Genomic DNA, 72089 nt, shown 5'->3' with positions numbered 1-72089 from the left:
ATCAACATAACAGGGCAGAATCACTGAAGATCCCAGAGGAGCAACCAGAGGACCAGAGGGACCACGCACAGTCAACCCTGAAAACAAAGGGGGAAGAGAAAAGTGAAATAAAGCTGGTTTTGTAGTCAAAAAAACGATGATGACATTTTTAGCTGTCGAAATTTGCATCCCTATTTTTATGTCATGTATTGTAAAATGATGTACCTTATTTTCAAGAGAAAGCACTGAGTTCCTTCATATTTTTCTCCTTTTACTCAATGCCAAGCACATACTGCACGATTTTAGCCCAGACTTTCACTTGCCGAACATTTTGTGGAAATTGCCAACAAATGCCTAAAATCTGAGGTAAATTGGTGCTCGTTTACATGAGTGACATTCGCGTAGTGTGTGCTATCAAAGACCTATCTAAGAGAAGCTTCTAGAAGTAGAGTATCTTGCTCTGTTTACCACTAGTGTATGCGGATGAGGTTTTATTCTTCTATACTAACTTGTGTCGTAGACTACGATTCAGTGAATATCATCATCGTACAGTCTACGTACACATCGTGACTAAGTTTATTTCATGAATACAGTGATTTGTAATGATCTAATAGGATTGCCGTAATAGTAGAGTCTGTTGCAGGCATAAGGCTGTGTCTGAGGTCAGTTGTAGTTCTTGTGTTTCTCTTTCCTTCAGTGATTCTGCTTGTTAACAGCAGGTGTTCATCACTAATGCTCAATCCTCACTCAATTAATCACTTAATTACTGCATTAAGTCCACTCTTGAATGGTCTTAGCCCTTGTCCACACAGTGACGCTTTCCGCCGTATATGTAAAAAAAAAATTAATCGTATTGCCATGTCATCCAGTCGGCGTCATCCAGCGTTTTGGGAGCCTGAAATCGCTATTATTTGAAAGCGGATCCCAAAGGGGACAAATCTGAAAACGACACCCTTGTATTATCGTGTGAACAGCCTGTCTTTGTGAAACGATGATGTCATCACCCCACGGGTCGACCCTAGTCAGACACGCTACGTCACGCATCAACAACAACAACTGCGACTACATGCTTGTGTTTGTGCTGCAGAAGATATGAGCCTCTTTTATTTCTTTATTCATTATTGACTTTAATGTATTTTTATTTGATTTCTTCATTTTACTTCTTTATTTATTTATATTTTCTGTCTTATGCTTGTCTGTTGTCTGATTAAGACATTTCATATTTTGTACCAGGCCATTTATGGTTGTTTATATTGTTCAATAAAGTTCTTGGTAAAAGTGAAAAGAAGAAGAAGAAGCTACTAAGCCTATTATTATTGTGTTACAGCACATAAGGTTTAAGTCTTCTCCGTTTTTAGTGTATCTCTGTGGCAGAATTACAGCGCCACATACTGGTCTGGCATGTTTACTACATTGTTTTGAGTTGGTTTCAGTGGTTTTGTGTGTATGCAGATTCTTTTTAAAATGATGCAGTGTTTACAGAATTTTCTTTTAGAACGAGGGAATAAAAAGATCGGATAGAAAACGCTCTGGCTTCGTGTGGATGTGGTCTTAGTCTTGGTTTTGACCTTGGTCTTCTTGACTACACCTCTGTCAGGTGCTGGTCATATAATTAGAATATCTTGAAAAAGTTGATTTATTTGAGTAATTCCATTCAAAATGTGAAACTTGTATATTATATTCATTCATTACACACAGACTGACACATTTCAAATGTTTATTTCTTTTAATTTTGATGATTAAAACTGACAACTAATGAAAATCCAAGTATCTCAGAAAATTAGAATATTACTTAAGACCAATACAAAAAAAGGATTTTTAGAAATGCTGGCCGACTGAAAAGTATGAACATGAAAAGTATGAGCATGTACAGCACTCAATACTTAGTTGGGGCTCTTTTTGCCTGAATTACTGCAGCAATGCGGCGTGGCATGGAGTCGATCAGTCTGTGGCACTGCTCAGGTGTTATGAAAGCCCGGGTTGCTCTGATAGGTGGTGATGGCGCAGTGGATAAGACACATGCCTTTGGTGTGAGAGACCCGGGTTCAAATCCACTATGAGCCACCTATGTGTCCCTGAGCAAGACACTTAACCCCTAGTTGCTCCAGAGGCGTGCGACCTCTGACATGTATAGCAATTGTAAGTCGCTTTGGATAAAAGCGTCAGCTAAATGAAATGACTGTGTGCAGGTGCCAAGTCCTGTTGGAAAATGAAATCTGCATCTCCATAAAGTTGGTCAGCAGCAGGAAGCATGAAGTGCTCTCAAACTTCCTGGTAGACGGCTGTGTTGACCTTGGTCCTCAGAAAACACAGTGGACCAACACCAGCCGATGACATGGCACCCCAAACCATCACTGACTGTGGAAACTTCACACTGGACTTCAAGCATCTTGGATTGTGTGCCTCTCCATTCCTCCTCCAGACTCTGGGACCTTGGTTTCCAAATGAGGTGCAAAATTTGCTCTCATCAGAAAAGAGGACTTTGGTCCACTGTGCTTTATTAAATCCAGAGTCAACGCAGCCGTCTACCAGGACATTTGCAGAGCACTTCATGCTTCCTTCATTTTCCAGCAGGATTTGTACTGGCCCACACTGCCAAAAGAACAGTTTGTCTACACAGTTTGGATTCAGAGCAGGGTATTCTACAGAAATGGCTAATTGCTACCTTACAGAGAACATTAAGAGTAAGTTGGACAAGGGTAATGTTGTGGGAGCTGTGTTAATAGACCTAAAAAAGGCCTTTGACACCGTGAACCACAACATACTCTTGAATAAACTTACCACCTCAACTTCTCTGAACATGCTATCGGCTGGTTTGCATCATATCTGGAGCATAGAGAGCAACGTGTTAAAATAAACACTGAACTCTCAACATCATTACAATCCACAATGGGTATTCCACAGGGCTCCATTTTGGGGCCTCTGCTCTTTAGTTTATATATAAACGACTTACCTACATGCTGTCAGTCAGCCAACTGCCAAATGTACTGTATGCTGACGATACAGTAATTTATGCATCAGCTAGGACACCAACTATAGTAGCAGAGACCCTGACCAAGGAAATGGAGGGTATATCCCAGTGGGATAATTTTAATACCTAAAAATTTTTAGGTATTATTCTGGACTCCCAACTCAAATTCAATAAACACATTAACAAACTCTGTAAGACTGTCCGGACAAACCTAAACTGTTTAAGAATGATTAGGCATCATCAAAGCAGCTTTGCTGTTTTTTCATGCTATAAGTTTTTCAGTGATAGGGACCCATTTTTGGAATGATTTACCAACGGAAATAAAAACAGAAACCGACCTGAAAACATTCAATAGAAAGGTGAAACACTGGCTGAAAGAAAATCAAATATCTGGACATTGAGTCATTTTTGTTGTAATGTATTGTCTGTGCTGGATGTGATGTGTTGTTTTGTGTGATGTGGTCGGGATTGTGTAAAATGTTAATGTTAGTGTTTATAATATTTGTCGCATGATTGTGTAATTTGCAAATTGCAAATTAGCCTATCGGCTAGAAAACTTTTATGCAACACATTTACACAATTTGTTATGGCTTTGCCTATGATAATTATGTATGTAATAATGTGTGCTGCATAACTATAAACTAATACTTTTTTTTTTTTTTTTTTTTTTAAACCTGGTTCAATGACCATGGTATCACTGTGTAATTACTGTGTGATTTCATGTAATATTCTAATTTTCTGGGATTTTGATTTTGTGGGTTTCATAAGATGTAAGCCATAATCATCAAAATTATAACAAATAAAGGCTTGAAATATCTCACTTTGCATGTTATGAGTCTATATAATATATTAGTTTCACCTGTTAAGTTGAATTCTTGAAATAAATCAACTTTTTGATGATATTGTAATTATATGACCAGCACCTGTATTATCTCAAACAATGGGTCTCAATCTCTAATATATATGTATTCATACACACAAGGAAGGAGAGGAGGAGGACTGGGAATGATCTGCCTCAGCCCCAAATAGTTTTAAATTAAATGGACAAATTCCCATGGTTATCTGTGTCAAATTAAATTCTATATATATATATATATATATATATATATATATATATATATTTATTTTACATTTCACAAGCAAACGTTGTTTATGAATCATTGACAGAAATTCTTTCACTTTCATTGTTGTAGAAAAACAGGTTGTAAATACAGGGTCAAATCAGGTAACCAGGAAATATAACCTGAGAAAAAATAATGAAGTACAACAGACTGACACACCTCAATAGACACCAAACAAACCTTAACCTTAACCAACCTTAGCTAATGTTTATCAAATGTAACCATCCTGTATTTGAGCTTGTTTTTTATCTAGATTCCAGCTCTGCTCACTCTGGACCTTCAGCTTCAAGAGGTGCATCATGGGAAGCATTTAAACACAGCTTCTTTTTTTTTTTATTAAAATTTAAAAAAAAATTGTATTTGCAAAAAGAAATGCATATTTGTGCCTTTTAATTTTGTGCCTTTTCACCAGCATTAGGTTAAAGAGAAAAAAAGTATAACCATCATACATAAATGACAACCACAAATATAAACATAAGCAGATCCATGTTCAGTTATGATAAATTATCATAATCTCTTTGACTCGTCAAGTCAAAAATGTTTTATAAGACATAATTCTGGTGCATTCAGACATGCTGAAACCTGTTTTACTTTACCATGAAACTGCAATAATAGGCAAACCGGTTCTGATTAAGTTGGAAAAACATCACCATAAAAAAAATGCAAAGCATCTCTAAAGGAAGTAATGAAGAGTCGGCACCAGAACATATGAACTATATCTATTAAAATTGCATTAAAATCATGTTCACTTAAATAAAATATTAAAATATGTGTGTAGCAGGTGTGCATTAAAAACATTTATTTTGTGATTCCACTTGCCATGACCATTGTTGGGTTTTCCACACTCTTCCCAGTCTGTGTGAGTATTCACAGCGGTGGGTTTAGTTTACGTGCTGATTTAATAAGGCCGTATTTATTGTCACTGATTGTTTGTTATACTTGTATAACTGTGACTTTAAGTCCCCCTGTGATTGATACACGTTTCATTAAGTATTTTCTTTCTTTAAGTGGTTTTCTTTACTTTGATTTGATCCTTTAGTGTCATGCATTGCTGCTCTCAGTGCTACACGAGTCCTCATAATCTTTCACACTTACATCAAATTAAAGATTATGCGTATTTATTATACTGCACGAGTCCTCATAACCTGTTTGTTACCCCAGATGTAATGAAGGAGGATTGAAGGGACACATTTCAGCATTCAAGAGTGATTCTGAGTAGACACTACGCAGACAACACACCACTACATACATGGACGACTACACTGTGAAAAATCATTCAAAAAAACACTCTCTATATATATCAACTTAGAGAAATAAATCAGAATTAAAGCTGTAGGTACAAATCTCATAATCATCATCATCATCATCGTCATCTCAAGTAAATCAACCAACAAAACTACTGAAAGCTTAAGACATCAAGCAAAGTCATGTTGAAAATGACAAGTAAAGAAGAGGGATTCATCTAAATGTGCTCTTAATATTTACTAATTATCACACATGCATTGCTTTTACACACTATTGAAGGAGAACACATTATGATGCTTTTTCTTCACTATCAGGTACACGTAATACATTTTAAAAAGAAAATAAATGAAATAATTTGTAAAGAAATCCATATGTAGGCACAAACTCATTTCAAGCGTTTTAGCAGAAGCCTCTACTAGCAAAACTGATTTTTAACATCATGAGCAACATAGATTCAGTCAAATGTGTCCAAAACTGATACTGTAAGTATTTTAAATAGGACATAATAAACAATGTGCCTTGCCGCAGACTTAACTTGAAGAGAGAAAAACAGTGCACATACCAACTGATATAACTGGAATCACAGTCAGAGAAATGAACATAAGCAGGTCCATGTTCAGCTGAAGTTATGATCATCTCTCTGGATCGTCAAAGTGAAATCTGCAAGGGATCTGGCGCATGAAGGCGGTGTGTTTAAACTTGTATAGTTTTCTTCCGTGTGTTTGACAAAGAAATTTGAAACTGCAGCTCGTCCAGATAAACCGGTTCTGATTAGAAAGTGAAAATAAAAAGCATCTGTAAAGGCGGTGTAAGAACTGATTTTCCTGCTAAGACCAAACTCACCCTGCAATAAAGCCATAAAACACACCCTGGACTGAAGATAGCAAAGACAGATCACAGGACACTCCTGTCCCTCTCTCCCTCCTCCCTTCCCCTTCTCGTGACTAAAGTCACCAAAAGTTCACTAAGAATGTCTATATATCACATATAATGTATCTTGTGAATCTATTGTTTTTCCTTTTCATGTTTGGTATCATGTTAAGTGTCTCAGTGCGATTGGTAAAATGGTCTTAATTTCATTGCAGTCATTGGTTTAATGAGAAAGATTGAGCACTTAGGGGAATCCTGTATCTCCTCTCTGGGTGAGAGCTCTTCAAGATGTCTCCCGAAACCAGGTGCTCCCCCCTGGGGTACATGAACCGACCCAAAACAACCCTAAACAATATTGGTACAACCCTTTTGTTCTGGTTTGGGTATTTAAGGCTAGGTGACAGAGCAGTCTTTGGGACCCTTTACCAGGATCATCCCCCATACAGTGATGTTTCAGTGTTCTCCTGTTGGAAAATACTCACACACCACTGTGTGTCTCTGTCAGGAATGCATTGCTTACTTTTAGAGTCATCTTTGAGTAATTGATGTCATGTATTTATTATTTATGAATTGGCTTTTAATCACTTGTGTAATTGGCATGATACATTTTAGCTGACAAATAAATGTTACATCTTAATTCATTCTGCATTTTTCAGAAATCATTATTACTAGTAGATAAAGTGCAGTCTGGTGTTTCCGCAAATCTCTGTCCAGGATAGATCACACTTAAAGTGTAAGTTGCAGGTTAACCACCACAGCCTATTAATGTGTAAATTAAAGTCAAGTCAAGTCAAGTCAACTTTATTTATATAGCGCTTTTCACAATACAGATTGTATCAAAGCAGCTTCACAGTATTAAATAAAATAGTACATCAGTGTTTGTTTCTAGTGTAAAACATCCACGTTTGGTAATGCTGATCAATAGTATTGTTGATTGATTAATTAAATTAAATATCCCCAACTGAGCAAGCCAAAGGCAACAGTGGCAAGGAACCGAAAAACTCCATCAGGTGACCTAATGGAGAAAAAAAAAAACCTTGGGAGAACCCGGGCTCAGTCGGGGGCCAGTTCTCCTCTGGCGTTTATTAACTAGAGGTCGGATTTAACTGTAGGATTAAAAATATTATATAAATGCCTGGCTGAAGAGATGCGTCTTTAATCTAGTTTTAAACTGGGAGAGCGAATCTGAGAAACGAACAGTATCAGGAAGGCTATTCCAGAGTTTTGGAGCTAAATGTGAAAATGATCTCCCTCCTTTGGTGGATCTGGATATCCTAGGTATGACCAAAATCCTCGAATTTAGTGATCTTAAAGAGCGCGATGGATTATAGGGCGATAGAAGATCCGTTAAATAGACTGGAGCTAAGCCGTTTAGGGCTTTATAAGTCAGTAGCAATACCTTGTAATTAATTACGGAGCTTTATAGGTAACCAATGTAGAGATGATAAAATCGGTGTTATATGATCATATTTTCTTGATCTAGTTAGAACTCTAGCGGCGGCATTTTGGACTAACTGTAGCTTGTTTATTGAGGATGCAGGACAACCGGCTAATAAAGCATTACAGTAATCTAGTCTCGAGGTCATGAACGCATGAACTAACTTTTCTGCATCAGAAACAGATAGCATATTACGTAGCTTAGCAATGTTTCTAAGGTGGAAAAAGGCAGTTTTTGTAACATATGAAATATGATTTTCAAAAGACAGGTTGCAGTCTAGTATAACACCCAGGCAGGGGCGGACTGGGACAAAAAAGTGGCCCTGGACTTTCTGGCCCACAGCAGCCCACCACATCCCACATCATAACACATTGGCACAATAATGTGCAGAATAATTTTTAACACCACTTATAGCATAAAAATTAGGGCTGGGAAAAGATTAATCACGATTAATCGCATCCAAAATAAAAGTTTGTGTCTTCGTGATATATGCGTGTGTACTGTGTATAATTATTTTGTATATATAAATACACACACATATGCATGTATATATTTAAGAAATATTTGCATGTACATACTGTATATATTTATATATAATTTATATTATATATAAATTTAAATATTTTATATATAAATAAATATTTCTTAAATAAATACATGCAAGTGTGTATTTATATATACAAAATAATTATACACAGTACACACACATATCACGTAGACACAAACTTTTATTTTGGATGCGATTAATCTTTTCCCAGCCCTAATAAAAACATAACACAATACAAAAATAAATGCTATTTAAACATTAATTTTAAGTAACAACATATATTAGGTCATATTTGTAAAACAAAGGGAAACAAACAGAAGAACATTAAGACACACAACATTATTAATATAAAACAAGACAGAATATCAGCTAGTCAGGGGGAGCTAAAGCTGTCAGAGCCTGCTGAACTACTCTTCGCGCCAAATGTAGGCCTATAATATGTTAATTTGAAGCATTTCACAGCATCTACCTCTAATGCTTTTTTTAACACGTAACCTTTTAGCTCCACCTTTTCTTTACTTCCTCTTGTCATACATGGACAATTATAATAATTATATAAATTATTATAAAATAATTATCTGGTTAGTGAACAAGTCAGTGCACGATAATAATAGCAAAACAGCGACCAAAGAAGTCAAAACGCTAGAAGGCTGTTCTAATGTCACGTCATGTTACCTGAGTGTTCCTTGGCGAATATTTCAATTTTAACATGAGCGGAGTGGAATAAAGAAAGTATTTAGCAGGATTGATATTGTAATATTGGCTCTTTCTAATAAGCTGCTGCCACCACCTTTAATTTTTTTAGCCAGTATGGTCTGGCAAGAGAAGACAACACACCACCAACTTCAATCAAAATTAGCAGTTTTATTAACAGAGGGGACCAGAAGGACAGGCTCAACTCAACCTAGAAAGCCGTAGAACTAAACAGAGTACTACGTGCATTCACTCACTTCATTGCATGGTGACAACACCCAGAATTACCGTGGCACTTCAAATTCATTTAAAACTTCAACTTCATGCTAGTGCAACCAAATGGGTACTCACAGCTGTTCCTGTGGGTCACCTCAACACTCACGTTGACCTCGAGGAGTCATTCATAAACGGAGAAATAGGCCTATGAACAGTAGCGCTGCGGTGTATCTTCACGTCAGCACTCACGTTGACATCGGGGAGTCATTCACAAATGGGAAAGTATGAGCAGTATCACCGCGGTGTTTCGTCACGTCAGCACCCACGTCGACATCGGGGAGTTGTTCATAAATGGGGAAACCCCACCGTAGGTCCGTTTTAAAAGGGCGAAGTCCAGCCGGGCTCGTGTGATTCAATTGTATCAGCATTCAGGATCAGCACAGTAGCGACGACGGCACTCCTAACCTCCCATCTATATAATCTTTCCCCGCACCTGCTCTCTGTCTATCTTCATCGCCGGCGGCCCTATCCGACCGCGAACGACACCCCCCTCCCAAACAAAAGGTGAGTACCGCCGTCCTGTTGTACACCGTGTTGGAAACCGAGCCGCCTGCACTATCTTTTTCGCTCCATATAAACCTTCTTCCACTCCCAGTCTCCCAATACACAGCTCCCGCCCCGGTGTTTCTCATTTCTCAATCAGTCTCATTAATCAGTTACCAAGACAACATCCCCAAAATGCGAAACACATTACACTATTCCCTCCCCCAATGGAACAGACTCGTCCCTGAGTCATACTGAATCCATCTCATAGTCCTGTGTCCACCCAGGTTGACGTCGCTCCCGCACTGGCCGTTGCAACTTTGGCAGATGTACTGCCCCCGTAGAGCCATCCTGCAATCCGTCAGGGTCCTTTTGTTGATTATCCGGTCCTTGGACAGGCTGTTGTACAGGACCAGCAGCCTCTGATGCAGACCCTTCCTTTGGAGCTTCCAAATTACGAGGGAGCAGTGCAGGGAGAAGTGCTCTTTGATGAACCCAACTGGCCCCCAAAGGGACGTCCAACTGGCCGGCCACCCTCTGACTTGAACACTGGGACTCTGCTCCGTCTTGCGGAAGAACCAAGGGTGCCACGGTTTCTGAGAGAGAAGGAAGAACATATGGTTTAATTCTGTTAAAATGCACCACTATCTCTGCCCCCCCCATCTCCTAACAACAAGCGATACAATACATCAGAGACGCGTTCCACAACTTTATAAGGGCCTCGGTAACGCCTTTGTAATTTTGGGCAAATGCCTTTTTTCTTTGCCTTATTCCGTACCCACACCAATTCCCCCATAGAATAAAACTGAAAATTAGCCCGGAGATCAAATGACCCCTTCTGCTGCCCAGATGCTTTAGCCTGATGTCTCTTTACTGCTTCTACCACTGTGGATAATGTGTCTGCCAACCCAGTCACATACTCACTGGCAGACACAAACTTCTCAGGATGACCTACATTCAGCATCACGTCCAGAGGAAGCACAATCTCCTGTCCAAACAAGATCTTGTAAGGTGTAAACCCTGTACTGGCATGCACACTACTCCGATAAGCCATCAACACATATGGCAACAGGCAGTCCCAATTAGATTGATTCTCATTAACAAACAAACTCAACATTGACAGCAAAGTACGGTTAAACCTCTCCACCAAACCATTCGATTGTGGATGATATGGGGAGCTACGGGTCTTACTCATATCCAGCAGTCGGCACAATTCTTTAAACAGGGCTGACTCAAAATTTCGCCCCTGATCCGAATGAATACTGCGGGGAGTGCCAAAGCGACATATCCACTCCTCCACCAGGACACACGCCACTGACTGTGCCTCCTGGTTGGGAAGGGGAAATGCCTCGGTCCATTTAGAAAAGTAATCACTTACCACAAGGATATATTTATGTTTCCTAGGCGTCTCAGGCAGAGGTCCGAAAATGTCCAAAGCGATACGTTCATGAGGACGAGATGTAACTGAGGAATTCATTGGAGCACAAGGGGCCTTTCCATGTGTCTTTCGTGAAGCGCAGTCTACACATTGCCTACACCATTGTCTTACATCTGCAAACCAACCTGGCCAATAGAAACGATCTCTTACTTTCTCTTGCAATTTTTGAATACCCAAATGGCCTCCCGTTACCGAACTATGCAGTTGATTTAACACTGATGCCACCAGCACCTTAGGGAGAACCACCTGTACTTTTGAGGATGCATCTGAGTAAGGAGGGGGCACTCGTACCAACCGCTGATCTTGCAACCGCAATTGGTCCCAAACAGAACTATACTTCTTCAGGGCAGCATTCTGCTGTATTTCAGCAGCATTCTCATGTGGGTCCTGTCTAAGATTAATTAAGAGGGCCAATTCTGGGTCATCTCGCTGGGCCTGTGCTAAATCATCACCCACCCCAACATTAGTTTCCTTCTGCACCACCTTGGGGCCCTCCTTAACAACACACACTGATATAACTGGTCCCTCACTAGAGCCTTCCTGCTCCTTAACTTCCCCGTAAGCTGGTAGCCGCGACAAGGCATCTGCATTGCCATGCTGCTTTCCAGGGCGATGCACAATTTTGTAGTGAAAACTTGCCAATTGCTCCACCCATCGAGCTAGCTGACCCTCTAAGCCCTGGAAGTTATGCAACCACCTCAAGGAGTTATGGTCTGTGCGTAACACAAACTCTTTACCTAGCAAAAAATGCTTAAAGTACTTTGTGAAAGTCACCATTGCCAACAACTCTTTTTTTGTAGTAGCATACTTGCGTTCCTCTTTAGTAAGGGCCCGACTGGCATAAGCAATTACTCGTTCCAGCCCACCCTCTTCTTGCGAAAGCACAGCTCCTACCCCCACATCACTAGCATCAGTGTCCAATATAAAAGTTTTTTGGGGGTCAGGATAAGCGAGCACAGGGGAAGTAATTAACCTAGTCTTCAACTGATTGAAGGCTACCTGACACTCCTCACCCCACCTAAATCTCCTCCCCTTCTCAGTCAGCTGATGCAATGGACGTGCTATGTCTGCGAACCCTCTTACAAACCGTCTATAATAGGAGGCCAAACCTAAAAAGCTCCTCACTTCAGTGTGCGTCCTAGGGATAGGCCACCCCCTCACTGCTTCCACCTTTACAGGGTCGGCCATTATTCCTTCTGCAGAAATGACATGCCCTAAATACTGGACACGGGAGGAAAACAAATCACACTTAGAAGGTTTTACCTTCAGATTTGCAGCCTTCAACTTAGCCAATACCTCCCCCAATCTCGATAAATGCTCCTGAAACAAACGGCCAAACACTATAATGTCATCCAAATATACTAAACACGTAGTCCATTGCAAGTCAGCTAAAACCAAATCCATTAAGCGCTGAAAGGTACTAGGTGAGTTACAAAGACCAAAACTTAAAACGTTAAATTCAAATAGCCCATGTCTTGTGGAAAAAGCAGTCTTGCACTTATCTTTACCATCTACCTCTACCTGCCAGTAACCACTGGCAAGATCCAGGGTGGAGAATAGTTTTGCGTTAGTCAAACTATCCAGGGCATCATCTATTCGGGGAAGGGGGTAGGCATCTTTAGCTGTAACATCATTCAGCTTCCGGTAGTCTACGCAAAAGCGCAAACTACCATCCTTCTTTCTTACTGGAACAACCGGAGCGGCCCATGGACTACATGAGGGCTGTATGATCCCATTTTCTTGCATTTGCTTAATATGATCATGTACCTCTTGTTGCAAATGCAACGGAACCCGACGTGGAGGTACCTTAATCGGCTTTGCATCCCCGGTATTAATCTGATGCAAGGTCAAGTGGGTTCGCCCTAGATCATTATCTCCGGTACTAAACACTGAAGCGTACTGCACCAACAACTCACGGATGGCCTGCATTTCAACCCTAGAGAATCCCTTTTGATCTAACCCAAGCTGCATTAAGAGACCATCCACAGCCCCCCCTCCAGGCACCTCTAACTCATTCTGTTGGCTAAAAGCCACTGCTTCAGGACCAACTACTACATCTGTAGACAAGGTCCCAATCTTTGTCCCCTGCCTAAGGGTGAGAGGATTATCCGTTACATTAATCACCCTAACAGGAATAACCCCTTGCCCCACATTACAAACGACTCGAGCCACTAAAAGGTCACAGTGCTTTAATAAAGAGGAGGAGGGCTCCACCATCCCAGCTACCGGTCCTGCAAGGAGCCCTTCTACTACCCCAGAAATAATAGCTTCACTACGCGGCTGTATTATGGAGTCTGTTTGAACAGTGACAGCCTTGGGCTGACAAGCGTCAACTGATAAAATTAAGGGGAACTTCCTGCCCATAACTGAACAGCACTTGTCCCTCAAATCAATGATTGCCCCATACTTCAGCAGAAAATCCATCCCCAACAAAATATCGGGAGTAGATATATCAGCTACAAGAAACTCATTTATTAACGCTAGGGAACCAAACTGACAAATAATCTGCCACCGGCCTAGAATGTACATAGTGCCCCCATTAGCAGCAGAAGCTTCCCCCCCATAATCTAACAATTGACACCCCCCATCTGTTAACTGTAACCACACATGCTTAGGGATAATTGAGGCCTGCGCCCCAGTATCCAATAACAAATGTACATCAGACCCACCTATTTTAGCATTGAGATACACTCCAGACCTGGGTTGGTTACACAGGGCCAATCTCATGGACTTCACTAATGAGGGGGCAGGCATTTGGCCCTCTGTGTCTGCCCCCTCTAGTTTCCCTGCAAATAGGGACAATTCCGACGTAAATGACGGTTACACCCACACTCCCAACAGGCCTCTTGATCACGAGAGGACCGGTCCATAGCTCCACCTATCTGTCCCCAAGTCTCAGGAGGAACATTTCGCCTCCCCGATGGTGGCCTCTCAACACAAGCCTGTAGTGACTGAACTGTCTGCTGCAAGGTTTTTACTTCCTGTCTCAACCCTTCAACCACTCCCAAAAGTGTCTCCATTTGTTTATTATCAGTAAAACTTTCAGCCACCACTCGCACTTTAGTATCTGCAACAGAACAGTTACGCTCTAAACTTCGAATTAATTCTAATTCAGAAGCCAAATTAACAGCTTCTTCTAAGGTGGATGGTTTTGCACTGCGAAGTTGGACACGCAAATCCCCACTCCCCACGTGTTCTATAAAATGGTCACGAGCAAATAGATCACGTGTATTATTATCAGCAGAGGGGTAAGCTTTAGTAATCAAACGACGCAAAGCATTCCCAAACTCCCTTGCAGTCTCACTATGCAATCGTCGCCGGGCTAAAAAACTGGCCCGGTTCCAATCATCACTATCACACGGCTCCAAACACCTCCCCAATGATGCTTTTAATATGGCATAACTGCTTCGGGACTCAGTGGATAATCCACAATAAATGTCTCGAACCCTACCAGATAACAATAAGGAGAGGAACTTCAATTTCAAGCTGTCATCCCAGCCATTCACCTCAGCAGCCATTTCAAATTGTCCTATCCAATCTGACCAATCACGATTTACTCCTGTAAATGTTTCAGGCATAAAAAACTGGTCGTGTTGTTGCCATCCTTGAACCTTGCCCTACTGGCACTCTATCACGAGAAGCTGATGGTGTGTTATCCCCCTCCTGGTCCAGCATGATGGACCCAAACGTCCCACCGCTGCCACCAGTGTAATATTGGCTCTTTCTAATAAGCTGCTGCCACCACCTTTAATTTTTTTAGCCAGTATGGTCTGGCAAGAGAAGACAACACACCACCAACTTCAATCAAAATTAGCAGTTTTATTAACAGAGGGGACCAGAAGGACAGGCTCAACTCAACCTAGAAAGCCATAGAACTAAACAGAGTACTACGTGCATTCACTCACTTCATTGCATGGTGACAACACCCAGAATTACCGTGGCACTTCAAATTCATTTAAAACTTCAACTTCATGCTAGTGCAACCAAATGGGTACTCACAGCTGTTCCCTAAACCTTCTTAGTTTTAGTCCAACCCACTCTTACTACCCCCCTCTATCACTATAAAGCACAACTTTATTCAATACATCAATTTAATAAATACAGCAGCTATAAAAACATAAAAAAACATCACTTAACTCGCCCACAGCGACGTGCTGCCCCTCCCAATGACGGGGGTGGGGGGGTGGGGGGGGGTCACCTCAACACTCACGTTGACCTCGAGGAGTCATTCATAAACGGAGAAATAGGCCTATGAACAGTAGCGCTGCGGTGTATCTTCACGTCAGCACTCACGTTGACATCGGGGAGTCATTCAAAAATGGGAAAGTATGAGCAGTATCACCGCGGTGTTTCGTCACGTCAGCACCCACGTCGACATCGGGGAGTCGTTCATAAATGGGGAAACCCCACCGTAGGTCCGTTTTAAAAGGGCGAAGTCCAGCCGGGCTCGTGTGATTCAATTGTATCAGCATTCAGGATCAGCACAGTAGCGACGACGGCACTCCTAACCTCCCATCTATATAATCTTTCCCCGCACCCGCTCTCTGTCTATCTTCATCGCCGGCGGCCCTATCCGACCGCGAACGACACCCCCCTCCCAAACAAAAGGTGAGTACCGCCGTCCTGTTGTACACCGTGTTGGAAACCGAGCCGCCTGCACTATCTTTTTCGCTCCATATAAACCTTCTTCCACTCCCAGTCTCCCAATACACAGCTCCCGCCCCGGTGTTTCTCATTTCTCAATCAGTCTCATTAATCAGTTACCAAGACAACATCCCCAAAATGCGAAACACATTACAATATTAAAAAAAAAAACGGTAAGCACACACTGCTTTGTTTACAGTTTGTGTAACTTATCTGCAGCCGGCAGCGTCGGTTTCTCTTTTTGAATGATGAATATGAATATATCTGCAGAAATATATCATTGTCTCATTTACACGCGGCCAATATTTTTTTTAGCCAGTAGATGGCGGGCTAGCCACACTATGGATACAAATTAAATACTCTTATATAGGCCTATAATCGCGGAATATGATGGGTCCGTCACCGTCCGTGTATCATTCGTTCAATCGTTAAAAAATAAAAAGATGAAAAACGACTTGTTTTTCCATTATTTATTTCCTGAACTAAAATAAAAAAACGAATAACGACGGGTTTTTCTGATTTTCTGATTGTGTTTAGATCAAAAATAAAATAAAATAAATTACCGGATTAGACTAATTTAGATTTTTAATTTTATTTTTAATTTAACACTAGGCATATATCAAGGAAATCATTTTAAACAGACCAAGTACTTTTGTGGTAACAGATTACAGCCATTTTAATAAAGTTGTGAATAGCAATCATGCCTCATTCGCTTACAGTCCGGCTTTTGAACTTTATTCCTTTTTTTATTATTATTTATTTGGGACACACACATACACACCTAAGGTTTAAGGAGGTCTGCGCGGGACTGTTTTTTATCCCGTCCCGCTCCCACAAGGTTCTATTCAGCAACCGCTTAAAATACACTCGGGTGTTCACCCGCTTCATTTCCCGACCTGACGGTCCTCAAAATTTAGATCTCGTTTCCATAATCTCACATTCAAATGTCTCTAACGGAAAGAATGAGATTAAGTAGCCTATAATAATTATAAATGCTATACAAAAATTGTGTTCGTGTCAATATAAATATTAGGCTATTTTAACATTACTGTCAGCAGAGAAAAAAAAATGCCACAGAAAAAAATTATGAAATATAAATAACATAAATTAAATAGGACAAAGCCTTAACTCACATTTCTAAGCAACATAAACGAAAATCATATTGCCCTACTGACAAATGAAGTAGGCTATTTTCTGCCCAACTATTTCAAAAATCCTTGCAAAAAAATAATGTTGTTGACTGACAATGGTTTCAGCACCAAAGCTCCTCAGAACTAGGTGTACAGGTGGTCAGAATTAAGTGCGAATACGCTGTCAAAAGATGTCGGGAGTGGGCTATTGTCAGTCAGACCGCCCGCTCCGTCCAAAGTATACCAGAGTTCTGACCGCTACCGTCTTTTGACGCGCGAATAGACACAAAGTGGTCAAGCGCATAACTAGACGCGGCAGGCGCGAATTTGACGCGCTATTAGCGTCCGATGTGAACACACAGTTATACTTTAAAATGTAATCCCGTGCTGCATATTCGCCGCATCGCCGCGCGACTACGGCTTTTCTCAAGTAGTGGAAGACAGGGGCGTAGAATTTAGTAGGGACGCTAGGGACGTGTCCCTACCAATATCCAGTGACACTGATATCCCTAGCAAAAATTTTGATCAAAACTTAAAATATATGTCCCCATCCCCACCAATTTCAAAATCAAACCTATGCCACTGGTGGAAGAATTTGTGCAGCATTTAGGACTTCCAAAATAATCCGGCGGGCCAGAAAATATTACTGGCGGGCCAGTTTTGGCCCGCGGGCCGCCAGTTGTCGTTCCCTGCTGTAGAGGATAAAGTAACGGGACATCCTACTATGTTAAAGTTGTATTGTAAGAGGTTTTGTGGGCGGTTTTTTGAACCGATAAGTATTACCTCTGTCTTGTCTGGATTTAATAAAAGAAAATTGCGCGTCATCCAATCTTTTATATCTTTAACACACTCTGTCAATTTTGATAATTTAGCGTTTTCATCCGGCCGTGATGAAATATATATTTGAGTGTCATCAGCATAACAATGGAAACTAATTCCATGTTTCCTTATAATATTTTTATAAATTATATAATAAATTAAAGTGCTCTATATTTAATTATTTCTGTCTTAAAATGCGTTAAAATAACATTTATTGGGGTTTCTTCAAAGGTAGCGTGTTTTTTTCAGTTACTGGGTGATGACGTCACAAGAGGAACTCGCAACCCATACTCTGCTAGGTTCCTACTGTATTATGGCTATTTGGAGAACGACTGAGGATGTGGGAAACCATCAAATTATTTATGGACCACAGCCCTACAATTTTTAACCTGCGTGAGAGAGGGGAGCCATGGCACTCAAAGAGTTATTAATGCTTGGTGTGAGGAGAATGAGTGGAGGGTTGGCCAGGTGTCCTGGGGCCTCATGTATAAAACTTTGCGTAGATTTCATCCTTAAAGTGTGCGTACGCACATAAGGCAGAATTTGCGTACGCACAAAAGTTTTCAGATTTATAAAACCGTACATACGCCAGAACCTGCGCAACGTTCACTTTATAAATCACAATTATCTGAATATTGTGCGCAGGTGCACGTGCTTATAGCTTACCCCAATCTCCTCCCGAAATAACCATATTTGGAGGTTAAGACCGCCTATTTTGAATATGTATGATCTCCCTGCATATTAATACGACCAATAATTGTCATTGATCTGTTTGGCTAAAAATGGAAGAACAGAAACGAAAAGCAAAAAAAAGAAACTTCACCGACTGCGAGATGGAGGTACTGCTGTCTGAGGTGGAGGGCTGAAAAAAAGTTTTATTTGGTGGGCTCTCTGTGGGCATTTCAAATAAAAGAAAGATATTAGAATGGGAGCAAGTAACAGAAGCAGTCAATGCTGTTACCTCGGTGCCTCGCACAGTCCAAGAGACAAAAAAAAAATGGTCTGACTTAAAAGTAGTCGTAAAAAAAAGAATATGTGCACACAGGCGCAGTGTCGTAACAACTGGTGGTGGTCAAGGAATCACTGACCTCTCAGCCTTTGATGCAAGGGTGGGTGCGATTATAGGGGAAACAGGATTAAGTGGAGTTCTTCCAGAATTCCAAGGTGATACGGATGTGATTTGCGGTGACGATGGTAAGTAATTGATTTATCTACGCATTAAGTTGTCTGTTTAAAATTCTGCTTTTTTATTGTGGATAATTTAAATCAACCCATTCAAATTCCGTGGAAGTGGAAAGTCCTAAAATATCCAAGTGACAAATCTAGCAATAGATGCAGCTGCCCTTAAGATATAGGCTATGTTTACTAAAATAGTCGATTTTCCTATTTATTCATGTGCTAAAAAATTGTAACTTAAAAAGACAAAAGCAAGTCATCAAGTGCACATTTTATTTCACACATTTACAGATATGCATTACAACCTTTATTTAATTAAACGTTTTAAAACAGTTAATCCTGGAATGCCTTCAAGCCCGGTGAGTGGTCCAAGTGGGGTAGACAAGGTTAGATCCTACGTGCCACCGCCGCCGCCATCCTGTGTGCCTCCACCGGCATCTTGTGTGCCTCCACCACCATCCTGTGTGCCTCCACCGGCATCTTGTGTGCCTCCACCACCATCCTGTGTGCCTCCACCACCATCCTGTGTGCCTCCACCGGCATCTTGTGTGCCTCCACCACCATCCTGTGTGCCACCACCGGCATCTTGTGTGCCTCCACCAACGTCCAGTGTGCCGCTATCAAATGCCCAAGCAACCCCATCCTGTGCGCAATCCAGTGCATCATCATCATCATCCTTTGTCCCACCACCGAGCGCTGGTAACTCAAGGCGTGTACTGACGGAAGAAGTCATGCAGACCCAACGTCACATGGTTCATGCTGTTAATGCGGTGTGTTCCGAACTGAAAGAAATAAAACAATTTTGTCAGAAATAAGTGGTTCACTTAAACAACTTGTGAAAAAATAAAAAAAGTTTAAATTCACTTGCCTTTTTACATTCCATTTATTACATTTATACGCCGCTGTATTGCCATAGCATTATGCACTGCATTAGGAGGGCCAGGGTCAGGTTCATTATCTTCAGTATGGGCGTTCGATGGAACAGGTATACCATTCTTTTGAGCAATGTTGTGCAACACTGCGCAAGCCACCACAATGCGGCAAACCTTTGTAGGGCTGTACAATACTGTGCCACCAGACCTATCCAAGCACCTCCAGCGTCCTTTTAGCAGACCAATAGTGCGTTCGACCACTGAACGCGTCCGGCAATGCTTCTCGTTATAACGCCGTTCTTGTTCGGTTTGGGGTCTAGTTAGTGGAGTTAGCAGCCACGTTCTAAGGGGATATCCACTGTCTCCTGAGAGGTAAAACATTTACAATTTTTTTTAAAGAAAATTTAACAAAACAATTAATGTAAATACAATGGGATAATTAATATACCATTTCAAGTGCTAGGCAGAGGTAACAATTATAAACAATATTATAAGAATACTTTAAAGAAAGTACATGCTTGTAAAATAGCCTACAGATAGCTTTTTTTTTTTTTTTCCAGGGCAATATTGATTCAATATAACATTTCACTTAATTTTTAAATGCTTTAAAACATGTTTTGTTTCCTGAACATTTGCATTGATTAATGTGAAATTTAGCTTTTAAAAAATGTTAAAATAAGTTTGGGTTTGTTTATCATTGGATATTATAATTATACCTTAAAGAAAAAAACATTTTAAAATGTATGCTTTAAACAGATTTGCATCATTACTCAATTACAATTACATCACATGCGCATTCCTGCCGACTTACCAAGAAGCCATCCATCACGCACAGCTCCTGTTTGCAGTCTGTTCCCTACACTGCTGTTGGACAAAATGTGGGAATCATGAGTTGACCCAGGCCATCTCGCAACTACATTTGTCAGGGACATATGCGCATCACATATGATCTGCACGTTCAAAGAATGAAAATGTTTTCAGTTAACAAAAGCAAATTCATTCTCAGATGGTGCCTTTATTGCAACATGAGTGCAGTCAATAGCACCGATTACATTGGGAAAACCGGCAATTGCTGCAAATTGCATTTTGATGTTGGCCTGTTCAGCTTGCGTGTAAGGAAAACGGATGTATCGGGGTGCCATCCCCACTATGGCATCCCATACATATGGCATGAGACGGCTCAGGGATGACTGCGACATACTCGATCGGTCTGCCAACTCTCGCTGGAAAGTACCAGTGGCCAAGTGGCCTAATGCGGTCAATACTTGTACAGGAACACACAGCGCGTGGTTTCTACGCGAGGGTCTTTCCAATACTGGCCATAATTCAGAACACAATTCCAAGAGGATGGCTCTTGGGAATCGAAATCGGCTCATGAGCCAATCATCATCATGAGCAAGGAAATCTTCACGGTCTCTGAAAACACGCTCCCTCCGTAGAGCGTCATGAGCAAGGTCTTCTAACAGCGCTAGAGCATCCATTATGATGATATGTTATATACGCACATACCTTTTTATAGCCCATTCATTAAAAAAAAAAAGTAAATTCAAAGTATTTGCACCTGGTTAAGAATGCTGATAATGATAATTCAGGTTGATGAAATTTGATTTATTGGGTGATGTAATAGGATAATTTAGAAGTTTTTCATTTTAAATAATGAAAAATTGGGCCAGTTGGTGTCACCAAAACACATACTCTTCTAAAAGAGTGCGTACGCACGGTCAAGAGCATCCTTACGGTGCGCACTTACTTACACCAAGTTTATTTTTTATAAATCCCGATATGTGCGAGGAAAAATGCGTACGCATATTTCTATGCCCATTTTGTGCGTACGCAACGTTTATACATCAGGCCCCTGGTGAGTAACGTTAGCTACGTTAGAGCTAGTCAAGCCTGGTGCAAACTTAACCCGGAAAATATAAGGGAACAAGCAAGTCTTTTCAAAATATTGCCGTCATGTAGAATAGCAAGGAGGGACAACGACTGAAGACATTATTTACTTACAGTAAGTCAGTCCAAATCAGAGCTTTAGAGATGCACACACTGCACAAGGCATCAATCGCTAGTCTCATCGACGCCTCAAACGTCATGTAATACCCTTCCTCAATCCACGCGTTATCAATTTCTCAAAATTTAATTAGCGATGTTTATTGTCAGAAAAGAAAAAGAGAGATCGATGTCCCCATCACTGTGTGTGTGTGGGCTATCAGCAGTGGAGAGTGTGTGCTGCCGTGAGGTGAACGCGTTTTGGAGTTTATGGAACAGCTCGACCCGCGACCGGCTGATCTGACGTGCCTGAACCCGTTTGTTTTGCGAATAGCTTATTCTCATTTCAGGCAAGATCACGGTCCCCTTGAAGTCAGCACACACGAGTATGTTTACAATGGAGTTATTTTATCCATAATTTTTTTTATCAAATAAAACATACAACCAACTTTTCTGTAGTTATGTAAGTCATCTATAGCTGCTAGCGTACGGTCACTCTACTAGTGAGTTCCTCTTGTGACGTCACGCCCCATCTAGTGGAAGGGAGCGGGAGCAGTTAAAACCACTGTTAAAAGTGCCAACTTTTCATATTATATCAGCATTTTGGTATAAAAAAACAATGGTGGGCGGTTCTTATCTTTATGTTTAATAAACACATTGCATTATCTTCGTGAAAAATTTAACCTGCAACTTACACTTTAAGGCACTAATGAATGGAGCATGGGCAGGACCTTGTACTGATATGCTCGACCCTCGAACGCAAAGTGCAAAGCGAGACATGAAAGTACGCGTCCTTCAGGTCGATCGCTGCAAACCAATCTCTGGGACGGACGCATTCGAAAACGCGTCTCTGCGTGAGCATTTTAAACGGTACACTGTAAAAAATTCTGCTGTGATTTTACAGTAAATTACTGGCTACTAATTGCATTACTTTCACAGTAATTTACAGTAAGAAATTTAATGTAAATTATAGTAAAATTACACTTGTGTACAGTGATTTCACAGTTAATTATATCACATTATTACTGTAATTTCACAGTGATTTATTGTGTTTCGGCTGTAAAAGTAATGCAATTAGTAGCCAGTAATTAACTGTAAAGTTACAATTAAATACAGCAATGCAATGTGATCAAAGAAAAGTAGTAATAAAAAAAACAAGATTAAACAATGCTTTCCTCAATTGTTTTATTTTTTACAATTGATACAATAATATCACAACAAACATGTTGCATTAAGGTGTTAGGACTACATCCCAAACTCTAACTTGACTGACACTATTCTCAGAACACAGATTCTAATTCTAATTCTTCCAAATGCAATGACACAAGAACTGGTAAAGGTGAATGTGTATGTATGCTGAATGCATGTTGGCTTGTGAATGTGTGTTTTACCTTATGAATGTGCACAGGTCAGGTAATGGGTAAGGACCCAAAAAACAAAACTGTTATTCATTTATACTGGCAGCGACCCCAGAAGGATGAGGCAGATTAAGTGTGAGAGCAGGCAGGAGTAGGCAACGAGATTATCAGTCCAATAAACACAGGGAAAATCCAAAACAATAGCCAGGTAGAAGGTCTCAACCATAAGGGCAGTCCAAAATATCCATTGGCCATATGGCAGGTGGAAATGAAGAGAGGCAACAATGAGAACAAAGAGAGGGAGCAAATGGAAAAAAAGCACAAAATCTGCTTTGCCATCAATTCAAAATCCACAAGTTTTCGCAATAGAGAACAAACTTGCTGATCGATGCCACCCTGCTTCTTTTTGGATTTAGATCCTGTAAGGTTGATGCCCAGGAAGCACCTAAGACGACAAGTAAAAAAGTTACATTTCAGAGTCTGATAGATTCCCTATTTATTTTTATAAATTTGAAAAAGCAGTCTAACTTCACAATATATTTTACAGTGATTATTTTTCAATAATCCATTAAGTTTTTCCACATTTGCTGATCACAACAGCACATGCAAAATACCTTAGGTAAGAGGTGCTGGTCCTGTTGCTGGGACAGATATCCAGAAACAGGAATGAGCACCCTTTAACATAAGGCGTTTTAAAAATAGTCTTAATGTTATGGACAGAAAAACAAGAGTCATGATATAGAGTGAAATAGGATTATTAAACTTCAAAAAGTGATAGTTTAATTAAAGAAATGCAATGCACGCTTGCAAAAGCGTAACGTAATGCGATTACAAGACACGTGACCAAGTGCACATCACAGAGTGATGGAAAAGGTGAGCGTTTGCAGTTAAAAACTACATAATTATCGTTTTGTTTATAAAAATGATCAATCGTTTCAGATCAGAAGACTTTTATTTGTCGACTGGAATCGTGTGGATTATTTTGATGCAGCCTAAATATGCATTTTGGACCAGCTGAATTTTAAGCTGCAGATAAATAGTCACAAATGTTAAAATGTCATTCACAGAAATAAAATGACAGACACAAACTTGTACTCTTTCATTCACATTCCCAGTATACACTCAATTAGGCACTTCCAGCTTCTCAAATCTGCCATTTCAAATTGCCGCGCCTATCTCTCTTACTGCCACTGAGTTTGAAAATGCAAAAGTTAGTTACGCATCTAATATATCGCAAAAAAAGTTGCGAAAGTCAATGTGTGAAGATTTGATATTGCAATGGCAGATTTGAGAAGTGCTTAATTGAGGTTGTGCTGCGAATGTGAATGAAAGAATACAAGTTTGTGTCTGTCATTGTATTTCTGTGAATGACTTTTACATTTGTAACTATCTGCAGCTTAAAATTCAGAATGCATGTTTGTGACTATTTTCTGCAAGTGCTGATCTCAACATTCAACAAGTTTTCACATTGGAGATGTGAGTGTAAATTTTAGTGTACAAGTACAAATATTAATTGTACAAGTTCTCAAATTCACATCTAATCTCGAGTTTTGCTACTCTTTTACCTTCATAAGATCACGCTGGCAATTGGTGGGAGAGGAGTTGAAGCTGGCCGTTGGGTCTGTGTGGAGGACTGGTCTGGTTCTCGTGGATCTGATCCGATGACTGTGCCGATGACTGTTGTGTCAACAAGGTCTTGACAGGCGTTTGTTTCTAGGTCTCGTCTAGTTGTCATGGTCTCTTCTGACATTCAGGGCTCACTGTGTTCATCTTAGGGTGCAGGTCCAGCATCTGATCTGGATACGGACTAGATCCGGCTGACAACAGTAACCTCGGGATAAGAATGAGACAGAGAGACTAACATTAGCAAAAATGCCATTGTTCATTGTTATGAGAAGTGTTTCCGGTTCTGGTTGAGCTAATTTATGCGGCCTAACAATCCTTTTTGAATTATATAGGATTATAGGGATTTTAATGATATAAATGTATTATGTTTATGCTAGGTTAGAGAGGTGTGTTTTTAATATAGATTTAAACTGCCAGAGTGCGTCTGCCTCCTGATCAACACTAGGAAGACTTACCTTGTGTCTGCTCCTCGATCTACTGCCAGTTAGACGGCTGGATCCACCAGTCCATGATCCCTCGACCTCCATTTCAGCAGCATTAGCTGTCAGGGTTTCTCTGAACTGCATCTTTTAAATAAAGGAATACATATTGTGAAGTCATTATTAAATCTTAAGTATTCGTTTTTTATGTGCATAGGTTTGATAAATGTTGTTGTCAGAGTTCACGCAGCAGTATATGCAAAATATCGGTATCAGTTTACAATAAGGTCTCATTTGTTAACATTAATGTGTTAACTAATATAACCAATACATTTGTTACAGTATTTGTTAACATTAGTTAATACAAATACAACTGTTCAATGTTTGTTCTTGTAGTTCACAGTGCTAATGTTAACAAATACTGTTTTATTTTAAATGTCAAAATGAAAATGAACCAAGATTAATACATTTTGAAGTATTACGCATGGTTACTCTGTTAACTAATGTTGAAAACTAATATTAACAAAATAAAACCTTATTATAAAGTGTAACCAAGACTGCAAAAACTGTTGGTGTCAGATTCCAAACAGTGCGATCAGATAAACATCAATTAAGTTAGTATGTTCGCTCATAATCATCATATATCCCCACTGCAGTAAAATGTTAAACCATTTTAATCGCATTATACAGTGATATATACTCTTTCATTTTTTCTTTCACTCTAAAGTGCACCTGCTCTAAAGCAAATTACGTTGATGTTAACGTAACATTCAATAACAAAAGTCGAGCAAAAGACAAAGAATTAATAAGCTGCACTTATCTATAACGCTTTCCCGTTTCGGAGCTCCCCACAGAAGTGTTAGCTACAACAAAATAAGTCTTTTTTAATTTCAGATTGTACATATAATGAGTTGTCTCCGCGGGTGTTATGCAGCAGCGTGGTGGTCAGTGTAGTAGTTCGATTCACAAGTAAATTACTCTTTTGAAATGTTAGTGAATCAAATCTATGCACCGAAAGCATAGTCCGACTCCTATGATTTGATAATCACTCGTTGAAAAAGACGAAATAACTGACTAAATTTTAGCAAACAAAATGGAATATAACTACTAAATATAATTTCATTAGCCAACATTGCAGTGCACTGGATCCAGCTCAGCAGTGTTTCTAATAAAACAAATACACAATCATCCTAAAATGAAACCGTAACGTTAGGCCTTTTCATCAACACTCCGTATCTCCGCGATCGAATGGGTATTCTGATGTTACGAAGGCCTAATTACCATCGCAAACCATCTCAATTAAAACATCAAACAACAGAACAATAAATGAATTAAATTACTTACCCGTTTTTATCAGCTGAATGATTCCTCTCGGAAACGAAATGGTCTGCGACGCGTCTGTTGGATCATCCTCAGGATTTAACCGCCAAAATCTTTTTTTTTTCAGTTTTTTCGTGGCCCGCTTGTGACAAAACGAACTCGGGTCGAAGTTACACCGAGTCTCGGGTCACAGCTACACCGAGTGTGGACCTGACACCATTACAACTGATTTCAGCCGAGGCTCAGGCTGGCCCATACAGAAAAAGCCGTTGGCCCAACTGTGCTTGCTATCTGGGTGGGGTCTTCGTTCTCAGCTGAACAGCCTATTTTTTTTACAGTAATTTGCTGTCATATCACAGCAGATAGTAAAATGTCAGTGAGCGAATCCACATTACTGTGAAATTACAATTGTTTACAGTAAATCAATTAAAACAGTATTTTACTGTAAAATAACACAGTTAAATATTGTGAAAGTCTGGAAATATTTTACAGTGTAGCTTGTGAAGGCTCCGAATCAAAACTTGCAGATCCAAGATCGGTCGTGACCCACCAGCTTTCTTGGGTACAATGAAGTAGGGACTGTAGTGTCCTGACCTCATTTCGGCTGGAGGGACTAATGTGCATGCGCACTTCCTCAGGTAAGGGTGTCTTGTAGGGTCCATACAGTACGCAAACACGATCATTCACCAGAATGATCTACAAATAGCATTTGAAGAGAATGACTTACAGTCATAAAACCAACTGTAAAGTGTTCATGTAGGTGCCAGACATGATGCACACTTTTAGATTTTTGATATTTAACAAAATAAATGTGTAGGCCTACATATTGCTATTTTTTTCAGTACCACACACTTCAAAAAGTTTGCATCATGACACCTACATGAACACTAGTTGTATGACTGTAAGTCATTCTCTTCAAATGCTATTGAAGTTAGAAACGTGTGTACCAATGTCTTATGTAACTTTAGAGATGGTCCCTAAATGTGTGAATATCCAGTGTCAGGCGAACTTATGCCAGTACTCCACTGGGAATCGCTTAGCGTGAAACTTTGCACGTTACATTCATATGCTGATGACCATCTGCTTGCCTGTAGCCTATTAATATAGCATACATCCCCAATGTAGTGCAGCACAGCGCCGCAAAATACAGTTAAGAAAACTAAACAGCCGAAAGAGATATATGTCCACTACCGCAGATTCAGTGGCGCAGATAGGATTTTTTAACTGGGGGGGACCAAGCTGTCAGCAAATTAATTAAACTCAATTCGTTATTTTGCATAATTTGGGCACTTTAACTAGTGCTCAAGTAGTTACTTTGTGTAATTTGAGTTATTGATTTCCACTAAAAAGCCATTGGGGGATTCTTATTTGAAATCATGGATAAACCACAATGAACAAAGTTAAACAAAGGCCTACCTGATCACCCATGGCAATACATGATCAGACTGTTATTTGACTAGTATGCCAGTCACCCACCAAAACTTCACATCTTCAGCAAAGTATGTTTTATTTAAACATTTGCTTATCTCAGCATACAAAGTCTATCATTATGAGTTCTATACTGTCTCTCCTTCCTCATGCTGTCTTTTTCTACTGTGGCTGCCCTCCTGCAGATCCTCACTTGACTGACTAGGGCCTGCATTATTGTCATCAGAAATTGCCTGTACAGGGCAGGAGGACAACATTTTAAATCTTATAATTTCAGTTAATCTCTATACCTCGATAGAATTTCACAACAATGTGAAATACAACATATTCCTGAGAATTAATGGCTAAAACTACTATTTCAAATATCCAAGAATAACTCAATTTCAAATGTAAGTGTTAATTACAAGCTTGTTGCAATTTATAGATTAGAAATATCTTTCAAATGATGTATGACATTTTAAGAAATGTCTTTCAGCCCATAATTTAAGAATATCCTCTGTTGCTCCATGCAATAAAAAAAAAAAAAAAAAAAAAAAAAAACATGATTTCCTGCTATAAGAGGATGTCAAAAGTCTATGTAGGCCTTTATTTGTGGTTTGCATAAACCTTGCACCACACAAATTTACTTATTATAATTATTTTTGTGGCTTGCATGAGGGTGAACGTACCTGCAGTCAACTTATTCAGTACAATGGGTTAAATGATAATATAAAACATTGTTTCCTGACGACGATAAATTGTTTGATTTAGTTTAGTTTTAGTTTTGCTGTGTTTGCTAAGTGCAAATGCCTTCTTGCCATTATTGTCAGACTAGCTATTCCCCTTAACAAATCTAATCTGCCACATGGAAAGTCAACTGGCATAGGATACTTACATTGTTTGGTTTTTGAAGTGATTGTTTTTTGTCTCTTCATTGCCCTTATGTGGCATTTATACAGTCGAATTTTTTCAGTTCAGAAAATCACTGTATGATCACTATGGTTACCGCTCCTACAGGCACGATTGAGGCAGCTACCAGCTCCTCATAGGACCCCGGTGTCAGGAGTCGTAGCACACACACATAGAGAAAGAGTGTAAACGTCAGTGGCATCGTGTGTTTATTGACAAAAGAACGGCGTGTAGTGAGAACGTGGGTACAAAGTAATGCTGACCAGTGTAGATTATTATTGTGTCAGCCTGCGTCTGCCCCGACCCGATTCTGAAGCAGCGGCGGGCCGGGACACTACTTTGGCTAATGTAACTTAACTTGCATAGCGAAAAAACTGGTTAATCCTCTGTTTTACCGTTTTTTTTCGCCTTTCGTAGTGATAGTGAGGGCGGGGGACGGATCGGGTCACTATAAATCTGGGGGGGTCATGTCCCCCCCGTCCACAGTGCCATCTGCGCCCCTGCTCAGATTTAACGTTTGGTCTGTACATCAGCATCGGGGAACAACATAATCTCAGTCACGACAGAGAAAGCTGTGCAAAACTTACATGTACAAAAGTAACAGTCAAGACTTCAATGTAAACACAGCATTTGTGTCTTTATCAGTTTTTCCATATGATAATCATCACAATTAATCACCCTGATAATAATCACAAATAGCCTAGGCCCACTGCTTGCTCCATTTCTGTACATCAACGAATGAATGAGTCTCTCACCCTTTGCTCTATAGTTTTCTTCGTCAACAGCCGCTTGCTCCCCCTGCTGGTGAGGACGACTAACAGCTATGGAGATCATCAATCGGCAATCTACTGATATTCCTGCTGTTCCCGGATGTCAAATGTTGAATTTTCTGTCGAATTTGAACCACTGAATTTGTAAAGCGAAATAAAATGGACCGAAAATTGCCGGTCGAATATTATAGGTTGTATTTTTAAACAGATCGAACATTTTGGAAGTGAAATCTGAAAGGTGAATATGGATTATTGAATTTTTAATAATGAAAACACGTGTGAAATGTTTTGAATTGAAATTCACAGCTTAAATATACAACCATGTTGAATTTCAGCCTATAAAAATGCAAGCCCTGAAAATACAATGCATTAAAATGCAAGCATGGTTAATGCAATGCATATTTTTTCAAGTAGTGCAATTCAACAAGCTTTTTTGTTTCAAAATCATTTGTCATTATTTTACTTCCACAAAAGATCCCTACAACGCTGCTTCAGCTTAACTACACAGAGTTACGTCATCGTCTATAATTCGGTCAAATATTTTAAAAACCGAAGCAGAAAAAACGAAAATGTTACCGGCATAAATGAAGCACAAACAAACAAGATGGCTGGTGACGCCATCACCTGTAATCAAAATACAATTTTGCTACATTCAATCGAAAATGCAATCGCAAGTGTCTTAACTGAGTGTAAATGCAATTAAGAAAAATAACATTTAATTGATCATTTTGCTACAGTTTTTGCTTGTACATGTTAAATATATCTAATCATTTCTTTAATACTTTTTAATTTTAATTTTGCAACTTATAAAGCGTTGAAATATGTATTCAATGTACATATTAAAACTACTGTATGAAATGGAAAATGTAAATTGTATAATTGAATTATCATTTCCATTTTGCACCAAACGTTGCACAAATGTAATGGAAAATGTACATTTAAATACAGAATTGCATTGTCATTTTGCATATTACATTTCAAATTGAATATTGATACCCATATGCTTCCATATTGTCTTGATGAACAAGCATACAGGAAATATTTCTTAAGTGACACTTCTCTCCAAACAGCTTGTGCTGCAAATCTTCTCCAAACCTGTGATCAATCCTATTAATAAATTCATTACAATTCAGAGTACATGATTGTTTCAGGCTTTAAGTTTCTCGGTTCTGATGTTGTGTGTTGAGTGTCCAGCAGATGGCGCCAAATCTCCATTCAAACTGATGACGTTTGATGTTTAGGGATCACGGGGTAGAGATGGGTAGGTTTAGGGGTGGGTTTAGGGATCAGGGGGTGGAGATGGGTAGGTTTAGGGGTGGGTTTAGGGATCAGGGGGTGGAGATGGGTAGGTTTAGGTATATGTAAGGTGGGAGAAGTTGGATCTGGATCCAACTCCTCCCCTTGGATTTCTTGTTCTGCAGTGAGGACCATCTCGGAATATGAGGTGTCTCCTCTGCAGGATCACGGCTACAGATCAGGATCTCCAGCTACAGGATCAGTAGCTGTGGTGATAAACTCAAACACAGGATGAGGAGACACAATCCATGGAACACAAATAATAGCAAAATAAGAGTCTCTAGAGTGAAAAACAAACATATCATGTAAATTATATCTTGAAAGCTGTATGTATGCTAAACGTTTTTTCCTATTTGTGATGTGACAGTTATGAAGGTGATATTTTTCTTTTAATATCTCATGTACAGATGGTGTTGGTTGGGCCTGTGTGATTGGGTTTCTTCGGTTACTCTGGACAGTGTGGATCTTTCACCGGTCATTTGATGATACGGGTACCATACTGATCATCTTCTTGATGTTGTTCTATCAGCTCCAGTTTATTGTCTAAAGTTTAAGCGTCTGGTTCATTCATAATGTTAGTTATAAACTATTTTGAAAAACATGTTATAGGATGTGCATGGAAAGTATTCGCCCCCTCATATTGGGCAAATAACCTTGTGATTTGATGCAAACTCACTTTTTCCTCAAGATGGTCATTTTTGTTTAAATTGACAATTTCTGAGCTTCATGAAGCAGTTGTATCTTACTCCTATCTAGATAAATGATAATTAGTCTAGTTATTAACAGTTAAGTAAATTCTGCCACACTATAAAGCAATAAAAGAAAATACATCTTGTAAGAAAAAGAAAAGAAAATATAAATTCTATCAAAAGACAGTGTATTTTCAGTCAGTCAGTCTCAGAAGAGCAGAAGAGAGAAGGCCTCAAGTCTATCAGTCTCTGAACAGATTTAAGAAACACATCAGAAAGATATTACATTTACCGTGGAGTTTACTTCTGTGTATTTGTGAAGTGTGTAGTGTTTTCTTAATTTGATGATAATTTAATTTGATTGAATTGTATTAATCAAACCTACAGATTTTCCTACTTTTGTTCCTGTTGGGATCAGTTGTTCTCGTGTTTCTGAACTCTGCCGCGCTGATGACAGAACTCATACTGAAAACAGGCGAGTCAAACAATACTGTATTATATCTCATTTATCTTCAGTTAAAATTCTTCCATAATCCATAATCCAATATAGTTCACCTCAAGGAAGAAATATTTATAATTAATATTTACATGTTTTCATTTAGCATTATAAAGAGGCAAATAAACAAATGCAGTGCTCGTAGTTTCAGAGAATAATACACCTGCATTATATTAATGTGGAGGAATTACACCACACTAATAACTGATAGTTTGTATTGTTTCACTGTTGTTTAAATGTTGAAATATGAATGTTTCCTCTGTTCTGTCTCAGTTAATGGTAAAGGTGTAATAGGAGATCTAAGGATCGTCATGTTTCCCTCTGAATGTCTCTGTCTCTTACTCTGCTGATTTTAGTAGTATCTGCACCCTGTAAGTATAAATGTCAAGAACAATCATTTCAGACAATCAGTTAAACATAGAGTTAAAATAAAAGACTGTCATCAAATGCTCACTCTCATCTCACTCCTAAGCAATAGTGTGTGTTTGCATTCAAGTGTTAAAGAGCACGAAGCCCCCAAACGTACAGGTTGAGTTAAAGGACCAGAGACGGCATGGAAAATAAACATTAAATGTCAATGTATCATAAAATGTTTGCTTGTGTGTATTCTGTAGGGCGAAAACAATTTCTGCACTGCTTAAAGTGTCAGTTTTGTTTTAAAATACATATTTAATTGAATAAAATCTGCATGTTCCCTCCATACATCAAAGAGGTATCCTGGGATGTAATGGGAACAACATAACATTATTTAACACAGATAAAAGTGGTTATATTGTGAATATACATTTTATTTAACATGTGAAATTTAATCAAATTGTTTAAAATTATACATCTTTTATAAAAAAAAATGTTTTTTTTTATTCGTCTGTTACTCCAGTGTCCAAAAGCATACTAATACAGCCTCAAACACACAATGAGGGGGGAAAAGGGAGAAAAAGAAATATATAAAAACTAGTATCATGTCAGGCAGAAGAGTAGATATACACAGTAGAGTATCGACAGTCAGGAGAGGTTACCGACACAGTGAGGTGTCCATATGTGCCAGAAGTCTTTACACTATTGACGTGTGTCATGCGTGAGCTTCTCGAGTGGTAGTAATGCAGACACATTTGAAAGAAGGCACCTGAGGGGATGATGACCACAACAGCAATATACATTTCTTTGTCAGATAAATGTGTTTAGCATGAGAGTCTAACATTGTCTCCACTCCGACAGATAACAGATACAATTCCTAAGAGAAACTAAACTGCAACTTAAGGAGCTCTTGTAGGACGTTATGTATTTTGGTCCAGAAAGGGATGATTTTATAATATTTTAAGACAGAACTGTGTCCCCCAACTTTAAGAAAAGGGAGAAATAAGCTTCCACATCATGTGTGCTTGAACACTTTCTAAACGATCCACTGACTGTCTTTACTGGCTTTGCTCTGAACACACAGGGATTCAGACTCCAGACGCCGGATCAGAGCAGAATCAGAGTCCTCAGGTGAGCGTCCTTCTCAAGCCTTATCTAGTTTACTTCATGTTAAACTGATGTGTCATTGTTTAAAGTACATGTCCTGTCCTGAACACAGACTGAAGCTGGATGTGGTGAACCTCCAGCCACTGGATCAGACCACAACTCAGAATCACATGAAATGAAAGCTCTCATGAAGAATGAAGATCAGGAGACTGGAGCCAGTGGAGAAACTCAGCCGGATTCAGTGGTCACACACACATAAGCAGTAATGACAGAAGAAGACTGTTAATCCCACACACATGATGTTTAGTCAAACTCTTATGAGCTCCGACAAGAGTTCAGTGTCATTCGTCACTTCTGATGGAGATTTAATTAATGTTCAAATTAATTAATTGTGTGTTTAATCCACAAACACACACCTGTGACCGCATTACATAAGTGTTACTGCACAACTGTCATTTGTGATGCTTTGTTGCTGTGTGTTGCTTAGCAACCTCTTTGGAACTACATTACTTGGCGGAGGAATAAATGTGTTATAACATTATATTTTTTGTTGTTGGTGTTTATGAATATTTTTATGGAGTAACCGTTTTCTAAAAGCAATAAGGCCCTTGAATCCGTGTTTTACAGTGGATTTAGATCAACTGAGGGGGTTTTACTCTGCGTCGAGCCTACATCCACTGTAAAACACGGATTCAATTATTGCTTTATTTTACTTTAATATAAATATTATTGTTTTGTTTTATTCTTTGTGTTTTCTTGTGTTTGCTGTTGTGTAAATATGTTTAATGAACTGTTTAGTTTGTTGTGTATTTATTTACACTCACTCACACTTGATTACATTTCACATTTATACGTGGAAGCGACAAAGAATTCTGAATTATAAATTTTTAAGGCCAGACAAGTAGTTTGTTGAGATCATTTTGTAAAGAAAGACTACACGCCTGCGCACACATTAAAATGCGCATACCCATAGACTAAAAATGTAATACGCATGTGCACGCCGTCAGTGTTTTCACAGATTCGCGTTTTTGAAGTTTACACGGAGATGATAACGGTTTTCACAAATGTTCACCACTTGTACCCTGAACCTATTTCAAAGTTTGCATTTTCGAGCACTGTTGTTGTTACGAGTTTTCTGTATTAATCATCATTATGTGTTTCCTGAAGCTCAAACAGTAGAGCGTTGACACAATTATTTTAGCAGAAAAATTAATATAAAATAATAATCTGTAATTCACCTAAATGTCATTTTCACGTTCCAAAGGTTGTAGTAAATTCCTAATGGCCCGAGGAGAATATGAGCCCATGTGCGAAAGCTGATGAAGAGGAATTGTGGATTTACTATTAGATATTATATTTTAATCATCTATCGAGTTGTGCTTGTAGTGCGTATGTGAGCTGGATCACATGAGATGATTTTCTCTGATTCGGGTTCACAGCCTCTTGAACTTTATGAAATGCTCATTTTAGTGGTGTTTGGTGCTGAGATTTAATTATTAGGGATGTTTCTATTAGCCCTCGTGTTGGGTCGAGCAAGTGATGGCTTTTGCTCCATCAGAAATATAGAGCCAGAGACACCACTGGTTTGTTTGTACATGTATTCTCCAGCAAAACAAAAATTAAAATAACAAATGAACCTAAAGCGTTTAGCCGAGTTTCACACAGAGTAACACAGTAAAACAGAGATGAGAACATGATTGTAATGGCTTCACTGCAGGGTCCACATCTCCAGACTCGCGCTCTCTAAGAGAGAAACTGCCCTGAACCATCAGGAGGAAAACAGAGACGCTCTGACTTTACAAACCTGCTTCTCACTCCAGATGCAGAAGTGAAACATCATGTGTTAGAAAACTGAAGTGAAAATCACAAACTGTGCATTTATATTTCTGAGCAGCATTTGAGAGTTCTCTGTTTGTTTTACAAGAATTCTCTTCATGCTCTAAACACAGTCCCATAAGGTGAAGTGAAGCCCATCGCATTCCTCATTCCTCATTTGTTCATCTCACTCACACACATAACCACAGGTCACAGCTCCTGAACATCTTCAGCCTGGCAGGAGTTTTCATTTATGGTGACGCCATCACCTGTATTCAAAATACAATTTGGCTACATTCATTGCGGGACATTTAATGCAATGCATTTAGTGTCTTAACTGAGAGCAAATGCAATGAAGAAAAATAACATTTAAATGATCATTTTGCTACAGTTTTTGCTTGAACATGTTAAACATATCTAATCATTTCTGTAATACATTTTCATTTTAATTTTGCAACTTATAAAGCGTTAAAATATGTATTCAATGTATATATTAAAACTAGTGTATGAAATGGAAAATGTAAATTGTATAACTGAATTATCATTTCCATTTTGCACCAAACGTTGCACAAATGTAATGGAAAATGTACATTTAAATACAGAAATGCATTGCCATTTTGCATATTACATTTCAAATTGAATATTGCTGCCCATATGTTTCCATATTGTCTTGATGAACAAGCATACTGGAAATATTTCTGAAGTGACACTTCTCTCCAAACAGCTTGTGCTGCAAATCTCCTCCAAACCTGCGATCAATCCTATTAATAAATTCATTACAGTTCAGAGTACATGATTGTTTCAGGCTTTAAGTTTCTCGGTTCTGATGTTGTGTGTCGAGTGTCCAGCAGATGTTGTGTGTTGAGTGTCCAGCAGATGTTGTGTGTCGAGTGTCCAGCAGATGTTGTGTGTTGAGTGTCCAGCAGATGTTGTGTTGAGTGTCCAGCTGATGTTGTGTGTTGAGTGTCCAGCAGATGTTGTGTTGAGTGTCCAGCTGATGTTGTGTGTTGAGTGTCCAGCAGATGTTGTGTGTTGAGTGTCCAGCAGATGTTGTGTGTTGAGTGTCCAGCAGATGTTGTGTGTCCAGCAGATGTTGTGTGTTGAGTGTCCAGCAGATGTTGTGTGTCGAGTGTCCAGCAGATGTTGTGTCGAGTGTCCAGCAGATGTTGTGTGTTGAGTGTCCAGCAGATGTTGTGTGTTGAGTGTCCAGCTGATGTTGTGTGTTGAGTGTCCAGCAGATATTGTGTGTTGTGTGTCCAGCAGATGTTGTGTGTCGAGTGTCCAGCAGATGTTGTGTGTCGAGTGTCCAGCAGATGTTGTGTGTCGAGTGTCCAGCAGATGTTGTGTGTCGAGTGTCCAGCAGATGTTGTGTGTCGAGTGTCCAGCAGATGTTGTGTTGAGTGTCCAGCAGATGTTGTGTGACGAGTGTCCAGCAGATGTTGTGTGTTGAGTGTCCAGCAGATGTTGTGTGTCGAGTGTCCAGCAGATGTTGTGTGTCGAGTGTCCAGCAGATGTTGTGTGTTGAGTGTCCAGCAGATGTTGTGTCGAGTGTCCAGCAGATGTTGTGTGTTGAGTGTCCAGCAGATGTTGTGTGTTGAGTGTCCAGCAGATGTTGTGTGTCGAGTGTCCAGCAGATGTTGTGTGTTGAGTGTCCAGCAGATGTTGTGTTGAGTGTCCAGCTGATGTTGTGTGTTGAGTGTCCAGCAGATGTTGTGTTGAGTGTCCAGCTGATGTTGTGTGTTGAGTGTCCAGCAGATGTTGTGTCGAGTGTCCAGCAGATGTTGTGTGTTGAGTGTCCAGCAGATGTTGTGTGTCCAGCAGATGTTGTGTGTCGAGTGTCCAGCAGATGTTGTGTGTTGAGTGTCCAGCAGATGTTGTGTGTCGAGTGTCCAGCAGATGTTGTGTGTCGAGTGTCCAGCAGATGTTGTGTGTCGAGTGTCCAGCAGATGTTGTGTGTCGAGTGTCCAGCAGATGTTGTGTGTTGAGTGTCCAGCAGATGTTGTGTGTTGAGTGTCCAGCAGATGTTGTGTTGAGTGTCCAGCTGATGTTGTGTGTTGAGTGTCCAGCAGATGTTGTGTGTTGAGTGTCCAGCAGATGTTGTGTTGAGTGTCCAGCAGATGTTGTGTCGAGTGTCCAGCAGATGTTGTGTGTTGAGTGTCCAGCAGATGTTGTGTGTCCAGCAGATGTTGTGTGTCGAGTGTCCAGCAGATGTTGTGTGTTGAGTGTCCAGCTGATGTTGTGTGTTGAGTGTCCAGCAGATGTTTTGTGTTGAGTGTCCAGCATATGTTGTGTGTTGAGTGTCCAGCAGATGTTGTGTGTTGTGTGTCCAGCAGATGTTGTGTGTCGAGTGTCCAGCAGATGTTGTGTGTCGAGTGTCCAGCAGATGTTGTGTGTCGAGTGTCCAGCAGATGTTGTGTGTTGAGTGTCCAGCAGATGTTGTGTGTTGAGTGTCCAGCAGATGTTGTGTGTTGAGTGTCCAGCAGATGTTGTGTGTCGAGTGTCCAGCAGATGTTGTGTGTCGAGTGTCCAGCAGATGTTGTGTGTTGAGTGTCCAGCAGATGTTGTGTTGAGTGTCCAGCTGATGTTGTGTGTTGAGTGTCCAGCAGATGTTGTGTTGAGTGTCCAGCTGATGTTGTGTGTTGAGTGTCCAGCAGATGTTGTGTCGAGTGTCCAGCAGATGTTGTGTGTTGAGTGTCCAGCAGATGTTGTGTGTCCAGCAGATGTTGTGTGTCGAGTGTCCAGCAGATGTTGTGTGTTGAGTGTCCAGCAGATGTTGTGTGTCGAGTGTCCAGCAGATGTTGTGTGTCGAGTGTCCAGCAGATGTTGTGTGTCGAGTGTCCAGCAGATGTTGTGTGTCGAGTGTCCAGCAGATGTTGTGTGTTGAGTGTCCAGCAGATGTTGTGTGTTGAGTGTCCAGCAGATGTTGTGTTGAGTGTCCAGCTGATGTTGTGTGTTGAGTGTCCAGCAGATGTTGTGTGTTGAGTGTCCAGCAGATGTTGTGTTGAGTGTCCAGCAGATGTTGTGTCGAGTGTCCAGCAGATGTTGTGTGTTGAGTGTCCAGCAGATGTTGTGTGTCCAGCAGATGTTGTGTGTCGAGTGTCCAGCAGATGTTGTGTGTTGAGTGTCCAGCTGATGTTGTGTGTTGAGTGTCCAGCAGATGTTTTGTGTTGAGTGTCCAGCATATGTTGTGTGTTGAGTGTCCAGCAGATGTTGTGTGTTGTGTGTCCAGCAGATGTTGTGTGTCGAGTGTCCAGCAGATGTTGTGTGTCGAGTGTCCAGCAGATGTTGTGTGTCGAGTGTCCAGCAGATGTTGTGTGTTGAGTGTCCAGCAGATGTTGTGTGTTGAGTGTCCAGCAGATGTTGTGTGTTGAGTGTCCAGCAGATGTTGTGTGTCGAGTGTCCAGCAGATGTTGTGTGTCGAGTGTCCAGCAGATGTTGTGTGTCGAGTGTCCAGCAGATGTTGTGTGTCGAGTGTCCAGCAGATGTTGTGTGTTGAGTGTCCAGCAGATGTTGTGTGACGAGTGTCCAGCAGATGTTGTGTGTTGAGTGTCCAGCAGATGTTGTGTGTCGAGTGTCCAGCAGATGTTGTGTGTCGAGTGTCCAGCAGATGTTGTGTGTTGAGTGTCCAGCAGATGTTGTGTCGAGTGTCCAGCAGATGTTGTGTGTTGAGTGTCCAGCAGATGTTGTGTGTTGAGTGTCCAGCAGATGTTGTGTGTCGAGTGTCCAGCAGATGTTGTGTGTCGAGTGTCCAGCAGATGTTGTGTTGAGTGTCCAGCTGATGTTGTGTGTTGAGTGTCCAGCAGATGTTGTGTTGAGTGTCCAGCTGATGTTGTGTGTTGAGTGTCCAGCAGATGTTGTGTCGAGTGTCCAGCAGATGTTGTGTGTTGAGTGTCCAGCAGATGTTGTGTGTCCAGCAGATGTTGTGTGTCGAGTGTCCAGCAGATGTTGTGTGTTGAGTGTCCAGCAGATGTTGTGTGTCGAGTGTCCAGCAGATGTTGTGTGTCGAGTGTCCAGCAGATGTTGTGTGTCGAGTGTCCAGCAGATGTTGTGTGTCGAGTGTCCAGCAGATGTTGTGTATTGAGTGTCCAGCAGATGTTGTGTGTTGAGTGTCCAGCAGATGTTGTGTTGAGTGTCCAGCTGATGTTGTGTGTTGAGTGTCCAGCAGATGTTGTGTGTTGAGTGTCCAGCAGATGTTGTGTTGAGTGTCCAGCAGATGTTGTGTCGAGTGTCCAGCAGATGTTGTGTGTTGAGTGTCCAGCAGATGTTGTGTGTCCAGCAGATGTTGTGTGTCGAGTGTCCAGCAGATGTTGTGTGTTGAGTGTCCAGCTGATGTTGTGTGTTGAGTGTCCAGCAGATGTTTTGTGTTGAGTGTCCAGCATATGTTGTGTGTTGAGTGTCCAGCAGATGTTGTGTGTCAACACACAACACAACATCTGCTGGACACTCAACACACAACATCTGCTGGACACTCAACACACAACATCAGCTGGACACTCAACACAACATCTGCTGGACACACAACACACAACATCAGCTGGACACTCAACACACAACATCTGCTGGACACTCGACAGCAGATGTTGTGTCGAGTGTCCAGCAGATGTTGTGTGTTGAGTGTCCAGCAGATGTTGTGTGTCCAGCAGATGTTGTGTGTCGAGTGTCCAGCAGATGTTGTGTGTTGAGTGTCCAGCAGATGTTGTGTGTCGAGTGTCCAGCAGATGTTGTGTGTCGAGTGTCCAGCAGATGTTGTGTGTCGAGTGTCCAGCAGATGTTGTGTGTCGAGTGTCCAGCAGATGTTGTGTGTTGAGTGTCCAGCAGATGTTGTGTGTCCAGCAGATGTTGTGTTGAGTGTCCAGCTGATGTTGTGTGTTGAGTGTCCAGCAGATGTTGTGTGTTGAGTGTCCAGCAGATGTTGTGTTGAGTGTCCAGCAGATGTTGTGTCGAGTGTCCAGCAGATGTTGTGTGTTGAGTGTCCAGCAGATGTTGTGTGTCCAGCAGATGTTGTGTGTCGAGTGTCCAGCAGATGTTGTGTGTTGAGTGTCCAGCTGATGTTGTGTGTTGAGTGTCCAGCAGATGTTTTGTGTTGAGTGTCCAGCAGATGTTGTGTGTTGAGTGTCCAGCAGATGTTGTGTGTTGTGTGTCCAGCAGATGTTGTGTGTCGAGTGTCCAGCAGATGTTGTGTGTCGAGTGTCCAGCTGATGTTGTGTGTCCAGCTGATGTTGTGTGTCCAGCAGATGTTGTGTGTCGAGTGTCCAGCAGATGTTGTGTGTTGAGTGTCCAGCTGATGTTGTGTGTTGAGTGTCCAGCAGATGTTGTGTGTTGAGTGTCCAGCAGATGTTGTGTGTTGAGTGTCCAGCAGATGTTGTGTGTTGTGTGTCCAGCAGATGTTGTGTGTCGAGTGTCCAGCAGATGTTGTGTGTTGTGTGTCCAGCAGATGTTGTGTGTCGAGTGTCCAGCAGATGTTGTGTGTCGAGTGTCCAGCAGATGTTGTGTGTTGAGTGTCCAGCAGATGTTGTGTGTCGAGTGTCCAGCAGATGTTGTGTGTTGAGTGTCCAGCAGATGTTGTGTTGAGTGTCCAGCTGATGTTGTGTGTTGAGTGTCCAGCAGATGTTGTGTGTTGAGTGTCCAGCAGATGTTGTGTTGAGTGTCCAGCAGATGTTGTGTCGAGTGTCCAGCAGATGTTGTGTGTTGAGTGTCCAGCAGATGTTGTGTGTCCAGCAGATGTTGTGTGTCGAGTGTCCAGCAGATGTTGTGTGTTGAGTGTCCAGCTGATGTTGTGTGTTGAGTGTCCAGCAGATGTTTTGTGTTGAGTGTCCAGCAGATGTTGTGTGTTGAGTGTCCAGCAGATGTTGTGTGTTGTGTGTCCAGCAGATGTTGTGTGTCGAGTGTCCAGCAGATGTTGTGTGTCGAGTGTCCAGCAGATGTTGTGTGTTGAGTGTCCAGCAGATGTTGTGTGTCGAGTGTCCAGCAGATGTTGTGTGTCGAGTGTCCAGCTGATGTTGTGTGTCGAGTGTCCAGCAGATGTTGTGTGTTGAGTGTCCAGCAGATGTTGTGTGTCGAGTGTCCAGCAGATGTTGTGTGTCGAGTGTCCAGCAGATGTTGTGTGTCGAGTGTCCAGCAGATGTTGTGTGTCGAGTGTCCAGCAGATGTTGTGTGTTGAGTGTCCAGCAGATGTTGTGTGTTGAGTGTCCAGCAGATGTTGTGTTGAGTGTCCAGCTGATGTTGTGTGTTGAGTGTCCAGCAGATGTTGTGTGTTGAGTGTCCAGCAGATGTTGTGTTGAGTGTCCAGCAGATGTTGTCGAGTGTCCAGCAGATGTTGTGTGTTGAGTGTCCAGCAGATGTTGTGTGTCCAGCAGATGTTGTGTGTCGAGTGTCCAGCAGATGTTGTGTGTTGAGTGTCCAGCTGATGTTGTGTGTTGAGTGTCCAGCAGATGTTTTGTGTTGAGTGTCCAGCAGATGTTGTGTGTTGAGTGTCCAGCAGATGTTGTGTGTCGTGTGTCCAGCAGATGTTGTGTGTCGAGTGTCCAGCAGATGTTGTGTGTCGAGTGTCCAGCAGATGTTGTGTGTTGAGTGTCCAGCAGATGTTGTGTCGAGTGTCCAGCAGATGTTGTGTGTTGAGTGTCCAGCAGATGTTGTGTGTTGAGTGTCCAGCAGATGTTGTGTGTCGAGTGTCCAGCAGATGTTGTGTGTTGAGTGTCCAGCAGATGTTGTGTTGATTGTCCAGCTGATGTTGTGTGTTGAGTGTCCAGCAGATGTTGTGTTGAGTGTCCAGCTGATGTTGTGTGTTGAGTGTCCAGCAGATGTTGTGTCGAGTGTCCAGCAGATGTTGTGTGTTGAGTGTCCAGCAGATGTTGTGTGTCCAGCAGATGTTGTGTGTCGAGTGTCCAGCAGATGTTGTGTGTTGAGTGTCCAGCAGATGTTGTGTGTCGAGTGTCCAGCAGATGTTGTGTGTCGAGTGTCCAGCAGATGTTGTGTGTCGAGTGTCCAGCAGATGTTGTGTGTCGAGTGTCCAGCAGATGTTGTGTGTTGAGTGTCCAGCAGATGTTGTGTGTTGAGTGTCCAGCAGATGTTGTGTTGAGTGTCCAGCTGATGTTGTGTGTTGAGTGTCCAGCAGATGTTGTGTGTTGAGTGTCCAGCAGATGTTGTGTTGAGTGTCCAGCAGATGTTGTGTCGAGTGTCCAGCAGATGTTGTGTGTTGAGTGTCCAGCAGATGTTGTGTGTCCAGCAGATGTTGTGTGTCGAGTGTCCAGCAGATGTTGTGTGTTGAGTGTCCAGCTGATGTTGTGTGTTGAGTGTCCAGCAGATGTTTTGTGTTGAGTGTCCAGCATATGTTGTGTGTTGAGTGTCCAGCAGATGTTGTGTGTTGTGTGTCCAGCAGATGTTGTGTGTCGAGTGTCCAGCAGATGTTGTGTGTCGAGTGACCAGCAGATGTTGTGTGTTGAGTGTCCAGCAGATGTTGTGTGTCGAGTGTCCAGCAGATGTTGTGTGTCGAGTGTCCAGCTGATGTTGTGTGTCGAGTGTCCAGCAGATGTTGTGTGTTGAGTGTCCAGCAGATGTTGTGTGTCGAGTGTCCAGCAGATGTTGTGTCGAGTGTCCAGCAGATGTTGTGTGTCGAGTGTCCAGCAGATGTTGTGTGTCGAGTGTCCAGCAGATGTTGTGTGTTGAGTGTCCAGCAGATGTTGTGTGTTGAGTGTCCAGCAGATGTTGTGTTGAGTGTCCAGCTGATGTTGTGTGTTGAGTGTCCAGCAGATGTTGTGTGTTGAGTGTCCAGCAGATGTTGTGTTGAGTGTCCAGCAGATGTTGTGTCGAGTGTCCAGCAGATGTTGTGTGTTGAGTGTCCAGCAGATGTTGTGTGTCCAGCAGATGTTGTGTGTCGAGTGTCCAGCAGATGTTGTGTGTTGAGTGTCCAGCTGATGTTGTGTGTTGAGTGTCCAGCAGATGTTTTGTGTTGAGTGTCCAGCAGATGTTGTGTGTTGAGTGTCCAGCAGATGTTGTGTGTCGTGTGTCCAACAGATGTTGTGTGTCGAGTGTCCAGCAGATGTTGTGTGTCGAGTGTCCAGCAGATGTTGTGTGTTGAGTGTCCAGCAGATGTTGTGTGTCGAGTGTCCAGCAGATGTTGTGTGTCGAGTGTCCAGCTGATGTTGTGTGTCGAGTGTCCAGCAGATGTTGTGTGTTGAGTGTCCAGCAGATGTTGTGTGTCGAGTGTCCAGCAGATGTTGTGTGTTGAGTGTCCAGCAGATGTTGTGTCGAGTGTCCAGCAGATGTTGTGTGTTGAGTGTCCAGCAGATGTTGTGTGTCCAGCAGATGTTGTGTGTCGAGTGTCCAGCAGATGTTGTGTGTTGAGTGTCCAGCAGATGTTGTGTGTCGAGTGTCCAGCAGATGTTGTGTGTCGAGTGTCCAGCAGATGTTGTGTGTCGAGTGTCCAGCAGATGTTGTGTGTTGAGTGTCCAGCAGATGTTGTGTGTTGAGTGTCCAGCAGATGTTGTGTTGAGTGTCCAGCTGATGTTGTGTGTTGAGTGTCCAGCAGATGTTGTGTGTTGAGTGTCCAGCAGATGTTGTGTTGAGTGTCCAGCAGATGTTGTGTCGAGTGTCCAGCAGATGTTGTGTGTTGAGTGTCCAGCAGATGTTGTGTGTCCAGCAGATGTTGTGTGTCGAGTGTCCAGCAGATGTTGTGTGTTGAGTGTCCAGCTGATGTTGTGTGTTGAGTGTCCAGCAGATGTTTTGTGTTGAGTGTCCAGCAGATGTTGTGTGTTGAGTGTCCAGCAGATGTTGTGTGTTGTGTGTCCAGCAGATGTTGTGTGTCGAGTGTCCAGCAGATGTTGTGTGTCGAGTGTCCAGCTGATGTTGTGTGTCCAGCTGATGTTGTGTGTCCAGCAGATGTTGTGTGTCGAGTGTCCAGCAGATGTTGTGTGTTGAGTGTCCAGCTGATGTTGTGTGTTGAGTGTCCAGCAGATGTTGTGTGTTGAGTGTCCAGCAGATGTTGTGTGTTGAGTGTCCAGCAGATGTTGTGTGTTGTGTGTCCAGCAGATGTTGTGTGTCGAGTGTCCAGCAGATGTTGTGTGTCCAGCAGATGTTGTGTGTCGAGTGTCCAGCAGATGTTGTGTGTCGAGTGTCCAGCAGATGTTGTGTGTTGAGTGTCCAGCAGATGTTGTGTGTCGAGTGTCCAGCAGATGTTGTGTGTTGAGTGTCCAGCAGATGTTGTGTTGAGTGTCCAGCTGATGTTGTGTGTTGAGTGTCCAGCAGATGTTGTGTGTTGAGTGTCCAGCAGATGTTGTGTTGAGTGTCCAGCAGATGTTGTGTCGAGTGTCCAGCAGATGTTGTGTGTTGAGTGTCCAGCAGATGTTGTGTGTCCAGCAGATGTTGTGTGTCGAGTGTCCAGCAGATGTTGTGTGTTGAGTGTCCAGCTGATGTTGTGTGTTGAGTGTCCAGCAGATGTTTTGTGTTGAGTGTCCAGCAGATGTTGTGTGTTGAGTGTCCAGCAGATGTTGTGTGTTGTGTGTCCAGCAGATGTTGTGTGTCGAGTGTCCAGCAGATGTTGTGTGTCGAGTGTCCAGCAGATGTTGTGTGTTGAGTGTCCAGCAGATGTTGTGTGTCGAGTGTCCAGCAGATGTTGTGTGTCGAGTGTCCAGCTGATGTTGTGTGTCGAGTGTCCAGCAGATGTTGTGTGTTGAGTGTCCAGCAAATGTTGTGTGTCGAGTGTCCAGCAGATGTTGTGTGTCGAGTGTCCAGCAGATGTTGTGTGTCGAGTGTCCAGCAGATGTTGTGTGTCGAGTGTCCAGCAGATGTTGTGTGTTGAGTGTCCAGCAGATGTTGTGTGTTGAGTGTCCAGCAGATGTTGTGTTGAGTGTCCAGCTGATGTTGTGTGTTGAGTGTCCAGCAGATGTTGTGTGTTGAGTGTCCAGCAGATGTTGTGTTGAGTGTCCAGCAGATGTTGTGTCGAGTGTCCAGCAGATGTTGTGTGTTGAGTGTCCAGCAGATGTTGTGTGTCCAGCAGATGTTGTGTGTCGAGTGTCCAGCAGATGTTGTGTGTTGAGTGTCCAGCTGATGTTGTGTGTTGAGTGTCCAGCAGATGTTTTGTGTTGAGTGTCCAGCAGATGTTGTGTGTTGAGTGTCCAGCAGATGTTGTGTGTCGTGTGTCCAGCAGATGTTGTGTGTCGAGTGTCCAGCAGATGTTGTGTGTCGAGTGTCCAGCAGATGTTGTGTGTTGAGTGTCCAGCAGATGTTGTGTGTCGAGTGTCCAGCAGATGTTGTGTGTCGAGTGTCCAGCTGATGTTGTGTGTCGAGTGTCCAGCAGATGTTGTGTGTTGAGTGTCCAGAAGATGTTGTGTGTCGAGTGTCCAGCAGATGTTGTGTGTTGAGTGTCCAGCAGATGTTGTGTCGAGTGTCCAGCAGATGTTGTGTGTTGAGTGTCCAGCAGATGTTGTGTGTCCAGCAGATGTTGTGTGTCGAGTGTCCAGCAGATGTTGTGTGTTGAGTGTCCAGCAGATGTTGTGTGTCGAGTGTCCAGCAGATGTTGTGTGTCGAGTGTCCAGCAGATGTTGTGTGTCGAGTGTCCAGCAGATGTTGTGTGTTGAGTGTCCAGCAGATGTTGTGTGTTGAGTGTCCAGCAGATGTTGTGTTGAGTGTCCAGCTGATGTTGTGTGTTGAGTGTCCAGCAGATGTTGTGTGTTGAGTGTCCAGCAGATGTTGTGTTGAGTGTCCAGCAGATGTTGTGTCGAGTGTCCAGCAGATGTTGTGTGTTGAGTGTCCAGCAGATGTTGTGTGTCCAGCAGATGTTGTGTGTCGAGTGTCCAGCAGATGTTGTGTGTTGAGTGTCCAGCTGATGTTGTGTGTTGAGTGTCCAGCAGATGTTTTGTGTTGAGTGTCCAGCAGATGTTGTGTGTTGAGTGTCCAGCAGATGTTGTGTTGTGTGTCCAGCAGATGTTGTGTGTCGAGTGTCCAGCAGATGTTGTGTGTCGAGTGTCCAGCTGATGTTGTGTGTTGAGTGTCCAGCTGATGTTGTGTGTCCAGCAGATGTTGTGTGTCGAGTGTCCAGCAGATGTTGTGTGTTGAGTGTCCAGCTGATGTTGTGTGTTGAGTGTCCAGCAGATGTTGTGTGTTGAGTGTCCAGCAGATGTTGTGTGTTGAGTGTCCAGCAGATGTTGTGTGTTGTGTGTCCAGCAGATGTTGTGTGTCGAGTGTCCAGCAGATGTTGTGTGTCGAGTGTCCAGCAGATGTTGTGTGTTGAGTGTCCAGCTGATGTTGTGTGTTGAGTGTCCAGCAGATGTTGTGTCGAGTGTCCAGCAGATGTTGTGTGTTGAGTGTCCAGCAGATGTTGTGTTGAGTGTCCAGCTGATGTTGTGTGTCGAGTGTCCAGCTGATGTTGTGTGTTGAGTGTCCAGCTGATGTTGTGTGTCCAGCAGATGTTGTGTGTTGAGTGTCCAGCAGATGTTGTGTGTTGAGTGTCCAGCAGATGTTGTGTGTCGAGTGTCCAGCAGATGTTGTGTCGAGTGTCCAGCAGATGTTGTGTGTTGAGTGTCCAGCAGATGTTGTGTGTTGAGTGTCCAGCTGATGTTGTGTGTTGAGTGTCCAGCAGATGTTGTGTGTTGTGTGTCCAGCAGATGTTGTGTGTTGAGTGTCCAGCAGATGTTGTGTGTTGAGTGTCCAGCAGATGTTGTGTGTTGAGTGTCCAGCAGATGTTGTGTGTCGAGTGTCCAGCAGATGTTGTGTGTCGAGTGTCCAGCAGATGTTGTGTGTCGAGTGTCCAGCAGATGTTGTGTGTCGAGTGTCCAGCAGATGTTGTGTGTCGAGTGTCCAGCAGATGTTGTGTGTCGAGTGTCCAGCAGATGTTGTGTGACGAGTGTCCAGCAGATGTTGTGTGTTGAGTGTCCAGCAGATGTTGTGTGTTGAGTGTCCAGCAGATGTTGTGTGTCGAGTGTCCAGCAGATGTTGTGTCGAGTGTCCAGCAGATGTTGTGTGTTGAGTGTCCAGCAGATGTTGTGTGTTGAGTGTCCAGCTGATGTTGTGTGTTGTGTGTCCAGCAGATGTTGTGTGTTGAGTGTCCAGCAGATGTTGTGTGTTGAGTGTCCAGCTGATGTTGTGTGTTGTGTGTCCAGCAGATGTTGTGTGTTGTGTGTCCAGCAGATGTTGTGTGTTGTGTGTCCAGCAGATGTTGTGTGTTGAGTGTCCAGCAGATGTTGTGTGTTGAGTGTCCAGCAGATGTTGTGTGTTGTGTGTCCAGCAGATGTTGTGTGTTGAGTGTCCAGCAGATGTTGTGTGTTGAGTGTCCAGCAGATGTTGTGTGTTGAGTGTCCAGCAGATGTTGTGTGTCGAGTGTCCAGCAGATGTTGTGTGTCGAGTGTCCAGCAGATGTTGTGTGTCGAGTGTCCAGCAGATGTTGTGTGTCGAGTGTCCAGCAGATGTTGTGTGTCGAGTGTCCAGCAGATGTTGTGTGACGAGTGTCCAGCAGATGTTGTGTGTTGAGTGTCCAGCAGATGTTGTGTGTTGAGTGTCCAGCAGATGTTGTGTGTCGAGTGTCCAGCAGATGTTGTGTCGAGTGTCCAGCAGATGTTGTGTGTTGAGTGTCCAGCAGATGTTGTGTGTTGAGTGTCCAGCAGATGTTGTGTCGAGTGTCCAGCAGATGTTGTGTGTTGAGTGTCCAGCAGATGTTGTGTGTTGAGTGTCCAGCTGATGTTGTGTGTTGTGTGTCCAGCAGATGTTGTGTGTTGTGTGTCCAGCAGATGTTGTGTGTTGAGTGTCCAGCAGATGTTGTGTGTTGAGTGTCCAGCTGATGTTGTGTGTTGAGTGTCCAGCAGATGTTGTGTGTCGAGTGTCCAGCAGATGTTGTGTGTTGAGTGTCCAGCAGATGTTGTGTGTTGAGTGTCCAGCAGATGTTGTGTGTTGAGTGTCCAGCAGATGTTGTGCGTTGAGTGTCCAGCTGATGTTGTGTGTTGAGTGTCCAGCAGATGTTGTGTCGAGTGTCCAGCAGATGTTGTGTGTTGAGTGTCCAGCAGATGTTGTGTTGAGTGTCCAGCTGATGTTGTGTGTCGAGTGTCCAGCTGATGTTGTGTGTTGAGTGTCCAGCTGATGTTGTGTGTCCAGCAGATGTTGTGTGTTGAGTGTCCAGCAGATGTTGTGTGTTGAGTGTCCAGCAGATGTTGTGTGTTGAGTGTCCAGCAGATGTTGTGTGTCGAGTGTCCAGCAGATGTTGTGTCGAGTGTCCAGCAGATGTTGTGTGTTGAGTGTCCAGCAGATGTTGTGTGTTGAGTGTCCAGCTGATGTTGTGTGTTGTGTGTCCAGCAGATGTTGTGTGTTGAGTGTCCAGCAGATGTTGTGTGTTGAGTGTCCAGCTGATGTTGTGTGTTGTGTGTCCAGCAGATGTTGTGTGTTGTGTGTCCAGCAGATGTTGTGTGTTGTGTGTCCAGCAGATGTTGTGTGTTGAGCGTCCAGCAGATGTTGTGTGTTGAGTGTCCAGCAGATGTTGTGTGTTGTGTGTCCAGCAGATGTTGTGTGTTGAGTGTCCAGCAGATGTTGTGTGTTGAGTGTCCAGCAGATGTTGTGTGTTGAGTGTCCAGCAGATGTTGTGTGTCGAGTGTCCAGCAGATGTTGTGTGTCGAGTGTCCAGCAGATGTTGTGTGTCGAGTGTCCAGCAGATGTTGTGTGTCGAGTGTCCAGCAGATGTTGTGTGTCGAGTGTCCAGCAGATGTTGTGTGACGAGTGTCCAGCAGATGTTGTGTGACGAGTGTCCAGCAGATGTTGTGTGTCGAGTGTCCAGCAGATGTTGTGTCGAGTGTCCAGCAGATGTTGTGTGTTGAGTGTCCAGCAGATGTTGTGTGTTGAGTGTCCAGCAGATGTTGTGTCGAGTGTCCAGCAGATGTTGTGTGTTGAGTGTCCAGCAGATGTTGTGTGTTGAGTGTCCAGCTGATGTTGTGTGTTGTGTGTCCAGCAGATGTTGTGTGTTGTGTGTCCAGCAGATGTTGTGTGTTGAGTGTCCAGCTGATGTTGTGTGTCGAGTGTCCAGCAGATGTTGTGTGTTGAGTGTCCAGCAGATGTTGTGTGTTGAGTGTCCAGCAGATGTTGTGTGTTGAGTGTCCAGCTGATGTTGTGTGTTGAGTGTCCAGCAGATGTTGTGTGTCGAGTGTCCAGCAGATGTTGTGTGTTGAGTGTCCAGCAGATGTTGTGTGTTGAGTGTCCAGCAGATGTTGTGTGTTGAGTGTCCAGCAGATGTTGTGCGTTGAGTGTCCAGCTGATGTTGTGTGTTGAGTGTCCAGCAGATGTTGTGTCGAGTGTCCAGCAGATGTTGTGTGTTGAGTGTCCAGCAGATGTTGTGTTGAGTGTCCAGCTGATGTTGTGTGTCGAGTGTCCAGCTGATGTTGTGTGTTGAGTGTCCAGCTGATGTTGTGTGTCCAGCAGATGTTGTGTGTTGAGTGTCCAGCAGATGTTGTGTGTTGAGTGTCCAGCAGATGTTGTGTGTTGAGTGTCCAGCAGATGTTGTGTGTCGAGTGTCCAGCAGATGTTGTGTCGAGTGTCCAGCAGATGTTGTGTGTTGAGTGTCCAGCTGATGTTGTGTGTTGAGTGTCCAGCAGATGTTGTGTGTTGTGTGTCCAGCAGATGTTGTGTGTTGAGTGTCCAGCAGATGTTGTGTGTTGAGTGTCCAGCAGATGTTGTGTGTTGAGTGTCCAGCAGATGTTGTGTGTCGAGTGTCCAGCAGATGTTGTGTGTCGAGTGTCCAGCAGATGTTGTGTGTCGAGTGTCCAGCAGATGTTGTGTGTCGAGTGTCCAGCAGATGTTGTGTGTCGAGTGTCCAGCAGATGTTGTGTGTCGAGTGTCCAGCAGATGTTGTGTGTCGAGTGTCCAGCAGATGTTGTGTGACGAGTGTCCAGCAGATGTTGTGTGTTGAGTGTCCAGCAGATGTTGTGTGTTGAGTGTCCAGCAGATGTTGTGTGTCGAGTGTCCAGCAGATGTTGTGTCGAGTGTCCAGCAGATGTTGTGTGTTGAGTGTCCAGCAGATGTTGTGTGTTGAGTGTCCAGCTGATGTTGTGTGTTGTGTGTCCAGCAGATGTTGTGTGTTGAGTGTCCAGCAGATGTTGTGTGTTGAGTGTCCAGCTGATGTTGTGTGTTGTGTGTCCAGCAGATGTTGTGTGTTGTGTGTCCAGCAGATGTGTGTTGTGTGTCCAGCAGATGTTGTGTGTTGAGTGTCCAGCAGATGTTGTGTGTTGAGTGTCCAGCAGATGTTGTGTGTTGTGTGTCCAGCAGATGTTGTGTGTTGAGTGTCCAGCAGATGTTGTGTGTTGAGTGTCCAGCAGATGTTGTGTGTTGAGTGTCCAGCAGATGTTGTGTGTCGAGTGTCCAGCAGATGTTGTGTGTCGAGTGTCCAGCAGATGTTGTGTGTCGAGTGTCCAGCAGATGTTGTGTGTCGAGTGTCCAGCAGATGTTGTGTGACGAGTGTCCAGCAGATGTTGTGTGTTGAGTGTCCAGCAGATGTTGTGTGTTGAGTGTCCAGCAGATGTTGTGTGTCGAGTGTCCAGCAGATGTTGTGTCGAGTGTCCAGCAGATGTTGTGTGTTGAGTGTCCAGCAGATGTTGTGTGTTGAGTGTCCAGCAGATGTTGTGTCGAGTGTCCAGCAGATGTTGTGTGTTGAGTGTCCAGCAGATGTTGTGTGTTGAGTGTCCAGCTGATGTTGTGTGTTTTGTGTCCAGCAGATGTTGTGTGTTGTGTGTCCAGCAGATGTTGTGTGTTGAGTGTCCAGCTGATGTTGTGTGTCGAGTGTCCAGCAGATGTTGTGTGTCGAGTGTCCAGCTGATGTTGTGTGTTGAGTGTCCAGCAGATGTTGTGTGTCGAGTGTCCAGCAGATGTTGTGTGTTGAGTGTCCAGCAGATGTTGTGTGTCGAGTGTCCAGCAGATGTTGTGTGTTGAGTGTCCAGCAGATGTTGTGTGTTGAGTGTCCAGCAGATGTTGTGCGTTGAGTGTCCAGCTGATGTTGTGTGTCGAGTGTCCAGCAGATGTTGTGTGTCGAGTGTCCAGCAGATGTTGTGTGTCGAGTGTCCAGCAGATGTTGTGTGTTGAGTGTCCAGCAGATGTTGTGCGTTGAGTGTCCAGCTGATGTTGTGTGTTGAGTGTCCAGCAGATGTTGTGTGTCGAGTGTCCAGCAGATGTTGTGTGTTGAGTGTCCAGCAGATGTTGTGTGTTGAGTGTCCAGCAGATGTTGTGTGTCGAGTGTCCAGCAGATGTTGTGTGTCGAGTGTCCAGCAGATGTTGTGTGTCGAGTGTCCAGCAGATGTTGTGTGTCGAGTGTCCAGCAGATGTTGTGTGTCGAGTGTCCAGCAGATGTTGTGTGTTGAGTGTCCAGCAGATGTTGTGTGTTGAGTGTCCAGCAGATGTTGTGTGTCGAGTGTCCAGCAGATGTTGTGTGTCGAGTGTCCAGCAGATGTTGTGTGTCGAGTGTCCAGCAGATGTTGTGTGTCGAGTGTCCAGCAGATGTTGTGTGTTGAGTGTCCAGCAGATGTTGTGTGACGAGTGTCCAGCAGATGTTGTGTGTTGAGTGTCCAGCAGATGTTGTGTGTTGAGTGTCCAGCGGATGTTGTGTGTCGAGTGTCCAGCGGATGTTGTGTGTTGAGTGTCCAGCAGATGTTGTGTGTCGAGTGTCCAGCAGATGTTGTGTGTTGAGTGTCCAGCTGATGTTGTGTGTTGAGTGTCCAGCAGATGTTGTGTGTCGAGTGTCCAGCAGATGTTGTGTGTTGAGTGTCCAGCAGATGTTGTGTGTTGAGTGTCCAGCAGATGTTGTGTGTCGAGTGTCCAGCAGATGTTGTGTGTTGAGTGTCCAGCAGATGTTGTGTGTCGAGTGTCCAGCAGATGTTGTGTGTCGAGTGTCCAGCAGATGTTGTGTGACGAGTGTCCAGCAGATGTTGTGTTGAGTGTCCAGCAGATGTTGTGTGTCCAGCAGATGTTGTGACGAGTGTCCAGCAGATGTTGTGTGTTGAGTGTCCAGCAGATGTTGTGTGTTGAGTGTCCAGCGGATGTTGTGTGTCGAGTGTCCAGCGGATGTTGTGTGTTGAGTGTCCAGCAGATGTTGTGTGTCGAGTGTCCAGCAGATGTTGTGTGTTGAGTGTCCAGCTGATGTTGTGTGTTGAGTGTCCAGCAGATGTTGTGTGTTGAGTGTCCAGCAGAGGGCGCCAAATCTCCATTCAAACTGATGATGTTTGATGTTCCGCCAAATCAAACAGCTTTAGACGCTTTCATTCATACGAGGCTTTATTAATATGATCAGGTCACCGTTATTATTACAGCATCAGATCTGATTATTGTTGACAAAATTAATAACGCTTACTGAACAAGCTCTCTCATGAGTCACGTGTGTTCGTTGTTTCGTGCAGTAGGTGTTTGTGTGTGTGTGTTTCGTCGATATCTGCTCATTCTTGCTCTCCAGATTCCCGAATGATCTCTGTCATACAGCCAGATCAGAGCCATAGAGAGAAAGAGTTGCGACACTCTTTGATGTCGCCGCTATGGCTGTCACGTGGTTCATGTAAGCCCCAATAGTTCCAAAACATACGCTGGCTGTCATGTTCTTCTATGGGACAGACAGCAGCGATTGCATTATTGAACGGTAAATATAAAATAAAACACACGCCCAAGTACTTTTTCAGCTGTTATTGCATTATTGCATTTTATTAATATCAGTTTTGCATTTGGAGATAAGTTTTAGGCTATATTTTTGGAGGGAAAAGCTTAGTGTTCATGTTCGCCTGGGTAGTAGCACTGGCTTTAGCGGCTCTAACTTAACTTTTCCATATCATTCATCTGATGATGGACGTCTCATGATATTTATTTTAGCACAACTGGGCTGTATTAGGCTATTGATTCCCGTGATTTTGCTTATAAATTTTGATTCAGCCATTAGCCTACCTTCGTGATCACGCAAAGAGGTCTGCCGTGGCCGTCCGTTCAGAGTTCGCTTAAATATTTTTTATTAAACAATGACAGACAGCAAAAATGTGTGCTTGTGTGGGTGTGTGTGAACAAGAGGCAGGTGATCCATGAAACTGACAGGACTGGTGATGGCCATAACAATCCTAGAGGTCCAGCATTGTTCTCACAAGCCGCTTCACTCAAGACAATAAAACATAATGAAAAGTTAGTATATCCCAAAAAATTCACATGTGTTGTAAATAAATAAAAGTTGCTATAAAGGTGGTAGCGATTCATTACCGAACTCTTACACTGACGAAGTCGCACTAGCTAGCAGGCAGTGCTTGAAAATTGGTTGAAACAACCAACATAAAATATAAATAATTACGCTGTGCATGTACAAATGAAGACCAGTAGGCCTATAAGCATCGCAAAGGGCCTCTGAAACAATATAGACAGTTGACAATTCAAAAGAGGTCGATATTTCAGCAACTTAACTCTGGAACAACTCGACGCACAGCAATGTAAGTGAATGGTGTCCAACGCCCAAATGACAGTGTTTAGAACTATTCCGATCTTCAAATCCCGGAAGTAGGCGGTTAAAAGCGCCGACATTTTTTACAACGGAGGTCTATGGAAGTGTCGCAACTCTTTCTCTCTATGGCTCTGAGCCAGATGCAGGAATATGATCACGTGAGGATATCACGTGATGCTGATGATGACATCACGGCACCAGAGAGGAATAAAGTGAAAGTAAACAACCCTGAACAGCAGCTCAACTCTTGTGAGATTATATTCCTTTCATGCACATATATATGGGTATCATTAATTATTTCAAGAATATATTGAGATTTCTTTTAATACGTTTTGAAGTCAAACTCAAACCCCTCCACCACGGTAAGGTGGCAGTTCAAGGAGGGGTAATGTACAAATGAAGACCGGATGATGTTGTCGTGTTGGCCTCATCAGACCAGGACCTCCAGCATGCACTGGGACGGTTTGCAGCCGAGTGTGAAGCGGCTGGGATGAAAATCAGCACCTCCAAGTCCGAGGCCATGGTTCTCAGTCGGAAAAGGGTGGCTTGCTCGCTTCAGGTTGGTGGAGAGCTCCTGCCTCATGTGGAGGAGTTCAAGTATCTTGGGGTCTTGTTCACGAGTGAGGGAAGGATGGAACGGGAGATTGACAGGCGGATCGGTGCAGCTTCTGCAGTAATGCGGTCCCTGTACCGGTCTGTCGTGGTAAAGAAGGAGCTGAGCCGCAAGGCGAAGCTCTCGATTTACCAGTCAATCTACGTTCCTACTCTCACCTATGGTCATGAGCTGTGGGTCATGACCGAAAGGACAAGATCCCGGATACAAGCGGCCGAAATGAGCTTTCTCCGCAGGGTGGCTGGGCGATCCCTTAGAGATAGGGTGAGAAGCTCGGTCACTCGGGAGGAGCTCAGATTAGAGCCGCTGCTCCTCCACATCGAGAGGGGTCAGTTGAGGTGGCTCGGGCATCTTTTCCGGATGCCTCCTGGACGCCTTCCCGGGAAGGTGTTCCGGGCATGTCCCACCGGGAGGAGACCCCGGGGAAGACCTAGGACACGCTGGAGAGACTATGTCTCCCGGCTGGCCTGGGAACGCCTCGGTGTCCCCCCGGAAGAGCTGGAGGAAGTGTCTAGGGAGAGGGAAGTCTGGGCATCCCTGCTTAGACTGCTGCCCCCGCGACCCGGCCCCGGATAAGCGGTAGAAGATGGATGGATGGATGGATGGACGTTTTGAAGTGTTTTTGTTTTCTAGAAACATATACGTCATATGAGCTTTATGTGTTCAGATTCAGTGGAGATGGAGACCGGAGCTGAAACACTTCCTGGTATCAAACTCCGTTTACACGCTTTAAAGAATAAGACACAAATATGCCGTTAGTTTGAGTTTTTTTAGTGTGTATTAATCCATCCAATCCAGCTTCACTTTGAGCTGATGAATATATTAATATACTGATGATGTTCAGTGGCATTTGAGTTCATTTCTGCTGTCGTTTTTCTCTTAACCCGGGGAATTACAATACAGTCGAGTCTGACTTATTTTATTGGCATATATGATATTGGGTCATTTTTTAAATCATTGGGTAATTTCTAGAAATAACCCGACTGTTGGGTTAAATGGCCTACGGCAGGGATCAGCAACTCCGGTCCTGGAGGGCCACTGTCCTGCAGAGTTTAGCTCCAACCCTAATTAAACACACCTGAACAAGGCAATCAGTGTTTTCAGGATTACTAGATAGATACAGGCAGGTGAGTTTTTTATCAGGGCTGAAGCTAAACTCTGCAGGACAGTGGCCCTCCAGGACCGGAGTTGCTGATCCCTGGCCTACGGTTTCCAGACAGAAAACTTTTAATGCGTTCTGGCCGTTCATTTACAATTATAGCCCTATACAACACAGATTGCAGAGGTGGACAGTAGGCTAACAATGTAAATTTACTTGAGTACTGTACTTAAGTACACTTTTTGAGTATCTGTACTTTACTTGAGTATTATTTTTTATGGAAACTTTTTACTTTAACTTCACTACATTTGAAAGACAAATATCGTACTTTTTACTCCACTACAATTCTGTCAAGGTCCTTGAGTAGAAAGTAACATCAGTCAGGGATGATTCTGGTTGCAGGGGTTGCATTTTGGTTGGAAATGAAAGTCGGGTTGACGTCAGAACCCGACTGATGTTGGTTTCTGACCTCAACCCTATTTTCATTTTCAACCACTATACAACGTCTGTCCAATGTTGGAGAGCAACGTCAATTCGGCATTGGATTCTGACATAAACCTGATTTTCATTTTCAACGTTGGGTTTGGTTTTCTAAATGCGAATTTTGTCACTTTTTTGGAGCACACTAGCTTATAGATAATATTACCTTACCTTATAGGTAAGACTAACATATTCACACTAAAAGCCAAAAAACTTTAAATAGGGCACTATTTGAGGGAACAGCCATTTGGGTGTCCGGAACCATTGTGGATGTTATTTAGTGCACTTATTCAATCTCATATTCAATCCCACTACTGGAACTGTGTTCTAGAAATACATGTGATATTGATATGAGGGTATGCAGGCATAGATTCAGAGGCATACGGTACTTTAAGTATTACATACAACAATGCAACAATAATAAAACAATGCATTAACATTTACTTTTTACTTTTGATACTTAAGTATTTTTAAAAACGAGTACTTCTGTACTTTTACTTAAGTAAAAATAGGTCTTTTCAACTTTTACTTGTAACGGAGTAATATTTGACCAGTAGTATCTGTACTTTCACTCAAGTAAGGAAGTTGTGTACTTCGTCCACCTCTGACAGATTGCTTCAAAGCAACTTTTTTATTATTATTTTTTATTTAATTTATTATTTAATGCCATGGAAACAAGAGGTATTACATATTCACATTATTACATTAAGATAAGCTGTCATGAAATTAAAGAAAAAACTAAAAACTAAAAATAAACAAAAATCGAAAAATTACATAAAATCCAGTGCTTTAAAATCATTACATGTAAATCTTTTGGAACAAACACAAAAGCACTGAAAACTTATAAAGTTATTTTTAAAATGTGAAAAATTTGGTTTGCATTGAACCGACTTCTTTTTATATATGATATTTTTCTAATAAAATAAATAATTATATAATATGTTATTTAAATTTCAAATGACATTATATAGTAAAATATATTTAGACTATTAAAAAGCACATAAAATACACAAAGTTCTATTATACACACTTCAGTTTTCTACTAATAAAGGTTTCTGAATCTTTCCAAAATAATCTTGAGTAAATACAGTGAAAAACAGGTGCAAAATTGTTTTTTTTTCTTCTAGTGCACAACATGTGAAATATTAAGCTTAAATCTTTCCAAAACATGAGGCAACACACAGTTTTTTGTTAAAACTTTTGATGATTTAATGTGCAGTTTTTGAAAATACTTCTTCACTAACCAGTGAAGGGGCTCATGTGTTTTGTGAGTGATGGGGTCATGTGACCTGAGCACATGTGCTGAAACAAGACACAAAATGGCCACCTGAAGGTCATGTGACCACTGTTCTGCACTTCTCTATGAGCAGGCCATTGAGAGACAAGTCTGAATAAGGGACCGTCTGCGAAGTGTAAACCCCTTTTGCACATTTTATATTATGAAGACTATTCAGAAGCTTCACTGTGACACACTGTCGCCAGACTCAGTTCACACATCACTGCTCTCCTGATAGGAGGACCAATGCTTTCTTAAAGCATAAAGAAACAGAACAGTTGTACCTTTTGAGTATTACACTGAGAACTCATGTCTAATGTCGTAGTTTCATTCTGAGACCGGGGAGGGTTGTGGGACTTTTAGCTTCAGCACTTTGCTTTAGCTTGAGTTCTCACACTTTTATACGAAGTACCCACATTTGTTCATGAGGGTAAGTTACAGTCTGAGTAACAGTCCACACACACATGTGAAGTCTGTCATAATTTACTCACCCTGTATGACTAAGGCTACTTTCCTCTATGGGACATACAAGATAAGTTAAACGACATGAAGGTGAAATGATCATATAATTCTCATTTCTGGCTGAACTATCCGACTTAGACTTACATTTCTGCAGAATTATATTACATTGTTTTCAAGCATTTCACGACACTTTCACAGTGAAATGTCCAGTAAGTGGCCCTAAAAGGTTAATGCTCTATCACATTTGACAATGAAGTAGCCTTCCAGCTACAATGAAAACCACAATACACCTAACCGTGTTAACTAGAGATAAATACGCATTTGCTGAAGTTTGCCTACAAGTCTTTGAGCTCTTTTATTGTGACTCGTACCCAAGTTTATAGTTTCATTCTTACATCTATATCTCAGGTTACGGGAAGTAATCTGCACTCGTGTGGGTTTTCCCTCATTCAGATCATCTATAATAAACACAACCGTTGAGAAGAAAAAGCTTCTTCTACTTCAGTGTCTTAGACCTGAAGGACAACGATACAAAACACACACATTTAACCCCTTTTTTGTGATCATTGTGTGCCCTGTGTTAATGCCAACTGCACACATTTTGGCACAGGTGTGTATTTTCATTGGAATTTTACTATTTCAGCCTCATTTCCTTGGATAAATCTATTTTACACTAGAAACACAAACTAGTTCCTCTCAGGAGCTTCAGGACAAAAATGTCCCCATTGAAACCCATTAAAACTGCAATATTTAATCCCGGGGTCATTTAACTATAAAATTATGCAATCTTTGTTAACAGGCTTTCATTCTGTTGGCAAGGCTTCAACATTTACATTTGTACTATTTTTTTTTTTTTTTTTACCAGATGTTTTTTACCACATTTTCTCAGGTTTGGCCTATAAAGCAAAACCTCGCTTTATTCCTGACAATTGGATAAATTATGCAGATATAATTGTGTGCGTGTGTTGGTATTTATGTCAGTGTGTGGTTTGTAAGTGTGTGTGTGTGTGTGTGTGTGCGTGTGTTGGTATTTATGTCAGTGTGTGGTTTTGTAAGTGTGTGAGAGAACAGTTTGAAAGAAAGAGATGATATTGTACTGTAAATCATGTAAATGAGTCCTACCCTTCACAGATTCATAGACTCTGCATGTGAAAACTGTGAAGGTCAAAGGTCACTGACCTGACACGGCATAAAAAACAATGTTGTTGTTAATAATGAACATAATCCAAGACTGTAAAAATGTAAGTAAAATAAAAATCTGCTTTGCATTTATTTAGAATATGGAAAATAATTACTAATTTTATTTTATTTTTTATTTTTTTCATTAAAAACATCCGTGGTATTATGTCATCAAACCAGGATTTAAATGAAAAGAGTTACAATTCTGAAAAATGAATGAGTGTTTAGTAATTATGATAAGAAGTGATGATGGTAAAAAAAAATAAAAAATAAAAAAAACTTAAGTGAAAGTGTAATATAAATCATTCGTAAGTCATAAGTGTCGTTAAATATAACGAACTGGCAAACTGTGGATTTACCGACAGTGTGTTTCCCCTGTTCTGCATTTTGCTATTGTTATTCTCAGATGTAATAAACACATTTAAGTGGTCACGAACAACATGCTTGTATATCTCTCTCTCTCATCTCCTGAAAGTAGATCATCACATCATCATAAAACACATGAACCTCAGCTAAAAAACATCTCGCCATCGTGAATTCTTCATCAGACTTCAGTTAATATCAGAAAATATACTGGTTTTAAACAGGGGTAGTTGACATGAGTTCAGTGTTCATACGCTTAGCTTTTGACTAACAATAAAATATATATATATATATATATATATAAATGTAAACAATCATGTTTATGAGCTGAAGTTAACACAGCTATCTGATACCTGAAGCGGGTGAGTGATGGTTGAAACTCCTGTTGCTGCTGGAGAATCAGCTTTATGAGCAGAAACACACGAGAAACCAGTGAGGAGTGAGGAACTGTACAAGATGTAAAGATAGAGCAGCGATGCGGAAACAACGAGAAGAAGAAGTGCGTGCCTCTATGATCTTGTGTTTCCGTTCTAGCTAGGCTATTTCCTTCTTGCGTGAGTGTATGTGTGTGTCGGTGTGTGACCGAGTGACAAGCCACTATAGACACAGCACTAGTTAAGAGAATGTTTTTGCTCTTCAGTTCTTGAAAAACACTTCTTATTACCGACACATTTACTCTGTTTTTATTTTAAATATTAATGCTTTGGAAAAAACGTAGCCTACATAAAACAGTCATGCCACAAAGTATTTTGATATTTGACATTTTCCTTGCTTTTCTTGTTGTTGTCTTTAACTGGTCATGTATTTCACAGGACTCTGTTGTAAAGTCTAGTGACTTGTGTCGCTCCCTACATAGACAGCTTCTGATATGCTGACCATAGCAGCTCACTAGTTTCATAGCAGAAGAGCAGAGAGACCGAGTGTGTCCGTGAGCGCGCTCGACAGTGCGCAAGAGAGACCGAGTGTGTCCGTGAGCGCGCTCAACAGTGCGCAAGAGAGACCGAGTGTGTCCGTGAGCGCGCTCGACAGTGCGCAAGAGAGACCGAGTGTGTCCGTGAGCGCGCTCGACAGTGCGCAAGAGAGACCGAGTGTGTCCGTGAGCGCGCTCGACAGTGCGCAAGAGAGACCGAGTGTGTCCGAGAACGAGCTCTACAGTGCGCAAGAGAGACCGAGTGTGTCCGTGAGCGCGCTCGACAGTGTGCAAGAGAGACCGAGTGTGTCCGAGAACGCGCACGATAGTGCGCGAGAGAGAACGAGTGTGTCCAACAGTCCGCGAGCGACAGTGCGCGAGAGAGACCGAGTGTGTCCGAGAGCGCGCTCGACAGTGCGCGAGAGAGACCGAGTTAGGGTTTCACACCGAATTTAAGCCGTTTTAACCGTTTTAAGCCCCTTTCACACAGAGATTCCGGAAAATAGACGGATAAAGTGACCCGGGATTTGACCCGGGTTCGTTTGATTTTGGTTCATTCACACTGCCAGTGATTTTCCGGAATGGAGTGCGTTCACACACAAGCGTAAAAATCCCGTAAAGACACGTGACATCGATTTGACTTGTAGTGTCTCAGCAGCGTATTAAGTTTGCTTATGAGCTGCGATTTCTCTCTCTCTCTCTCTCTCTCTCTCTCTCTCTCTCTCTCTCTCTCTCTCTCTCTCTCTCTCTCTCAAACCACGCTTGTGCATTTTTTTCATAAACTTGCGCATTACGTACCGTTTCACAGCGTCATCACTACGAGACGGCACGCTGTGTGAAAGGGGCTTGAAGAGTGTGTCTGAGAGCGTGCTCGACAGTGCGCGAGAGAGACCGAGGGTGTCTGAGAGCGCGCACGACAGTGTGCAAGAGAGACCGAGTGTGTCCGAGCATTATAGTTTGTTTATAAATAAATTCCACGTTTCAGCATTATAATAATCTCTGTAGCATATTGGTATCATCTGCAACGTTTTAATTAGTATAAAAATAACATCTAAAAATACCGCCTAGAATGTGGCTTAAATAACCTCTGATGATGACGTTCTCTGTAAAATAAAACCCAAAAATGGTATTATTATTATTTATTGTTGGTACATTGTTGAGTATTATATTGAGAGCACTTCTTGTTAAACTGTTGACTTTTGTGAGGAAGAAAATACTTCAAGTACGCCACAGTATGTCTACCAGTGGTGTGACAGTTTTATCATTTTAATTTGCACTACAAAGATATATTTTATTATAATTTATTTTTTTGGTACATTTCTTAAGAAGCATAATTTATTTTTAGACTCATCTGTTGGCCAGTTGTGGTCTGTGTAATAAATATTAAAAGTTCTAAACCATCTATTGTGTTTTATTGTTCCACTATAGTAATGATACAATTTACAATAATGTATTGCATTTAATAGATGTCTCTCACATGAACATTAAAATAGTGTAGATTAGTGTACAATGTTTTATAGGCCTACTGATAATTTATTCAATTTAATGTCCATTTTATTCATTTAACCTATTTAATATTGCAACCCAGATATTTGAACTTTTTTTTAAAAGTAACGCAATAGTTACTTTCCCTAGTAATTAGTTGCTTTTAAAATTATGTAACACATACTAACTCAGTTACTATTTGTGAGAAGAAACTAGTACTTCTTTTAAGTAACATGCCCAACACTGGTCAACACACACATGAAATACACACACTTAATTCGAGGCAGATCTGCAATAATTAACAGTAAATATATAGTTCAGCAAGGCCGTAACTGTGTCTTGGGGGACCAATGCTTTTTTTAAAGCATAAAGAAACACACAGAGGCAGGATTGCAGCAGGAGAACAACAACAGTTGTGTAGTTTTATTAAAGTTATATATCAGAAACCGCGCAAACTCGCATGAACTCCTTCTTAAAGGGGACGCGTCAAATATGCGTGTCGGTGATGCGTGAATTATGTCAGATCAGCGATTTAATTCAGATCAACTTAAATTTTACTGAAACTGGGAAAGGGTTTCTATTTCCCAGCCTGCTTTGCAATGGCACTCAAAACGGAGAGTAAATGCTAAAAGTAAGTGTTATAAAATGCTTTTTGTGCCAAATTAATGTTAAGTGGCAGATTTAGTGTTTAATGTTTCGTTATGTTAGAGAAGAGTTTCTGTTATGTTGTTTTTTTGGGGGGTTTCCATCATGGTTATGACTGAAGCATGAGCTTGGTTTGAGAGCAGTGTGTGTTTAATGTGGTATATTGCTGTACTCATTCAGCAAGTGCTGCGCTATCAGAGCATTGTAAATTGCTCATCTCAAATAAGGGGAGTGGCGATACTAGAAGCGCCCACGGTGTTTTCCTCATGATGTGCTGGGGGAGAGAAACACCTGTGTTGCATTAGCAATCAGAGATTACAACTATAAAGGTATGATATTTGTTGTTGCGACGGTTTGTTCTTGTTGCTTGAACGCGGTAACCCACGTCCTGTAGCGAAAGGAAGCCAGCTGTAGTACATGCTCATGCTTTACTGTTGTATGTGTTGTTGATGTATGTGTTGGTATTGTCTTGTTCACCGGGGAGGCCCTGCATTATGTGTGAAACTACTACTGGTCCCCCGGCACTATTTGTGTGTAAAGTGAGCGCGTGTGTGAGGGGGGGTGGGCAGGTTATTATTATCTTCCATATTGCTTTTCTTGTAGGCTAGCCTACTGTATATTGACGACGGCTATGTATTTAGCATGAGTGACGGTCTGTCCAGATTGATATTTAGTGTGTGTATTTATTTGGTGTGGTATTTAATATGACTGATTTGCAGTGCAATGAAATTATGCATGAGAGGTGATCACATGAATTGATTTAATGTATGTATTTAACAACCGCCAAAACCCGTGCTGAATATATTATCCTGTTTGTTGATGTCTTATTATTTTCTAAGTTAAATTATAGCTGGTTGTCATTTAATTACAAATGCATGGTCATTTGAATTGTACCGTCATGATTGCATCAGAGAGAATGGAGGGTCCTTTCAATCAAACTTTTGACAGGTTTATTGCTTTATGACCCTCTAAGCCCCGCCCCCTTTGACCGTGGGAATTTCCCACGCTAGCTCCTCCCACTTATGGGCTGTACGTACACACCGTTGGAAAATCGGACTTACGCCACACCTCCTTATGGGTTGAACATCTGAAGCGTGAGAAATTTCCCACGCTCAGTAGTTCTAAACAGTGTATATTTAAAACTTTTTTAAGAAATAAAAACATAGTCAAGAGTGTGAGATCAGTGTTTTTTATTAAAGAAGACAGATGTACATTCATCACTTTAAACGTTAAACTTTTAAGGTTAAAAAACATTAAAACATTAATGAAATGAGTTGAAATTGCATTTTTTTCTCTAAAATAGTTATTAAAAAATGAGATGTTAAAACATTAAAACAACATTGACAAAAAGATAATTTTTAAAATGTTGACTTGTAAGCATTTAACTTTCACACAGTATTTTGTAAAACTTTTTACATAAAACACAAACACTGTTAAAAAGTGTTACGTTTTTACATACCAATTGTTAAAGGAGTCAGAGTTTAAAAGATACAAAAGTGTTTTGTTGTAGTGGAGCAGAGTGGACAGCGTCCTCTCACTCCGGAGCCCAGTCAGAAATGAAGCTCTCTGACCCTTCCAGAGAGACAGACCCAAACTCCGCCCCTATCCCACCCACAACAGATGTCATCGTGGGAATCTCCCACACTCCCTTCAAGCTCCCAAATTGAAAACACATCCGGTCATCTTGGTGGCCGAACTTAAATGACCAAAGAAAACCGATGCAACGGCTCGAAGAGACCACACCCCCTAACACACCCCTCTCAAAGCTGAGAGGTCAATTTTGATTTAAGGGTGTGTGTAAAAAATGACGTCACGTGGGAATCCCTCCCTCCCTCCCTCCCCACAACGTCACAGTCACATGAGATGTTTAAAAAGGAGCGCAAACTTACAGTGAAATACTACCTGTGATCTTACAAGATAATCTACAATGGCAATGGCTGCCCCTCCGAAAACTCCAGAGAGAAACATTGCTGAAGCTATGGAAGATTTGACTTTAGCTCCACGAAAAAAACGAGGAACGCACGGGCCATGCTTAACACAATTTCTTCACGAGCCGGAAGATTCTGTGATATATAGTTTTCACTTGTCTGTTAAAACGTTAAAAACAACGTGCTTTAAACTTTTTAAAAAGTGAAGCAATGTAGGCCTATTGGGTAACAGATCAGCGAGTTGTTTTTAATTAAACAAAAGTTTTGTTTTCCATATATATTTAAAACTTTTTAAAAACACTGTATAAAGTTAAAATGCAATGGTTTAGTATTCGTACATTTTACAACGTTATCTGAAAAAAGTTAGAATGTGGTCCTTCACATACAGATTTAAAAAAGTGTTCAAAACAACATCAACTAAAATACAATATGCTACTAACGTTTAGTTTTAAGTTCCGTATTATACATCACTCATCGACGCTAGAAACATGAATGAGTATAGATCATGTGTGAAGCCGAGCCTTACACTAGATTTGTTTATAATTACACTAAATAACATTTATAAAAAAATAAAAACTCATGTTTTAGTTCATTTTGGACTTTTAGTGAAGTTAACAAATATTCACTAACTTACTGATTTATTCTCTCTTCGATAGGATAATCCACATCTCCCAATGGAGAAATCTGATCATTGTTTAAGAATGCGTTTTGGAGTAAAAAATAATGAATCTGTTCAAAACTGTGCTTTAAACTTTAAAACCGTGAAACGTAAGCGATAGGCAAACAGTTTTTTTCACAGACATGTAACACTTTCACATACAACTTTTTAAAATGGTACAAACCGTTAAAATACAAAGGTGTGGTATTTAAAACGTAGCCTATCAGAAAAATGTAAAACAAGTTAGAATGTTTTCCTTCACATACAGATTTTAAAACCTGTTAAAAACTAAAAAGTCAACGTTAAATCATTTAAAACAAGTTATAGAATGTCTTTCACGAACGACTTTTAAATACCAGAAAAATTTAAAATTATGTTTTTTAAGCAATGTTTCAAACGTGAGCATTTAATATATATCAAACAACGTTTTTAAGTAAAACTTTTTAACAATACGATTTGCTGCTAAGTTTTGTTTAGTTTTTAGCTAAAATATCTCTTTGCGCTCCGAAAGCACAACACGAATGAGAAATAGACTGGCCTGTGAAGCGAGTCTCCGCCCACCTAACACTCTCCCCAACGCGAGCGCATCAGAATTCACGTGTGCAGAGGTAGCTACAGATTTAAATGTTGGTAAATGATTAAACATAATAACTCTAGGTGCACGAGCCGTCTGTCGTCAACATGCGTGGGGTTTTATTCGTATACAAGTACACAAATAAACATCCAACTCTGTTCACAAAGTGAAAGAGGCGAATAATAGGAAGAGACCAAAAGTCGGTATAGCGTTATATCTCTTCTGCACAGCTCACGCATCTCATACGGACATACCCTCTACGTACATGAGCAGTTGTCATTCTACCTCAAATTGCCGTAAATCCTCCAAGTGACCGCTACAATGTGTATGCATTAACATATCATGCAACAGTAGTTAAAATGTCTCAAACTATTTTTAAAAACATTAATACAACTCTTGCTTTACAAAAACTGGTATTAAAACAGGGTAAACTAAATCTACAATTTTGTGTCCTTAGTTTTTTCAGTTAGTCATATAGTTATTTCTTTTTTATTCTCTATTTTTACAGACCTAAAATCAAGATGCTTCAAAGTAGGCTATGGATTGGAAGTAAATTACCAAAGACACAAACGACTTTGAACATTTATACATCAGTGTGTTGCTAATCAGAATTCTATATTCTTTAAATAAAGATTCATCTTTATTCATGCTTTAATTTCTTTAAAACAGTCTGATGACATGCAATATTTCTGTGGTTAATTGATTAGTAATGTTGCGAGAGGTTTCCTCATACGAGTAAAAAATGCTTTAGATGTGTTTGTGACAAAACATTGTATTCACTTAGACTTTTTGAATGTATTACTGATCCTTTTTTCTTCTGACCAACTTACATTTCATATTACCTGAGGCGTATCTGTTTCCTACAGTTAGCTGTAGGCCTAATGTTAGTGAACTCTAGGTCTTCTCTTTGTTCATATACGACAGTATTCACATGAATTGACTTGATTTGATAAAATTATGGTTTAAACCATCATCTTGACGTGAGACATTTACATTATATTATTATAGGCTACCGTCCTAGTTTTTAAATAGCGCTAAAATGTATATTTTACATTTGAACCCTTTATGCGGATATAGAATGCCGCACACGGTTCTCTGACATATCTTATCGTGTAAAACATCTATGTAGATCTAGCTAGGCTATGTTTTTAAAAAATACCGCGAAACAAACACAAGGACACATCTTTCTATAAGCGACCCTCAAAATCTGTGCATACAACAAAACACATGTATGTGTACAATGATTTATCAGGAAATTACTTTTATTTGAAGAAAAAAATTAAAATCAGCAGGTGGTTGATAACTATTGAAGCTAAACACCCCTGAATTCGGTAATGCTATACTGATATCACGTTTTAATTTTAACTCAATTCATTTGAATGCGCTAAAGGTCTATAAACTTTAACATCTTAATAGTTGGTAAAATGAACTTAAAGCCTAGGCAAAATGAAATACATCCTAACTAGTTTCTACATGCTTGTTACAGAACTTATGGCGTACAATTCACCCATGCATATGTTTAAAAATATATGTATATTTATATATGTAAATTGTTGGTGTAATTATAGACATCTCTCGGTGGCATATGCATAACTTCTCCATGACGCTACTTCTGATTCAATGTGGCATTATATGTAATCCTATACAGCTGTTTATGGCGTCATGATGACAACCCCTCCAGCGGGGCGGGATGAGCTGTTGTCCTGATAAATATTTCAGGACTTCGCACACAACCCCGGTTTGCCGGTCTATCATTTTCTTCACTACTTCAATGTATACTCGATTGTATAATGTTGAAATAAAAATAAATAAATAAATAAAAAATGACAAACTTTTCTGTTGTGTCTGAGCTCATAAAAATATTATTATAATAGTATACATAATAATAATATTTAGAATAATTAAAAATATTTATAAAATATTTCAGAGATCCTTGTAAAGAGTTGCGGAATGTTTTCTGCATTTTAATTACTGTATTCCTGAGGTGGCAACCATTTCCATACCACGCCTGGATGCGCTGTGTCACGGACCACCAAGGCACATTGCGTCTCTGAAAAATGTGTGGTGATTTTTCAAATGATACAACTAATTTGCCCTCTGTGTACAGAACAGAACAGAAGAAAGGACATTTTGTAGTGTTCAACAAAATTCGTTTTTGTTCTTATAGCATCGGTTCCTGCTTCATAGGGGGAGGAACCACATACCCCCTACGTCGACCTTCTATCTGTTCAGGAGTTCATTACATTTTTTTAATAAGATTATGTGTTCTGTCATGGATGACTACTAGTCATGGGATGTCCCGCAGAGAGAAGGGCTTGAGTGGACACGCCCTGTGGTCACATTTTTATGTCTTCATCCAGAGTTTACCCCACCCACCGCCAACCTCCTGTCGTCCTCTCACTCTGCCTTTTCCCCGCTTCGCAACGTAGCCATCCTACAGCCCCTGCGACACCCGTAACATCGACCACCACGCCATCCGTTTCAGGCCAAACGGAGGAGCAGGGGTGGGTATACTTTAACCTGGATATGTCTCACCAGGATATGTCTCACCAGCAACCTCCGGCTTGTCACAGTCCTGACATGCGTTGGGAACAGGAACTCCTTGACACCTTTCAGAATTGGACTCTTGCTACAGTAACTCCATCCGAACTTTCCAATGTATCTAACGCGGCAATGCAACAGTGTGAAGAAAGGTTGCACACATTTGTCTACTGGCCCTCAAGAATAACTGTTCGACCAGACCAATTGGCTAAGGCTGGTTTTTACTATGTTGGTCGTCGTGATGACGTGAAGTGCTTTTGTTGTGGTGGTGGACTCAGATGTTGGGAGCCTGGTGATGATCCATGGGTAGAACATGCCAAGTGGTTTCCAAGATGTGAATACCTGTTGGAAGAAAAGGGCCAAGAGTTTGTTCATCAGATTCAAGCAAGATTTCCAAGACTATTTGAACAGCTATTGACTAATGGAGACAGCAACTCAAGAGAATTTGTTGATCCACCTGTTGTACACCTGGGTCCTGGAGAAGACCGTTCAGAGGATGCAGTGATGATGAACAATCCTGTGGTGAAGTCTGGTTTAGAGATGGGATTTGAGCGCGGCCTGGTGAAGCAAACCGTTCAAAGCAAAATTCTCGCAAGTGGAGAAAATTACAAAACCGCTCAAGAGTTGATGTCTGATTTACTAAGTGCTGAAGATGAGAAGAGAGAGGAGGAGCGAGAAAGTGAGTTTCTTACTTTTCTTAAGAAACATCATCTTGCCATGTCACAGCAGCTAAAAAGCGTGCAGAGCTTAATGGACCATCTTCTAGAGGAGAACATCATCTCACAGAAAGAGTATGACATTATTCGTAACTGCACTACAGTCAAGCAGCAGACAGGGCAGCTCATTGAGTTAGTCCTGTCGAAAGGAAATACAGCAGCAGAGGTCTTCCGCAACTGGATCAAGAAGAATGATGTCTGCCTGCTGAGAGAACTGATGGCCCAGACAAGTGAAGCTGCATCCCCGAGTCAAGATCTTTCAGACTTGCCTATGGAGGAACAGTTAAGAAGACTTCAAGAGGAGCGCACATGCAAAGTTTGCACGGATAAGGAAGTGAACATTGTCTTCATCCCCTGTGGTCACCTAGTTGTGTGCAAAGAATGTGCACCTTCTCTGCGCAAGTGCCCCATATGTAGAGGATTGGTCAAAGGCGCTGTCCGTACTTTCCTATCATAAAGTGAAGATATTTATCATCCAAGTAACAACAGTTTTTGGATGTTCAAATTTACACCAACTCTAATTGTTTCACATATAACTGTTGATTGTTAGATGATTTATCTAACAATTGAAATTGACGATAGGTTAAAATATTTTTATTTTTATATGTTAAATATTCCTTTCCCTCCTTTCACGTAAAAATACCACGTATCATCTGTAATTCATTAGCTTAAAGGGGTGGTTGATTGCTATTTCACTTTTTTCATTTTAAATACTGTGTAATGTTGCTGTTGGTGCATGAACAGTATCTGCAAAGTTGCTGCGCTGAAAGTTCAACGTAAGCAGAGATATTGTCTTTTAAAAATCAGGAAGTTTAATGCCTACAAAAACGACTCGAATGGGACTACAACGAGATACTTCCCGGGTTTTATACGTAACTAACCCATACATTTACATCCACCCTCCCTCCGGAACATGTTCTGCTGTCGAAGAGGAGGAGTTATAGTGGAGAGCTGTAGCCGTCAGGTCTTCTGTGTTCAGGCTTCCTACAGACGCTGTAGTTCGTCAACAATGGTTAAAATTTAAGTTTGATTATGTTCCTGACAATTACAATCGTAGTTTAGCTCTCTGTGCTGCGCATTTTACGGAAGACAGCTTCCAGAATCTACACGAGTTCAATGTCGGATTCAACAAGAAACTATTACTCCAACATGAAGCAGTTACAGCTTTAAAACCAGAGGCCACAACCTGCAAGTAAGATTTAATCATTTTAAATGTATTTGCCTGTATAATTTAAAACGTACGTTTTAGTTTTATCAAGGATGTAAAAAAATGCCAGCGCTGGCTTTAGTATATGACAGATGCGTATAAACATTTTGGACCCGAATTTGTATATGTAAAAATTTTGTTAACGTATTTTCCATGTATACTTTATGACGTAATTTTTTGATTTGATCAAGAACGCAAACCAATGCCAAAGCTGTTTGGTTATAGTAGCTAGTTAGTTCGATGTTATTTTGTGTGTATAAGACAAACGTGTACAAACTTCAAAAAATTATCGCAACAGCGAACTTCAGCGGCTGTTATCACATGTACACCTAAAGAAAACGACAAACTGAGTAACCGGTAAGTTTTGTGAATAGTTAAACGGTTGTTCATTCTATCAATAAAACAATATCTTTAAAAAACGGTATTACTCAGTCATGTATTCAGTTATATTAAATGTTTAATCAGGGGGAAAGCGTATCTCAAAAGCTAACAAACAGCAGTAGCATTTTCAAGTAACAGCGTATGGAAATTCTTTGCGAGAATAATAATAAAATAAAATAAATTACCATTCAGAAACGTTTAGTAAGAGCCGTGTTTGCGGAGGTTCTGCTTGACTCTCTTCATCACCGCTCTCTGGGTCTGATTCTGGCTCAAACTGATGAGGCAATATTGACACCATTACATTTGACCGGGTCCGGAGCACATGCAACTGTCGCCCGTAAAGGTAATGGGCGTGAAGATTCCGGACGCAGTTTAGCCAATTACAACACACCGGCCGAACTAACCAATCTGAGCTCATTGCCTCTTTCTGAGGGAGTGGTTTCATAGAATCAGGAAGTCAACCGGTCGTTCGAATGACAGAGGAGGAAGCGGCTTACAATAAAGGTGAAATTTATGAAAAATAAGGCGTTTTTTAACAAACGAAACACGAAGACATGTTATATTGCAGCCCATAAACATAATCAAGCTAAGAAAAAAGGCAGTAAACCACCCCTTTAACCATGTTGTTTAGTGACACACACAAAATAACTGTGTAATAATAACAAAATAAGTGTAATAGTTAGACAAGTTTAAAGTGTAATACTCAACTTTCACGTCAATGTTTTGTATATAGCAGAAAGATGTTCTAAAATAAATATGATTTGTTTAGTCTTAAACACTCTCATACTAGAAGGACCGTCATTTAATTCTCTTTATGCAATATTTGTTCATGTTTTTCATACATTCCTATATGAACATGTTTGACCACGCTCTGTGACTATACACTTTTTGCAAAAACAGTACAAAAACAAGATGTAAACAGTGTAATGTGTAAAATGTCAATTCAAACGCTAAAACTGATCACTATAGTGGCTTTTCTGTATTTGTTTTAAATGACTCATGATGCATTTACTTTTAACCCAGTTGACCTCTAGAATTTAGGTTTTACCAAAGTGTGGAACTTTGTTTAACAGCCTCGAGCTTGGATGAATATGCCTCTCTCAGTGCAATAGTCAGATGTGATTCTGTTGTAATAGTTTAAGTGTAAAACAGCATGCACTTTGTGTAATTCATAGAGGGAAAAGTTGCACTAAATGAAGTATCAATTTAGTCAAACAGAAAGACTATCACTTAAATTCTTAATTGTCATTTATTTCTATAGACAGCTCTCAATGAAAAGTCTTCACCTAAAACATACGGTCCAACATACAAAATGTAAAACAGGGTCATCATTTGCATGCTTTTGTGAATTTATAATAAACTATGTTTTTGAAGCCTCTTTTCTTAGAGGTTTGGGTCTTTTGAATCTTACATGGATGTTTTGGACACGTGTGACTCTGTATAAAGATTATGTTTTAAAGTTAGTCCATAAGCACAACTATTTACACACATACGAAGTAGAATATCTAACTGTATATTGTAGATTGTGAACACTCTATTACCCGTTTATTTGGGGTCAGAGAACATCCTTAGCTCATACGTTTCTTTAATTTGTGCAGGATGTTGAAGTGTTAGTTAAAAAATGTATTAGTTAATAACAAACAAACAAACATTAAAACAACATGGAACCATGATATTAATATATAAAATATGGTATAATTACATGTTGAAGCATAGCCCACTCACAGTTTGAAAATGACTTCCATAATATTTTCTTTTAGTAAAGCTATGTGTGGATCACCCGACACAAAGTTTTGCGTTTGTGAGTGAAATCTCACAAAGATTACACCAATATTAGCTTTCTCGAACATTGGATGTTTGCATTATGTCTGAAACTTAGAAATCAACATGCATTTCC

At 41.3% G+C, this 72089-nt stretch overlaps 1 protein-coding gene, 1 long non-coding RNA gene and 1 pseudogene across 3 annotated transcripts in view; 1 reads left to right on the top strand and 2 right to left on the bottom strand.

Moving 5' to 3' along the window:
* Window positions 1–5919, bottom strand: part of LOC308700561 (CD276 antigen homolog) — a 1553888-nt gene extending 1547969 nt beyond the window's left edge. The window contains exons 1-2 of the mRNA XM_081382222.1: window positions 5879–5919; window positions 1–77 (exon numbers count right to left, since the gene is read on the bottom strand). The exon at window positions 1–77 is cut by the window's left edge and continues 268 nt beyond it. Coding sequence (XP_081238348.1) covers window positions 1–77; window positions 5879–5918 — 117 coding nt within the window. The 5' untranslated portion in view covers window position 5919. The remainder of the gene's footprint in view (window positions 78–5878) is intronic.
* Window positions 5920–24391: 18472 nt separating this feature from the next.
* Window positions 24392–26561, bottom strand: LOC308700903. Its single transcript, XR_014031370.1, has 3 exons — window positions 26436–26561; window positions 25128–25238; window positions 24392–24877 (listed from the first exon to the last, which is right to left on the bottom strand). It is a non-coding gene; the product is annotated as an uncharacterized lncRNA (long non-coding RNA).
* A 4193-nt stretch (window positions 26562–30754) lies between these two features.
* Window positions 30755–69061, top strand: LOC308694942 (baculoviral IAP repeat-containing protein 2-like; annotated as a pseudogene). The gene is made up of 6 exons: window positions 30755–30758; window positions 30919–31004; window positions 33552–33683; window positions 53816–53924; window positions 54956–54994; window positions 67708–69061. The product of its transcript is annotated as a baculoviral IAP repeat-containing protein 2-like (transcript).
* Window positions 69062–72089: the final 3028 nt, after the last annotated feature.

Source organism: Scardinius erythrophthalmus (assembly GCF_964197995.2).
Source record: "Scardinius erythrophthalmus genome assembly, chromosome: 1".
In the NCBI taxonomy this organism is placed as follows: Eukaryota; Metazoa; Chordata; class Actinopteri; order Cypriniformes; family Leuciscidae; genus Scardinius; species Scardinius erythrophthalmus.
The sequence above is the reverse complement of the archived record's forward strand: the minus strand, read 5'-3'. Positions and strand labels throughout refer to the sequence as shown.